Genomic DNA, 70,490 nt, shown 5'->3' with positions numbered 1-70,490 from the left:
TTCAACTCCCAGAATTCTCATCAAAGGCCATGCTGGCTGTGGAATCTGGGAGTTGAAGTCCAGGCATCTGGAAAGGGCCAAAATTGGGAACAGTGGGCTAGAATCTTGCTAGCTGTTAAGTAGACAGTTGGCCTTAAAGGGACCAGTTGAATTGATCAGGGGAACGTGGTGGGAATGTTCTACCTTGACTTCAGCAAAGCAGTTGACAAAATCTCCCATGAAATCCTAGTGAAGAAAATGGCAAAATGTGGGTTGGATCAAGTTACCCTCTGTTGGATTCAAAAGCTGCTCAACAATCATCCCCAGAGAGTGGATGTCAAGGGCTCCACATCAAGTTGAAGGGATGTCAAGTACCATACGGAAGGGCTCCATTCTAAGACCTGAAATGTTTAACATTTAACATACTGATAAATGACCTGGACATGGAGCTTAAAAATATTATTAGTGAATTTGGGGGTGGGGGGTGGCGATAGCAAATATGTTAGAAGACCATATCAAGACTCGGCAGGAACTTGACACGCTGGAACAATGGGCAGAAATGAGCAAGATGAATGTTTTAATTTATTTAATAAATGTATATGGCCACCTATCTCATAGGCATGACTCTGGGCAGCTAAGAGTTACAAACACATAATGGAAACAACAGAAATAACATAGAATAGCATAGCAGCATGAAGACTCGTTTGCATAACCCTGAGCACGGTGCCCTCAGGGCCCCAGGCTCCATGGCAGTGCCAGGTTTTCAATGCCTTGCAAAGGCCAGCAGGGCTGGGCAAGCCTGATCTCTGGGAGGAGGATGGGCAGGGGCCACAGCAGAAAAGGCCCTCTTCCATGGTCCTGCCAGATGGCGCTCTCTAGAGGATGGGACCCGGAGCATGCCTCTCCTGCCAGATCTAATGGGACGAGGAGAGACGATCCTGGAGGTAACCTGGCCCCAAGCCATGAAGCACTTTAAAGATAACCACCAGCATTTGAATTTTAAGAGGGCAGAGGCCTTTGGGTTGGAAAAAACAAAGACATGAATATAGGATGAGTGGGATCATATTGGCCAGCAGAACTTGGAGAAAATATCTTGGCAGATTGCAAGCTGGACATGTGATGCAGCTACACAGAAAGCAAAACAGTTCTAGGCTGCATCACGGAAATAAAATGTCAAGAGAAGTTGTTTTTTATTCATATATATATATATATATATATATATATATATATAATTTAAATAGTAATATAAATGCATTTTATAAATTATATATTTATATATAAATTATAGATAATGATATAATTTAAATAATAATATAAAGATATAATTTTATTAAGAATTTTGATTATAATAGTAAAATCTAATACAAACTAAGCTTAAAGAGAGAAAAGAGAATAGAAAGAGGGAGTAAAAAGTGCAAGAAAAAATAAAGGGAGAAGAAAGAGAAAAGTAAGACTACAATAAAGAAAAAGAAATATATACAGAAGTTACTTCCAACCTTCATCACAACTATAAACAAATTTAATGACTCTTCACCCTCTAAAAGGTTACAATTATCTCTTCATCCCATATCCCATCTATCTATAGACAAATCCATAAAGCATCATCTTTTTGGTCCTGGTGTCAGCAGGGTCCATAAAGGGTAGCCAGAGGTATCACCATATCTTGTTTCAACCTTAACCAAATAAACCAACTTTATATTCCTTCCTTTTACTTCGAACAGTCTTAACCTTTAGTTCATTCAAATATTGCTGCAGGATTTGATTTCTCTTCATTTCTTCCTTGTCCCATCGCACAGAGTTCTTCAAGGCTTTAACAAGCCTCTTTTGTAAATCCAGTAGGAAAAAATTATCCAGGTCAATCTCTTGTTTTGTCATTTGTATTTCCCTTTTAAATGTTAAAACCTCAGCCAGTTTCTTTTGCAGATCCAGCGAAACACCCTTTTCTAAGTCATTCTCTTGGCCTGTCAGTTATAAATCCACCTTCGATACCATCTCTATCTTGCCAGGTAAAATTCGTTCTACATCTGACAGTTCTTCAATATCATCTTTTGGATACAGTCTGTCCATAGAAGCAGACACTGTTACTGACGTTGTTGATATTGTGGCTACTATTTTCTGATTCCATTCTTCAAAAGTCTCCTCCAGTATTTTTATTGTTATAGCATTTTACGTCATCTTACAGGCCTGTATATCTTTCCTCTACCTAAAATCTTTAATCCCCTCTAGTGGCCATGTTTTGAAATCATGAAATTGCTTATCTGTGTCTTGCCTTGTCCTGCTTCTGCCCCTGCATGGAATACAGCCCTGGGTATTGCCCTTGGCCTGAAGAGCTGCAAACAGCTCCTCTGCCCTGCCTCTAGGACTCTCCCGAGGTTCATCTGCTTTCATTTAGTGATGATGTATTTGTACATGTGTCTGCTAACAACTGGAAACAGAAGTAGAAGCATCTGGAGCCCAGCTGTTCCACATTCATTATGTGTGGTGTATTTCCAGAACCACCACATGCAGCATGGTTTGGTTGCACCAGAACCAGGAGGTTCCTAATGAGACATACTCACGCTCACAGGCAGGCACATCTGAAGGCCATCTCCACCCAGGATGGGAAAGGTCTAAGAGCTGCATTTGCACAAGGTATTAAACTTGCTTAGGCTTAACCTTAATTATCTGTTCCTGGGTTAGTGTCATGTGCGGCCCCAGCATGTTGGGTGAGCTTAAGACTCAACGTAGAGTGTGAGCCCAGAAGATGGTGAAACGTGTTGCACGAAGATGAGGACCCTGGATGGCCACCCCTTTGTTTGGATCTGCTCCCAGATCCAGGGCCAGCATTGTGTACTCAGAGTCTGTGGTTCCCAAGACGAGGAACAGCTTGTGGTCCAACTTCTGGAAGGCCTTCAAGCCTAGTCCAAATCCATAGAAGGGGAAGTTGCACTCCCCAACCACAACAATTGCCCAGAAAACAAGGGAAGATGGAGTTTTCCCCACAGCCTGGGTGGCATCCATAGGACACTTTTCCACGTGACGCTTGTGGCACAGAATTAACTGTTCAACAACAGCCCTGACTGGAGGTATCCCTCATTCCTTACCTGATCTGGTTACCTGATCTGGCCTGCAAACCATGATTATGGCTGCATTAGTATATGCCTTTCCATCCCCTCTATTTTTAAAAGATTTAAAATCCAATGTTATACCCCCATTCCAAAATTAAGGATTCATTTACTGTAGAATTTTGTCATAGTAGAAACAACTCTTAGCATCAACCTTCTGGTCAAGAATATAAATCTCTCAGCACTAAAAGGCTCAGGGCAGCTCTATCTGCAGTGCCACAACATCTCATTTTTAGATATTCATCATTGTATCTCCTATTCCAACTTCTTATTTTGGGGTACTCGTGCAAGATCCCAGTTCCCCGTGGCGCAACACAGGCAGATTTACATTTGATACCTGCCCTCGAGACCCACCGGCAACTGCCATTTTAAAAAGATTCGGTACTGACAATGCTACTTCACGGTCCTCATTTCCTTCTCCCGCCACAGCGACCTTCCTGGGGCCAACCGACTCTCGGATCACACGGGGAGGAGGGGCAGAGGGCGTGTGAATTGGGAAGAGTGCGGCGGACCCCTCGCGACCCCCCGCAGACCACGTGGTGGACCTTAATAGGGCACTTAGTAGACCTCCCTGGGGAGAGCGAGCGGCTCAGGGCAGGAAGCTAGAAGGCAGCTGGGCGTTGGCTGAATTGGGGCAGCTAAGCACACGAAGAGAGGCCTTTGCCCTAACCCTGGAGGAACAGTCCCATGGAAACACCTAATCAGGTACAAAGACGGTTTAAAAACGCAAGTTCCGTGCAAGGAGCTGCTAGGAAATTAATCCAGGACAAAACTGCCAGCTTGACTATTGCAGCAGGGTGGAGCGATGGATCAGAACTCTCCCCCCCCCCCGCCCCCCACACATTTTGCCTTTCAGAGCGCGCACGGACACACTTGCCTGTTTCCACGGGTTCATCTAACAGGCCTGCGCCACTTGCTGCTTGCCTGAAAGGAAGCGGCGACTGGCCCCAGGGACTCGAGGTGATGTCTTTAGAAATTACTTGTTTGCAATAGCAGGGAATCCCTGTAGCTCTGAAGGGCTGAGCTGTGGCGCCCTGGGTGCTCTCTGAGCTGCGTGGCTGCCCGACTAGGCAGCGCCCTCAGCGCCACCGAGGACACCACGGTCCAGCCCCGAGCCAAAGAGATTCTCTTCTATCGGAACGTCATCGGTGCTGGCGAGTGTGGGGTTTGCTCCCTGTTTGGCTGTGTGTGTGTGTGTGTGCGTGTGTGTGCGCAAACAATTCAGCTCAGAGAGCACCAAGGACTCTGCTATTTGTTTGCCTACAGGCTGGCTGTGGATTATGGAGCTATAACCTAAAAGCACCCCCCCCAACACATTCAATCCGCTCAGCTCGAGGCTCTGGGGTCGCCTGCCTGTAGTGCGCTCGGTGAACGCGAACCTTGGATGGGACTTATGGACGGCGGGTGGAAACTCAGCCGGCTTGATGCGTTTAGGCTCCGTGTGGAGCATGAATCCAGAAGCTGAATGCCTTTAGCGACCAGACTAGAGCTGCGCGAATGCCGTGCCTTCCTCCCACACGTCCAGGCATAGCTCCGGGGGAGTTGCAGGGGTGTCCGTGAGATATAGAGAAAGGTCAAGAGGGGGCCAAAAACAGGCAATGCAAAACAGGCAAGGCCGCCGTTCTGGCATTTGGGACACCCCTCTTGTGCGAAAGCGACCTGTGTGCCTGCTCCACGCGGCGTTCATCCCCCTCTCCCAGCTGGTTCCCCACGCAAAGGGCTCCCGAGAAGATTTGGGTCGCAGCTGCAGCTGGGCTGGGAGCAGGCCCCTGGAAACAGCAGGCTGCGTTTGTTTTCTTTTCTCTTACTGCTCACTTCCTGGATTCCCGTCTCCCGATCGGTCTGGAATTTCCGGTCACTTCTGTGGGGGTTGGATAATAATGTTCTGAGCAACAGGACTAAACATTCTCTGGGCACGGACACGTTTACAGAGGCTTTTCTCACCCCGCTCTGATGCCTGACTCAGGCGCAAATTCTCTGCTCCATGCTTCCACCCTGTCCCCCAGTTCTGGATTTGCTCATTAATTCACTTCCAGTCCTCCTTAGTCACATTTCCAGTGGCTTCTCCAGAAAAATGCAGTTGCCAGGCCTTGCAGCTGAACTCTGCCTCTCCTTTTTGTGAAGGTAGATGATTGCCAGGACCCCATAGAATCCCAGAACTGTGGAGCTGGAAGGAAACGCAGAGAGCGTCTCGTAGTCCGGCTCCCAGCGAAGTGCAGGAAAACCCACGAAGCCATCCTCGAGAGGTGACTCTCCAGCCTCTTCTTAAAAGCCTCTCAAGATAGAGAACCTGCAGCCTTTGTAGGCCAACGGTTCTGTTGTAGCGTAGCTCTGACTGTCAGGAAGTTCTTTCTTACGTTTAAACCAAATTGAGGTAGCTGCAACTGAGCGCCAAAATTTCAGGTCCTAGTTTCTCCGGCCATGGAAAAATAGCGCCTGGCCATCCTCTCCGTACTTTCCTTTACCTACCCGCACATGGCTATCATGTCTTCCCAGGTCTCCCGTTCTCCAGACTGCACTTCTCAAGGGCTTCAGCCTGTCCTCAAGTCCCCGCATTACCTGTGTTATCCTTCTCTGAACCTGTTCAAACCTGTCAGTATGGAAATGTGGTGCCCAGCATTATACTCAGGACTCCAGGCATGGTCTCACCAGTGGGAGAAGAATGGAGAAGAATTATGGCTTCATGTGCCTTTGATAGGACACTTCTTCTACTGCAGCCCCCAACTGCGTAGGCCCTTCTGGGAGCTGTCTCATGCTGCTGGCTCATGTTCAGCTTGTTGTCAACGACCACACCCAAGTCCTTCTCAGATGCAGTGTTCCCAAGCCATGAATGCCCCATCTTGGACTTGGGCCCTACATTTTTTCCCTCTCTAAATGATTTCTCCCTGTTGAAGGACGTCGTGTTCCTCTCAGCTTGGTCTTTCAACATATCCAAATTAAATTGCAATCTAGTTCTGTCATCCTGGGCATCGGCCAGACCTCCCAATTTTCTGTCATTCTCAAATTAGCAGCCCATCAATCCCATTGTCCAGGTCATTAATGAAAATGTTGAATAATATCGGCCCCAAGAAGGATCCCTGCCATACATTTTTCTAACCCAACCACCTGCTGTTAATCATACAGGAGCAGAAACCAGGAAAAATGTTAACAATTCTAACTGGCAGATGAGGTTGGTTTTCTGTAATTCACTTTAATTAGTCAATTTCATCCTGCCTCCATCAATCCTCCTTCCAGATGTCCTTTCTAAATTTCCCCATTTTTCTAGTTTTTACTGCACAAAATCTGATTCAGTTAAAGCAACAGGAAGAAAAAAAATGTTGCAGCAACTGAAACGGTTGAAAAACATGCTGAGGTGGACAAATGGCTTTAATGGGAGACAAACCTAAGCAGGCACTTTGTGTACACACACACACACACAGAGAGAGAGAGAGAGAGAAGTGAGACTTTGTGAAATCACAGCAAGATTTATTTTAATGCAAACCTTCAAGATTCCTCGCTGATGAGCTTCGGAAATCATGTGCACTTGCTAAGAACATCGTCCTTCCTGTTTGCACACGTTCTGCACTGGCGCCTTTTGCTGTGGGCAGCCAGGCCCAGCTCAGAAGATCCGGCGCCCAGCCTGCCGGCAAATCTTGCAGTGCTCCCCACACCCTCTTCCCACCTGCAAGGCCCAAACTCTCTAATTTCTCACTTGAGCCTCCTGCCTTTGGCAAAGATCTGACTCCTTTGATGATTTTCTGCTCAGTGATTCTTCTTTGCAAGCCTGCTTTAAATCTCAGCTGGCAAATTATGCCTTGAATGTGCACGCCCATTTTTCCTGCAAGGGGAGAGTGGGGCTGCCTTGCCTCTGGGGCTGGACAGCAAACAAGCCATATTTGATCCTTGTGCGTTGTGTGAAGCCTGCTCAGTCAAACGGGGTTAACTGAATGAAATCATGTTTGAAAAGGGAGCTATGTGAACACAAGCACCGGCTGCATTCATACAATGTGCTTAATTTGGTTACCAGATTAACTTTTTTTCTGAGCGTGTACCATACATTGGCCAAATGGGCTGGATCTGCAGAAAAAACTAGCGAAGATTAATGCTAACCAGGTTAACGTGTGTTCAATATGTACCTGCTTGGTCTTGACCTGAAAGAAACCTATCTTTGTGTTGTGTTACAAAATACTGTATAGCTTCCCCCCACCGCCACACAAAAGGGCTCCAGCTTGTGTTCAAACTTCCAAGAAAGAACTCTAAAGTGGCACATCTTCCATGTCCCCCTTGCATTGCATCTTATTGCATCCTTCCTTGAAAGAGCGAAATGCTTCCTACGTTTTTTGTCCACTTGTTGGATTATCAGATTTGGGCTGCTGAAATCTGGACAATATGAGAGAGCAGCAAAGAGATAACAAAAAACTAACCCCTTGCTGTTGGGGTCTGGAATTTTAGAGCTCCAAAGTGGCAATCCAGCTTTGTGACTCAGGCTCGGAGGCCGCAAACGATTCAGTCAATCAGCAAGTTCTAACCCAGCATTCCTCCATCTGGTGTCCTTCAGACGACAACTGTGATTCTCCTGTACACAATTCAGGATAGTGGGAATCTGAGAAGACCTCTTTAACCATTACACCACGTTGTCTCTCCAAGCCTGATTCTACACTCTGCACGTTTTCTATATATAACCTTCAGAGAAATACACTCCATTACAAATACCTAGTTCCAGTCCAATCCCTTTATCTTCAGTGTGTGTGTGTGTGTGTGTACTAGAGAATTTCTATAGCCATTCATCTTAAATACAACTTGGGTGTCAAACACTACATACAAAAACAATATAAAAACCGATTTAAAAAACAATACAAGAAAAAAAAGTATTTTCTACTTCCCCTTCCCCTGAAAACCAGCAAGGAATGTTGGTTTGGGTTTTGAACTTGAAGCGTAGAATTGTGCTCTGAATGAACACACTCTGTATTTTATTCCAGTGCGTTCAAGCTAACCATAGTAGTGCTATAAACATCCAAATGGAATGCCACAGGAAGCTTTTAAAGCTAAAAGCTCATTTTCCTCAACCTAATTATACTTACCGATGCAGTCCTACAGTCCCAGGAAAGGCTCCCCAGGGACCATAGGATAAATTTGTTTATTTATCATTCTCAGTGCTAAATGCCACCCAACATCTGGACAGCATACAAAGGTAAAAGTAAAGAAATAGAACAAACCAGATAACATAAAAGTGAGATGGTCATCCCGGTGGAACAGACATAAAATCCCTAGGGGGCCCCAAAACCTGGAGAAACAGCCAGGGCTTCAAGACCCCGCAAACTGTGCACCAGCTCTGTCCAGGGAAGGGCAACCCCATTCAGAACAAGAGATGGATCCAGGAAGGGAACAGCGGAGCTGTCTGCTCCTCCCCACCCAGACCCCTTGGTGACTCAGTGCCACCCAGTGACAAGGTCCAGCAGCTCAGGCCAGGATGTTGGTGACCTGAACCCCAGGTGGGCATGTATATCTTGGAGATGGGGGACCCCCACTCCCTGGGCCATCTGGGTCTTGGTTGGAGAAACTGGGTCTTGGAAATGGAGAACTTGCCATTACCAGCTGTTGCGGTATCTTTATGGCCTGGGGGTGGACTAGATGCCCTCTAGGGTGATTTCCAGCTCCAGGATGCCCTGAAACGCCTGCTTGCTTACAAAGCCCATTGCTGCTTTTCAGCATGAGCTCTGTTGCTGGGAAGTTTCCTTCCTCCTGTTTATCCATCAACCAGCCAGAGGCCTCTTCGTTTTTTGCATTTTGGGGTTGATTCAGGCTGTTTAATAATTAATTTATTTATTCAATTTATATTGCCGCCCATCTCAAACTAGTGACTGTTATTTTTGTATGCCACCCTGGAAGCCCCTTCTGCTGGCAAAAGGAAGTCGCGGATCGTTTGGCCTCCCTCGCAGTTCCTTCTTAAGAAAGCCAAAGCTGTGAAGCTGGAAGGCAGGCGGGGAAGCTGGGGCACGTTCTGGCTTGAGTGGGCGGTGGGGGGGTGGGCAGTTGTCCAAGGGAGGCCAGCTGCGGGCTGAGGTTCCCCCAGAGAGGGCACTCTGGCTGGGAGGGTGGCGGCCCTGGGCAAGGCCCGTGTTCTTGCACCCGTTCTGGCTGGAGGACACCCAGAAGGGAAACCAGTTGTGGCAGCTGGCTTGCCATCTCCACTTCCCTAAGAGCAGCCTGAGAACCACAAAGATCTCTTTTTCTGTCATTATGCAAACTCCCAATCACCCCTTTCCTTGGCTTATTATGGGTTAGCAAAGATAGGCAGTCCAAGGCACTCTCAGAATTTTTCTCCAATTTTCCTCCTCCAATCCTGAGAGTGCCTTGGACTGCAAGAAGATCCAACCAGTCCATCCTCCAGGAAATAAAGCCAGACTGCTCACTGGAGGGAATGATATTAAAGGCAAAACTGAAATACTTTGGCCACATAATGAGAAGACAGGACACCCTGGAGAAGATGCTGATGCTAGGGAGAGTGGAAGGCAAAAGGAAGAGGGGCCGACCAAGGGCAAGGTGGATGGATGACATTCTGGAGGGGACGGACTCGTCCCTGGGGGAGCTGGGGGTGTTGACGACCGACAGGAAGCTCTGGCGTGGGCTGGTCCATGAAGCCACGAAGAGTCAGAAGCGACTGGACGAGTAAGCGACAAGCCAGTTCCTGGTCCCTTGAAACACGAGCAGCCCCATTCTTGGTGTTCCGGGATGTTTGTGCGTGTGTGTTTTGCAAGTTCGTTGTGCTAGAATTCTATCCCTCCCCCCCAAAATCTCCTCCCTCCCCCCCTCACCTGATACCCCCTGGAAGAACAGGAGAAGCGACTGCACGAATAAACAACACACCACCAGGCCCGCAACTTCGGGGGGGGGGGTTGGGTTCGGTTCCCCCCGCCCGGGCAGATTCCGGCCTCCCCCGCCCCGCTGGACCGTCCGGCGCGCGTGCGCTCTCGGGGCCGATTCCCCGCCCGCACCGCCCCCAGACCCGCCAGCCCACAACTCCCATCACCCCCCGCCGGAGGGCCGATGGGAGCGCCGTCCGTCCGGCCAGCCGGCGAGGGGCGAGGGGCGGGGGCAGGGCCGCGGCCTGGGAAAGGCCGAAACTACACTTCCCGGCATGCGCAGCGGAAGGGCGGGGAGGGGAAGGTGGGAGCGGCGCCGTCCCCGCCGGCTTCGGCCGCCGCTTCACCTGGAGGGGCGGAGTCAGCCGAGGGTCCCGCCGGCCCGCCCCGCCCCGCCCCGCCGGCGGAGGGAGGGAGCAGCGGGCCAGGCGGGGCCGGGCGAGGCGACGGGCGGACCGGCGGCGGAGGGACCCTTCCAGCCCGCCGAACCCCGAGACCCCGCCGCCGCCGCCGGAGCAGCCGACGCGCGCCCCTGCACCGCGGCCCCGGCGGGCCGGACTGGGGGCGCGCTCCCGCCGACCCGCCCGGCGACATGGCCGAGGTGGGCATCGACCAGTCCAAGCTGCCCGGCGTCAAGGAAGGTGAGGCGGGCGCGGCGCGGCGGGCGGTCCCCTCGCTCGGCTGGAGGCCCGGCCCGGCCCCTCGACGACGGGGGACGGCGCTGCGGAGCTGCCCGGGGGGGCCGCGGCGGGGCGGGCGGGCGAGCGGGCCTCGCGCGGGGCCTCGGCCGGCCGCCGCCCGTCCCCCCGGCGAGATCGCGGGCCCGGCCGGCCGGCCGCCTGGCGCCCCGGCTTCGGCGGCGCGGGCTCGTCGTGCCCGCCCGCAGCCGCCCCGGCGGCCGGAGGGGACCGGGCTGCCCGCGCACGCCCTTCCCGACCCGCGAACTCGCGCGGCCCGGTAGCCGCGGGGCTGAGCCCGCCGTGGGACGTCGGCGCGCCCGGGCTCTCCCGGCTGGACGGCGCGGCGGCGGCGCGGGGCGGGAGCCTCCGCCGGGCTGTCGGCGCCCCGTATCGGCGAGACGCGCGCGGTGGAGACTGAGGTGCGCGGGGGGGGGGGGGGCGCTGGCAGGAAAGCCCCGCGCAGGTGGGTCGCCCGCTTCGCCTGAAGACGTGAATTGGCAGGAAACCTGCCACTGGCCAGCCTTCTGCCCCGGCGTGAAGTTGCGGACAAGTTTTTCACTCTCCCCAGCACAAGTGCCGCGCCTCGACGCGGGCTGTATTTGCGCGCTCGTTTAAGCCCCCGACCGTTTTTACGCCATAAGCCATCCTGCTTGTGGGCCGCATAGCCTGCCGGGTGACCCCAGCCAGTGTGACTTGTAAGCCATGATTCTCACTTAATGTGGCATGAATCCAACTGATTCTGATTTGTTCAGTAGCCATGGCTAAGTCATGGAGTGTACTGTGTACTCAGCCGTATTGTGATTTCTCTGATTTTATTGCAAGGCGGTGCATGAACCCATTGCAAGCCCTGGTTTACAGCTCAGCATTGAGGTGTAAACCCACTGTGGTTTATTTTGGTAAACCATGGCTTAAAACAGGCACACGGTGCAACCAATTATGGTTCAGGTTGCATAAGGCGGCTTAGTTCCTTGAACATCTAGTGACCTGCCAATATTGTTCCCCAATAACACATCACCAGCTTGTGCATACCATTGTACTTCTGTGGCTGCATGTGTGCGAGAGCGCACAGGATCTTTGCTGTGCCTAGATGTGCATTTTCTTGGGATCAAGCTTGGGTTTCAGCCACGTGATCCCAGGAAAAACGGGAGTGGGTTGCCAGGGTTGCAAAAGATGCAGTGGGGGGGCTCCTGCTGGCTCAAAGGCTGTCTCCCCTCCGAATCCAAAGCCAGGCGCTGTCCAGGAATCCAGATAGACAGACGTGTCTGGCAGAAGCTCAAGGTGACTTTGAAGGTGGAATGGCCGGGTGGGGGGAGGAATGGCTGCGAAGAGCAGGATAGAGAGGGGTGCTGGATGCAAGCCGGGCCGTGGCTTAAGGCAGCCCTTGTGAGATGGAGGTCTGGGAGTCGGGGGCTCCCCAGGGTTGGGGTGAGACCGCAGGGTGCAACCTCATCCGCTCTCTGACTCTGGGCCTTCATTGCAAGCAAAAACACGTCTGCCCTTCCGCAGTAAAGAAGCAAGGAAACGTGTGAACCTGGAGTAGTTTTTCACAAACATCATGTTAGTTGCTTCTGATCGTTGGTTAGTTTTATTTTAGAAATTGGTTTCAAATGAACAGCGGCCCGGGTTCTAATGCTGGCTTTCCAAGATCTCCCTGATATTTTGCTTTCAGATCCAGCCTTCCCTTGACAGCAGTGCCTACTCTGCAGGATTGTTGGGGCTTCGTCTGTTCAAGGAGAGGCGCTGGGAAGCAGGGTTCATCCTGGGCTTCCTGGCCTTCTGTGGCCTCTGGGGTGGCACTTCTGCCCTTTATCGGTGTGTGGCGTAATCCTCCCTTTGGACGTGATGCATCAAATGCACAAAAAGGGGCCTGAAGCCCCTGTGCACTCTCTGCGCATTCACCCTGTAAAGATCTCCACGTGGTGTATATTAGAAGAGGGGAGGCGTGTTAGTCTTGTGGTTGCAAAAAATCAGGACCGGCCTTTCTGACTCACAGATTTTATTGAAAGGTGTAAGCTTTTGTGAACGGCAGCTCACTTCCTCAGATGCATAGATTGGCTAGCCCAGTTTCTCAGCCTTGGCAGCTTTCAGGCATGTGGACTTCAACTCCCAGAATTCCCCTGCCAGCATTGCCAAGGTCGAGAAACCCTGGGCTAGGCCGATCATACATGGAGGACTAGTGTCTTGTAAGAGCAAGATGTGGGCATGGCCTACATGAGAGGGTGGTTACTAAAAGACTGGTCCCTGTTTGCCTTGTACATGGGGCCCTTTGCACAACGAATTTTCCCTGGTTGCTTAACTTTTTTTCTGGATTTGCACAAAACAAATGAAGCCAAGTTTGCACAGTACTGTAGATCTCGAAGAAGCCCAAACAAAGGCACTCCAAATACATACTGGAAATGTGAACAACAAGAAGGGACATTTTATCCTGCTTGGTGGATGTGTAAAAATAAAAAAATTTGGATTCAAGTACATACCCTGATTCAGAGGATTTTGAAGATTAATATACGATTGAGACCAGAGGTTTTTCTTTTGGGATTGATGGACAAACAGCTGGAAAAAAGTCATGGTACTTTGTTTTTATACATGGTAGCCCCAGTGAGATTATTGTATGCACAAAGATGGAAAGACTCAGCACTATCCACAGTGGAGGAACGGTTGGCGAAGATGATGGAACTTGCTGAGACGGCCAAACTGACATCCCTGATCAGAAAAAAAAGACAATATCTGCATTTATGGCTGATGGAAACCCCTTATGGGCTTTTCGTGTGTAACAGAAAAAAAATGAACGTACGATTTATGGTTTTGATGATTAGGGTAGATTATAGAAAGAAGAGAGTTATGTTGTAACCATAGAGTAAGAAGTAAACTTATAATTGTGCTTATCGCTGCTGTAGAGAAGATCAGAAACCACTTCCTCATATCTTCTTTCTTTTCTAATTTTCTTTTACTTTTTGTCCTTTCTTGCACTTTTAGCTTTCTCTTTGATTTCTTTTTCTTTTTTCTTCCTAACTTTATATTAGTTTGTATTAGTTTGTATTAGTTTTTATCTTCTTTTTAAAAAACGTTTAATAAAATTATAAAAAATTAAAAAACGAAGAAGCCTAAACGAAGTAAACGTAAGCAAGCTCGATGTGCTGTCTGCACAGGCAGCTGCTGGATATTTACCAAACCTTTACCCTGTTTTACTGAAACGTGTTATGCAAACAGTGTCCAAGAGGCTGAATTAATTTGGAAAACTGAATAGGTTGAAACATGGGAGTGTTTTTCTTACATAGAATGGATAATCTTCCTAATTCGTTCATTTAAGTGATGCATAAGTTGCTGAATGACTGAAGTTTTGTTGTTTGTCTCCAGTATTTTGAGGTATACTGATTCTGTGCGTGGAGGCTTTATTTGGCTGTCATTCCCTGCTGGCACTGATGGACAGCTCTGTGATTTGAGGTTTAAACACTCTGAGGTTTGTGTGGAACGGGCACATGGCTTGACCCGACCCGTCTGCTGGATGCCCAATTCCTGTTACTAGATTGGACCTTTTGTTGTTGTCGTTTATTCATTCAGTAGCTTCCGACTCTTCGTGACTTCATGGACCTGCCCACGCCAGAGCTTCCTGTTGGTCGTCAACACCCCCAGCTCCCCCAGGGACGAGTCCGTCACCTCCAGAATATCATCCATCCACCTTGCCCTTGGTCGGCCCCTCTTCCTTTTGCCCTCCACTCTCCCCAGCATCAGCATCTTCTCCAGGGTGTCCTGTCTTCTCATTATGTGGCCAAAGTATTTCAGTTTTGCCTTTAATATCATTCCCTCAAGTGAGCAGTCTGGCTTGATTTCCTGGAGGATGGACTGGTTGGATCTTCTTGCAGTCCAAGGCACTCTCAGAGTTTTCCTCCAACACCACAGTTCAAAAGCATCGATCTTCCTTCGCTCAGCCTTCCTTATGGTCCAGCTCTCGCAGCCATATGTTACTATGGGGAACACCATTGCTTTAACTATGCGGACCTTTGTTGTCAGGGTGATGTCTCTGCTCTTAACTATTTTATCGAGATTGGTCATTGCTCTTCTCCCAAGGATTAAGCGTCTTCTGATTTCCTGACTGCAGTCAGCATCTGCAGTAATCTTCGCACCTAGAAATACGAAGTCTTTCACTGCTTCTACATTTTCTCCCTCTATTTGCCAGTTATCAATCAAGCTGGTTGCCATAATCTTGGTTTTTTTGAGGTTTAGCTGCAAGCCAGCTTTTGCACTTTCTTCTTTCACCTTTATCATCATAAGGCTCCTCAGTTCCTCTTTGCTTTCAGCCATCAAAGTGGTATCATCTGCATATCTGAGACTGTTAATGTTTCCTCCAGCGATTTTAACTCCAGCCTTGGATTCCTCAAGCCCAGCATGTCTCATGATGTGTTCTGTGTACAAGTTGAATAGGTCGGGTGAGAGTATACAGGCCTGCCGTACTCCTTTCCCAATCTTAAACCAGTCCGTTGTTCCGTGGTCTGTTCTTACTGTTGCTACTTGGTCGTTATACAGATTCTTCAGGAGGCAGACAAGATGACTTGGTATCCCCATACCACTAAGAACTTGCCACAATTTGTTATGGTCCACACAGTCAAAGGCTTTAGAATAGTCAAGAAAACAGAAATAGATGTTTTTCTGAAACTCCCTGGCTTTTTCCATTATCCAGCAGATATTGGCAATTTGGTCCCTAGTTCCTCTGCCTTTTCTAAACCCAGCTTGTACATCTGGCAATTCTCGCTCCATGAACTGCTGAAGTCTACCTTGCAGGATCTTGAGCATTACCTTACTGGCATGTGAAATGAGTGCCACTGTTCGATAGCTTGAACATTCTTTAGTGTTTCCCTTTTTTGGTATGGGGATATAAGTTGATTTTTTCCAGTCTGATGGCCATTCTTGTGTTTTCCAAATGTGCTGGCATATAGCATGCATTACCTTGACAGCATCATCTCACAAGATTTTGAACAGTTCAGCTGGGATGCCGTCATCTCCTGCTGCCTTGTTATTAGCAATGCTTCTTAAGGCCCACTCAACCTCACTCTTCAGGATGTCTGGCTCTAGCTCACTGACCACACCGTCAAAGCTATCCCCGATATTGTTATCCTTCCTATACAGGTCTTCTGTATATTCTTGCCACCTTTTCTTGATCTCTTCTTCTTCTGTTAGGTCCTTGCCATCTTTGTTTTTGATCATACCCATTTTGGCCTGGAATTTACCTCCGATGTTCCTAATTTTCTGGAAGAGGTCTCTTGTCCTTCCTATTCTATTGTCTTCTTCCACTTCCGCGCATTGCTTGTTTAAAAATAATTCCTTATCTCTTCTGGCTAACCTCTGGAATTTTGCATGTAATTGGGCATATCTCCCCCTATCACTGTTGCCTTTTGCTTTCCTTCTTTCTTGGGCTACTTCTAGTGTCTCAGCAGACAGCCATTTTGCCTTCTTGGTTTTCTCTTTCTTTGGGATGTATTTTGTTGCCGCCTCCTGAACAATGTTGCGGACTTCTGTCCATAGTTCTTCCGGGACCCTATCTACTAAATCTAGTCCCTTAAATCTATTCTTCACCTCCACTGCATATTCCTTAGGAATATTAGTGAGCTCATATCTAGCTGATCTGTGGGTCTTCCCTAATCTCTTTAGTCTGATCCTAAATTGTGCAAGAAGAAGTTCGTGATCTGAACTACAGTCAGCTCCAGGTCTTGTTTTTACCGACTGTACAGATGTCCGCCACCTTTGGCTGCAAAGGATGTAGTCAATCTGATTTCGGTGTTGTCCATCTGGGGAAGTCCATGTATAAAGCCGTCTCTTAGGTTGCTGGAAGAGAGTGTTTGTTATGCAGAGTAAGTTGTCTTGGCAAAATTCTATCAGCCTATGTCCTGCTTCGTTTTGTTCTCCCAGGCCATGCTTACCTGTAATTCCAGGTGTCATTTGACTGCCCACCTTAGCATTCCAGTCTCCCGTGATGAAAATAACATCTCTTTTAGGCGTGTTGTCCAGCAGGTGCTGCAGATCCTCATAGAACTGCTCTACTTCAGCTTCTTCAGCATCTGTGGTTGGGGCGTATATTTGGATCACTGTGATGTTAGATGGCTTGCCCTGAATTCAAATTGAGATCATTCTGTTGTTTTTTGGATTGTATCCAAGCACTGCTTGAGCCACTTTGCTATTAATTATGAAGGCTACTCCATTTCTTCTGTGGTCCTCTTGTCCACAGTAGTAGATCTGGTGGTCGTTTGATGTGAAGTGGCCCATTCCAGTCCATTTCAGTTCACTGACGCCCAAAATCTCCATCTTTAACCTTGACATCTCACCAAGAACCACATCCAATTCGCCCTGGCTCATAGATCTTACATTCCAGGTTCCCATGGTGTGTTGATCCTTAGAACATCGGATTCGCCGTTCACCACCAGCACCGTCGGCCGCTAGCCGTCCTTTCGGCTTTGAGCTAGCTGCGTCATCACGTCTGGGGCTAGTTGAACTCATCCTCTGTTCCTCCCCAGTAGCATTTTGACCATCTTCCGACCTGGGGGTCTCATCTTCTGATGGTATACCGACATATCTCTGGTTGTACTGATCCATTTAGTTTTCACGGCAAGAATACTGGGGTGGGTGGCCATTACCTTCCCCAGGGATTGCATTTAGTCTGACCTCTCTGTCACGACCTTCCCGTCTTGGGTGGCCCTTCACGGTTTAGCTCATGGCATCATTGAGGTGCTCAAGCTCCAGCACCACGACAAGGTAACAATCCTTTGCTGAAGAGATTGGACCTAGAGAGAGTCAATTTGGGAAGAAACCGAATGCTGTGAAACAACAATGTGTGAAGTAGTCTGTGAACAAATGCAGGGTTCAAGAGGAGGGAACAGGCTGCAAAGCTGCCCACCAGAAAACCCTGGAGTTTATTTTTAAAATGAATGCAAATTTCACACCACAGTAGTCTGTTAGACAGTTTCGAAACTAAGTTTTGCTGATGGGGCTTGTTCCCAGGAAGAAGGCACAAAATTGCAGTCCTCAAAAAAGCGCATAATAATGATAGTAATTGAGTGTGTGAGTGAAGCTCCGTTGTGTTGGCCTCTCCCCCCCAACACCCCCCCCCCAGCCAAATCTGAGTTTGGAGAAAGCATGAAGCATCTTTCCCTCCCCCCAGCTTTTTTTCTGCTCGCCCTTTCTGTCTCAAGGGCCTGTTGGGAACTGAGCAATTCGGGGAGGGTCCCAGAGACCCTGGAGACTTGTCCAGACCTTGGGGAATGCTTGGCTCCTTGGGGGCCACCCCCAGGGTTCCTCCTGCCGGGCAGCCCTGCCAGGGAGCTGGGAGAGTCTTTTCTGGATTCCTAGGCAGGCGATGACATTTCGGAGGAGTGAGGGAGGTGGGGAAGATGGACCGGAGGGACCTGCTGCCGCCTAGAAAGCCTGGCTTGATTTTGAAGCCAGGGAGACCCCGGAGAGCCAGCCCAGCCCAGGTCAGAGGGTATTTCTGGGGGCAGGCGGCGGGAGCGTTTTCCCCTCTTTGTTTTTAAGCTGCGCTGTGGTGTCAGGAGTGGGCTACGCTGTGTCTAAAAGTCAAAGTGCAAAGTGCTTTCCTCCTGGCGAAGAAGCGGCGTGGGAACCCTGTCCCAAGCAGGCAGGGGCTTCACCTTTGATCTCCCCCCCCCCCACTGGCCTCCTCCTGACTGGGGCCCTGCATCTCACTTTGGCATTGGCAAACAAGGGTCCGCTTGTCTCAAGGGGGCGGTGCCTGTTTTTTTGTGAGGGGCGCTCTCAGCAGCTTTGCTCGAGCCTCATCCCTGACATGGAGGAAGACCCAGATTTAGGGGCACGAAATACCTAATGGAGCTGCCAGCCTTTGCAGCTGGGGGGAGTTTCCTGCTTCAGCTGCAGGGCGCAGCCGGCGTGGGAAAGAGGGGACAGAGCAATGGGGGGGGCAGCTAGGGGTGAACCACAGTTGCAGTGTGGCCTGGAGCAGATGGGTGCTGTAGGGCTGCCCCCCAGGAGTGCAGGCTGTCTGGTGCCCACACCTCAGCCCAGTCCGAGAGGGAGAACGAAAGCCCTTTTACAGATGAAGCACTGCCCTGGGGAAGCCCCCCTGATCTCCGTTCTTCTGAGAACGGAGCTGAACCTCCAGAAATGCTTTCTCTGCCTCTGGTGGCGGCCTGGATGCTTCCGACTTGCCCTTCTCCCCTCCCAGCACTCTCCCCCTCCTCACCCCACCCTCTTCCTTTGCCTGGCATCCCCCAAATGGTAGAGGCCTTCCGGGGGAGGCATTGGAGGCTTCCTCTGGACTGGCTGATGCAAACTCCCCTTTGGCTTTGGCTGCTCCCTTCCTGTGACCTCCTCGGCTTCCTCTGGAGCTCCATGCCTGCTTGGAGGTGCCACGCCCAGGCAAAGTCCGCCCGCGCCACCCCCTGCTTCCGGGAGGCTGGAAACAGGAATGCGACGGTTCTGCCACTGCTCCAATATGGAAGACTTGGATTGTGTTCAGGAGACCCTGGGAAGGGTGTCTTGGAACCATCGGGGTCAACGCTCTGCTCAGAGCTGGCATTAAAATACTGGGGCGGGGGGGGGGGGCTGATGCTCTGAAAAGTTTGGAATGGGGCCAAGCCGCGCCACAGCCCGAGGTCATGTTCAGCGTTCAAGACAGGCGTTCTTGCTTGCAGTCTGTGCCATGGCATCTCTTGCCCAAACAGTGCCCTAAAGCAAAACAGACGGGGGGGTGTTTCCCTCTCAAAACTGTTTAGAAATTCTTTGTGAGAAGGTCTTTGGGGTGGTTTTAGGTGTCCCTAAATCAGGGTGGTGTGTTTATTTCTTTGCTGATTCAGCCTCGTTTTACCCAGGCTGCCTTTGAATCCGTGGGATGCCCTGGTGGACGTGGGGCGCTCTCCCCTTCTCCCCTTGCTTGGAAGATGGAGGAGTTTGCGGAGAAGTTTTCCTGGTTCAGCTGCTGCGTTCAGGCCAGGAGCTGCCCACCCCCACCCCCCACCCCCAGGCAGCCCGCTGGCTTTGTGAAGCCAGAGCGGCCGCATCTGTTATCAAACAAAGGTCCCGAAGCCAGAGCGGCGGAAGGGGTCCATCACCAGGGCAACCTGCGCACACCAGCTCTAGCCAATCCAGGCCGATCTTTTGGAGGAAAGCCCCCCCCCCTGCCCACCCCCAGTTCTGGATAAAGGTCAATTTAGCTATTTGTAGTGGGGCCGCTTCCATCAGCACAGCTGTTTGATTCATTCTTGGCTGACGCTGGGCTGACTACAGTTGTTTTGACTTAAACTTTGGGAACTTGGAGGCGTCTTCTCATGGGGGGAAGAAGAAGGCCAGCTGGCAGAGGGAGGCTCCTTTCCTTGCTCAGCTGCCCCCCCCCCCAACAGCTGAGAATCCAGAGCTACTTGGCTTCTGGTGATCTGGCTAAACCCCCTCCTCAGCCATTTGAGAGCAGAAGAAAGGAAGATTCAAGGAAGGATGTTGGGGAGGGTCCTCAGGACTTCTCCGGAGTTGCAGCTTGTTCTCTGACTTTCCAAAAGAGAGTCTCCACTCCTTCACGCATTCATGCTCCCAGGCCTGGGGGTCCAACTCAAAAGCAGCTGACTGGGACCAAGTTTGAGATCCAGAAGAATCCTGTGCACGGTCCCCTGGTCTGTGTGGTGACTCCAAAGGACTAGATCCCATCCCCTTTTATACCTCTGAAGAAGACTTGGCCAACCCCAGCTTGGTCCTCTTCTCATGCCTCCTGGTCCTTTTCCACCTGATGGTCTCAGCTACCTCCCATTCATGTGGGGGGGGGGCATCTCTTTTTGGGGGAACTCTCTTTCATGATGTCTTCTTAGACACCTTGAGTTTCTGTCCATGCTGCAGGAGCAGAGTGCTACCCCTTCTTGCTTTTATGGCTTGCTTTGAGAGGTCTCACATAGACCTTTCTGGCCCAGATCTGTGGCACAAGGAATATGAATATGAACCAAATCAGTATGCATGACAGCTCCCTGTGACCCTGAGATCCACCAGGTTGCCTGAAATCCCACCATTTCTTTTGGATGCAGAAAGCTCTGGGTTATATCCTGGTTGGGGAAGATCCCCAAAATCTGATTGGGCAGTCTTGTATCAGAAGCAACTGCAATTGACATACATCAGAGAGAGCAGCTTCGTGTGTTCTGTAAGTTAAGCTGGAATTTCAGTGCCCACGTCTAAATTCGGTGGTGTTTTGAGAAGAGGATTGGGTTTTCCAGGCATTTCCTCTGTGCAGTCTTTTCTTTCGTTAACTATTCACACCCAGGCGGTGTGGGGTGGGGAGGAAGAGTAGGAGGGAAGACCTATGGACTGCCACCAGTTTCCTTAACCCAGATTTCCCCAACTTTGAGCTTTCTAGATAAGTCCACAGGTGACCTGCCCCTGATCCTAGCCATTTTGTGTTCTTTGCTCTCCCACAATGATCAAGAAAGTTGTTGAACGATTGAAGTTTTGTGGTTTGACTCCAGTACTTGGAGACACGCTGCTTCTGTGTGTGGAGGCTCTGTTTGGCTGGCATCCCCTATTGCCGCTGATGGACAGCTCTGTGATTTGAGGTTGCCATATATCAGTGTTTCTCAACCTTGGCAACTTTTACACGCGTGAACTTCAACTCCCAGGATTCCCACACTCCTAACCATGTGTTGTGCAAGTGCATCGGTGTGCCAAGGTGGCCCTTGGCTCTTCTTCCAACCCTTTTCACCAGGCTGGGTAGCCCGGAGTGGCCACTTTCGGCAGGTCAGCGCGAGGGAGACTCCAACTGGGAGCAAGTCCTTTTCTTCCCCAAGACAGCTGATGATGAAATCCTTGCTTTTTTTTAATCTCAACCTGCTCCTAATCAGTTTAATTGGGGGACTGCAAATGTTCAAGTGTTACCAATTCAAGGGAATCTCTAGCTCAGGGTTGAACTGAGGACTCCTGGGTGCTCTCTGAGCCTGGTTGTTTCCTTGCAGACGTTTCATTGCCAGACTAGGCAACAGCTTCGGTGTGCTGAAGATGTTGCCTAGTCTGGCAATGAAACGTCTGCAAGGAAACAACCAGGCTCAGAGAGCACCCAGGAGCCCTCAGTGCTTTGTGCCTGAATGATTATTTTGCCTCCAATAATGATTATTATTTTTGAGTTAGGAGCCTTTCTCAAGCCAGGCGTCTTTGGAAGTCAAGATGCGTCTGTGGCGGAAGGCATTTCTCCTTGCTTCCTCTTGTTCCCTTTGTGGTATTTTATTTGGGGCCTCTGTTCCTGGTCTTTGAAAATTAAGCTGGCTTCTTAAGGCGCAGGAGGGTGTGAGAAAGACGACCTCCAGAAATGCCTATGATGAGCCAACTTCCAACGTCCATCTGGAAAGGAAGTCCACACACATCTGATAATGTAATTTGCAAGCTTGCAGAACTAACACACAATCGGGGTGAGGTGGGGTGGGGTAACGGCACAACAAATGTTCCATTTGTTTCCCAGAGTCCACGCCTGGTCTTTTATCGGTGGTAAAACACAATCTAAGCAGCCATTTCTCCTAGCTTCTTGCTACCGTCCTTGGCAATCCCATTTTTTCTTATTACTGAGGGAAAAGACCATGCATCTTGAAGATGGTGATGGTGATTAGGCTGTCTGCAGAGCCAAACTTTGCTGAGTGCTGCTGATCCGATGCAGAGCTTTAATTGCTTTCCCAGGCTCTGGGTTGAGCTTTTCTCTGGAAGTGCGAGGGACTGGATCCACATGTGTATGCAACACATCTTTTCCCAGTAAACGCTTGGCTTAGCTCTGCAGCTTTCGGGAGAAAGATGGGACTGTCTCGTAAGAAGCAAAATGCAGCCCAGATCTTGGACCCGCCTGCCATGTCCCAGGAGGAGGGAGAAAGTGGCTGAGCAGCAGCTTAGGAAGAGGTTGAGGAGAAGGCCTGGGGGTGGGCTGGATTTCAGGAGGGACAGAAAAGGAGATGGAAGCATGCTGGAGACCCATTTGTGAGAGATGCCCGTCTGCAAGAGACTTCCACCTGGCGGGGTCCAGGAAGCGGGCCTTTTCTGCAGCAGCTCCTGCCCTCTGGAACATCGCTCTCCCAGAGATAGGACAGATTCCATCCCTTGTGGCCTTCCGAAAACAACTGGAAACCTGGTTTTGCCACCTCACTTGGGGTGGGAGGGGAAGTAATCACCCCTGGAGATGGTTGGTGCCTAAAATGGCCCTTTAAATATACGTGAATGATACTCCAACTATCGTTGTCATCTGGGTTTTATACTCTATTTATGCTCAGTATTATATTTATATCTGTTTATGGTGTTTTTATGTTTTTATCTTTGTTGTAAACTGCCCAGAGTTCCCTTTTGCGGGGAGAAGGGTGGTGGCAAAATTTAATAAATACATTTGACCCCATCCTCCCCTTGAGCCTGCCAGTGGGCTCTTTGGGAAGAGGGGTGGGTTACAGCGGACCACCCGCTCCTTCTGTTCCATTGTGGTTCACTCAGAAGGAGGAGGGGGACCATCTCATGGGGAAAGAAAGGCTTGCTGCCACAGCCCTGAAAGGGATTGATGGTCATGACTGAGCTTCCTCCATCCCAAATCAGCCTTTCTCCAGCATCCAGGCGTCGCCTCCCTTTCTGCATTCCCAAGAGAAGGGGCTTCATCCCTCGCCCCTTGTGTCGGAAGAGGCTGCTGCAGGTGCTGTCTGCAGGTGGTTTACCACTGGAGCCGTGGAGAGGCAAACACCGAACTCTTCTGAGGCATGGCAGCTCATCGCATTTCTTGGAGTTGTTCTCCCAGCCCGTCTTGGGGGAGCTGGGTTGGGGAAGGATGTTGCTGCGAGGAATTAAATTAGGGGAAACCCTGACGTATGCTGCCTTCTGATCCCAGAGGAGAGGTGGGATATAAATGCAACAGATAAATAAACTAACGGGAAAGGCTTCTTGGAGCCAAGCTCAGCGCCTGGTACCTTCATGAATGTGGCCAAGCCATTTCCTTGGAAAAAAATACTGTACAGAAGAGTTTGCCGCAGCCTTCCCCTCCAGGCCGTTCCCCACAACACCAAACTGGCTCCCTGCATGAGTTCCTGGTGATGCTGACAGGCCCTTGAGAGGGGCGCTGGTCTGTTTTTCTGGGCAGACGGATTTACTCCCCCAAGAATCCACTTTCTCCCAAGTTCCCAGAGGCCGTTGCCTGCCGAAACTGGTTGGGACGAGGTCTCTGCCCCGAGTCTGGGGAGTCCATTTTGCTGGCGAGAAGGGGGTCTCCCCACCTCCTTCCTCCCCCTCTCATCGGTGGCGGAACTGCAGGAGCAAATTCAGGATAAAAATGGACCTTTATCCCTCCTCCAAGCTGAACTGATTCTTGGCCGCTGATGGAGAACGAGAATCGTTGGTCTTTTCCTGCAGATGTTGCCAGTTTCAGGATCTTTTTGGTTCCGTTGCAAAAGGTGGGGACTTGGTGGAAAAATTACGCTGCCCCCAGCACACCCACACCCATGTAAACACACCCGCAAATTCTTTCTGTTACAGTATCTTTTACCTCTGGGCTGTGTTTGTGGAGAAGCACTGATACGCATCTGGCAAGAATTTTGTTTTTTTAAAGGTTTCTGATGCCTTGTTACCATGGAAGAAGCTACTACCCAGTTCCAGTTAGGGATTTTGCACACCCTTCCTTGAGAAGCCTCATATTTTCTGCTTTTTTCTCCTTAGTGTGCCGAGATTTTGCTGTCCTGGAGGATCATACGTTGGCCCACAGCCTGCAGGAGCAAGAAAGTAAGTTCCCTCAGAGAAACACAGGTGGATTCTGTTCTTGCTTACATGGTGCATTCTGCATAATTCTCCTCTGCTCCTTGTTCTGCTTTGCCTGATTTCGTGAGGCTTGAGAGGCAGCTCTGTGGCCCTCGACGGCTAAAAATTTTAATCCGATTTCTGTGTCTTTATTGAGATATACAGTGTGTATCCTACTTACTTATTAGTGCACTCAAAGCAGATTACAAAATTAATTAGAACCATCGATGCAGTGATTTTTAAAAATCTGAAAATTATTAAAATGAGTACCGTGTAAGAAAAATAAGGTAAAACAATTACCGCTGAAAAGATAAACGTGTTTAGCTACTTCAATAGTGCAGCAGAATAACCAAAGCTGCTTGGGTACAGTTTGGAAATGAGGGAAGCTGCTATCAGGATATCCCAAGTGCTGGGAACCGCTTTTTAAAAAAACAAACAGACTGACCTTAATGTTGCTCCAAGTTGTAAAATAGTTAGCTAGCTTGGTGTTTGGTTTTGCATCTTGTGTGAATCCAGTTATTGTCATTTGTGAACTGGGTTTTATGGCACAGGAAGAGTGAAACTGAAACGTGCCCTAGAACACAATTCACAAATATTATCAAACGAAGACTTTGCTTGAACCTGATTCTGCACCTGGGATTGCGTGGAGATCTTTCTAGCGCTGGAAGAGAAAATACCCGGTTTGCACAGCACACACTGTGCTGCTGTTTTAATCCAAGCTGTGTTCACACATGTGCATCACCCAGTCTGGTCGAGGGTCTGCATCCATACAACTGAAACGAGTTTTAGACTGTTCTGTGAACCCATCCGGCTTGGTTACTTTTACTCCGTGGTTCAGTGTACTTTGCAAACATAGCCTCGTGCAATCAGTTGATGGGGCTGCAGTCTTTACAGACGAGTAGTTTAATTGCCTGCTTCATCTCTCTTTTCAGTTGAGCACCACTTAGCCACCAACGTCCAGCGCAACCGCCTGGTCCAGCATGACTTGCAGATGGCCAAGCAGTTGCAAGAGGAAGAAAACCGCAAGGCACGTGCTTGCCTCCAGGAGCAGCACAAGGACATGTGAGTGGCGGCTGCGGCGTTTGGTCTTGCGTCCTTCCCACGCGGTGGGGGGGGGGACCTTGGAGGATCACAGGATGCCCCATGGGCTCTCACCGCACTGAATAACGGGGACAACCTGCAGCCACAGGGCTGGGTGTCGCCCCCTTTCTTCTGGCGCCAAAAATCCCTTCCAGCCACACTGTCAAATGTTGGCGACGTGATTGCTAAACATTGGCAGGGTTGTTTCCTCCTGTTTGAGCCAGGAAACTTTTAAATTTCATGCACGGGCTAATGGGGTGGAGCTGTCTCTGAGTAGCCAGGAAAAGGAGATCTGTGGGTCGTAGTTGCTGTAATCGTGAATCGCTGTAAGCCATGTCATGTCAGGTGTTTACGCAAAGAAAAAGACCGGGTATAAACTTAACAGTAAAATAAATATAATGAAATTAAATAGTGGCATGAAGCTATCAGTGCAGTGTCTGGCAGCTGTAAAAAAAGGCAAATTCCATGCTTTGGGAATGTTGTAATGCCTTTATAGGAAATGTCCATACCAGGGTACAGATCTGGGTGCTGCATTTGGAGAAGGATGTAAGGAAGCGAAAACAGCTGCAGAAGGGGGCAAGCAAAAGAGTCACTCTCCTTAGAAGCAAAAGCTGGAACGTGTGGGGCTTGGAAAGGGGGAAGCAGATGGAGGTGTGTACAGTCACGCTCGGCTTGGCCTGCGGGAAGCGGGCAGGGGGGCGCTTTTGGCTCATGGTCTGCGCTGCCCGCCTTTAGGGTGACCAGTGTTTCCAGCGAGAGCCAAGCAGGTAAAATAATCCTCCACAGATGCAGGCAAGGCCTGTGTGGGTTTCTGAGTGCTGGTTGGGTTAGCGTCTCTCCTGAGTCGGGAATCTGACTCGGTCTCCCCAACAGGCCGGGTTTATGCGACAGACGGATGCATCCGTGTTATATCTGCATCCCATCTTCCTGCCTGGAGGGCGCTCAGAGCGGTGAACTGTAACAAGATCAAACGGTTCGAGTTTCATAAAAACGATTAACATCGCTGTTAGCCAGGACTTTTCAGTCTGAATTAGTTAAGGAATAAACTCTTGACCCTCAAAGCTTCACTTCTCATAAAGTAGGCTGAGTAGATGCTTGATCTGTGTTCCTGGGCCTTTGGAGAGAAAGGGGGGGGGGGTCCTCCTCCTCCCAGTCAGCTGTCACTTGCTTTTCCCTCTGAAGGGATGCCACTGAATTCCACCCCAGACAAATGCCCCGTGGTCAGAACCAAAGAGCCACCTTCCGTTGCTTTCCACTCCTGACATGATTCACTTTCCAGGGTTTTTGCTCGTCCCTCCAGCCAACCAGGTTCAGGGCTGAATGCTGCTGCTGCCACTGTTAGAGGCCCAGCACCATCTCATTGTGCACCCTCTCGCATGCTGTGGCCCTGAGCAGGGGACTTCCTCCTTGAGATCTTGCTGCACGGGCGAAGAACCCTGGCTCACCACTGCATGCAAATAAGACCAAGGAATTATGGTTTGGCTTAGCGAGAGCGCCCTCTGCCTTCATTCTGCAAACCCTGAAGGCTCCCTCAGGTCATTTAGGGACTGACCCCTTGGAAACAGAGGTCATGGGTCAAAGAGAAGAGCCCTGCTTTGGCATGCCACAGCCCCGCATTCAGGGCCCCTCTGTCTCCAGCTCAGGAAGAGGCCAAGCAGCAGCTGAGATGGTCCTTTCGGTGGGAGAGGGCACCTTTTAAAGGCATCCCTAAGGATGTGGCCTTCCAGACCACGTGGTGGGATGTGGGAGTGCAGCGCCTTGCATCAGAACAGCCCTTCTCTCCTTGGATGTGCCGCCAAGCCAAGGAAGAGCCCCCAGGTTGCCCTTGGCTTTCTTCCCTGCTAGTTCTTGCTCAGTGCTTCCTCCCTGTCCCCCCACCTGCCCCCACCCTCTGGTTCTTTCAGAGAGCGGCAAGACTGCGAGATCGCGCAAGAAATCCAAGTCAAGCTGGTCATCGAAGCCGAACAGCGACGGCAGCAGGAAGAGGACGACGAGGTAGCCGTTGTGTTGCGTGTGGCGGCAAAGGCCGCTTCTCTCCTGGAGAAAACAAATGGGTCCCAGCATTTGCCCTGCAAGGTTCAAACAGCAGAGCCCCGAAAGCCTGCAGAGGGGTAGAAGGAAGGCCTCCAGGTGGGGGGCCGAGTGGGGAACAGCCCAGAGAGCCTCTAGGGACCGCCCTGAGTGCTGGGAACAAAAGATGCAGAGATGGGAATGGATTTCAGCTAAGCTCGGTAAAAGGCTCCTTTGCATGTGCTCCGTTTCAGGACATCGCGCGGATTCTGCAACAGAAGGAACTCCGAGAGGAGAAGAGGAGGAAGAAACCGCCGCCAGTCCCCTTGCAACAGAGCGCTTCAGAAGAAGGCTGCTACCCGGAGAGTAGAGGTGGGCGGAGTGGCTGCTCCCCGTGGCTTCTTCTGTCCTAACCTGGGCCAGTTGGGCGTAGGGGTTAAGACCCGGGAGACGGCGAGGCCTTTGGGCCAGTCCCTCCCTCTCAGCCCTAGGAAGGAGCCGGCGACTCCTGAAAACGTGGGTGAGAAATCCGCAGGGGCTGGTCCATCTAGTTGCCAGGAGTCAAGGCTGGCTCGAAGGCACGCGCGCGCACACACACGCACACACACCCCTCACACCTTTGCAAGGCCCAGAAGTCCTTCACGGTCCTCTGGCGCCAAGCTGCAATCCAGGAGGTGAAAGAAGGTTCAGTGCCAGCGCTCTTCTGGTGGCTTCGCTTTTCAGCTTGGAGGAGTTTGTGGGGAGGAATTTAGACAGGCGCCTCTCCAGTCCTGATGGACTGCAGAGCCCACTGGGCACAGCTTTCCTCCCCCCCCAAACCGGGTCTCACCTAGCAGCCTGCTGGACGGTGCATGGAGCCGGTGCCAGGGGCAGTTGGGCCCATCTGCGACCCCACGTGGTGCCGGGTGAAACGGCAGCAGGACCAGCCCTTGATGTTGGGTCGAGTTGACCCGTCCTCCCTTGCTCGGGTGAAGCACTTAGACGTTCCTGGTGGTTGAGGGGGACGTCTGACTCTGGTCAGAGATGAACACTGCCAAGGTTGGGAAAGCAAGCTGGAACGTCTGGGTGCGAGGTTTGCTGAGCTTCCTCTCTGATCACCAAGGAAGGCCACCCTTTGGCACGATGATCGCTGCAGAACTGAGACCGCGGGGCTCTGGTTTCTTGGCTGGATCTCCTCCTCCTCCTCATCTTTGAAGTGCTTTTGCGATCAAAGGAGCTTCGAGGGCTGGGATTTAATGAACTTGGCGGGGAATGTGCTTGGATGCTGCTTGGTGTGGTTTCTCTGGCTGGCCTCTGTCCTCCCATGTGCATCTGTGCAACACGCTCTGCCTTTCCTCAGCGTGTGTGTGTCGGGAAAAGGGCTGGTAATTACTGGCATTGTTCTCTCCGGATCCAAACGGAGGAGGTGGTTTTTCTCAAGAGCTGGATCTCTTCTTTGCCGACGGCGGGAACCCACGTGAGCTGCTGTCCTCGGCCCCTGGCTCAGGGAGCAGAATGCGGGTCAGTCCCAGCATGATCCGAGCCCAGCATTGTCCTTGCTGGGGCGTCAGCACAGCCCCCTCCTGGTTCCCTGTGCCTTCCTCACTGGGGCCTGGGCGTTTCAGCAGACGCGTGCTTTGCAGCTGTGGCCTCTCTCCCAGGCTTGGCAGGAGCTCCGCATGGATCGTGCCTGGAGCACATGATTATGTGGTTCCAACTTGCCGTTCTTCCACTGCTGGCGGGTGATCTTGCCAAGGGCAGCATTTACAGACCTGCCGATGGTGCCAAATTTTCTTTGATGGGTGCCCACTTGCGGGTTGGGGGAGGGGGGCACCCGATCCCCTCCATCCATGTACAGCAACACAGCTGTTGACCATTTGAGCAAGAACGCGAATCTTCCGGGACGGGGACTGGCCGGGATCCCACCCCAGCTGTCCCCTGGTGATTTAATGCATGTAATAATTTGGAGGTGGCTCGAGGGCAGCAGGATCGTCCTTGATTGTGCTGATAATTGACTGGCAGGCCCGCACTTCTCTGCCCGGCATGCTTCTCACTCTCCTGGGGGCGGGGGAATGCCTTGCAGGGCGGCAGGCGGTCCTGAGTTCAGGGGGAGAGACAGACTCGTGGGCTGCACGTGGCACTCGCTCGCTCGCTGCTTTCAGTTCTGCACCTTGCGCAGCCATTCTGCTTAGTACGCTGGCAGGGAAGGGTCTCCACCTGCTGTAGGCGGAGAGGGTCCGGGTTCATCCTTGGCCGAAGGGAACAGCTCCTGCGCCAGCTGAGATCAGGGCTAAGCGCCGAAGGGTCTGGCTGTCGGGGTCCTGCATGAGCTTTGCTGCGTGATTTACGTGCCTTTGCCACCCCGCAAACTTTCTTCCCACCTCCTCGCCCTCCGCCTCTCCCCCCCTTGCTGTTTAGCCATGTACCTGCTATTGACACCGGTCACTAACCCGCCTCCATTGTCTGTCTCACCCCTTCATTGCTCAGACCGCTTGTGCAGGAGTCCCCGGGAGCCGGGGCCTGACCTTCCCAAACCTGGGAGCACGGATGGGCAGCCCCAGCAAACAAGGGAGCCCTGGAGGGGCCCCCCGCTGGTCTCAGAGGGTCTTGACTTGGAGGTTTGGGGGAGTTCCTCAGAAACGAGGAAGACCAAGGAGGGCCGGAGGAAGGACAGAGAGAAATGGCAGGAGAGGAGGCCGGGCAGACACGAAAGACCGCCTCGGAAGGGTCCTGCGGACGCGAAGGAGGAGGAGGAGGAGGACAAAATCGAACCCACCGACAGAGGCTGCAGCTGCCCGACCAGCAGCCAGGAAAGTGCTCAGGGGCCGTTTCCGCTGGCCGTGGATGCAGAAGCCCCTCGGGCCGGCAGAGGTAGCAGGGACCGGAAGAGGCCCCAGAGCCGCGAGAGGCCCCAGAGGATGCCCCCTCCTCTTATGGACCAGGAAGAGGAACGGACACACGCTCATCACAGCAACGGGCCCCGTGGGCGCGGGGAAAGGGGGCCGAGCCCCACTGCCAGCGGGAGAGAGAGGCGAGCAGAACGGCCATACGGCAAAAGCGGTTCCCCAAATCCGGACCGCCACCGGCTCCCGTCCCACGAGGATCACCGTTCCCCAAGGCCCCGTTCCCGTTATGCCGAGCACGACTCGGAAGCTGCCCGCTGGCGCCACCTCGCGAGGGAGGATGGAGAAAGAGAGCCCGAGGGGGCATGGGCCTCCCCCACCTCCCGCCACAGGGAGGGCTGGGACGGGGAGGCAAGCCGCCCCCGGAATCCAGGTAACAGGTCTAGGCCAGGGGTCTCTTGGCGCCCGATTCCAGGTCTTCTGGGGAATCCCTGCGGCTGCCCTTTTCCCAGTGAGGCCAGGATGGCTCCAGCTGCTGCCCTCGGAGAATCCCGCCCCTCCACGGAGGCAGGGATATGCTAAAGTTGCCGATCAGGAGGAAAGGTGGCTGGTTTCTTTCCCGCGGAAGATCAACATCTAACGTTGCTCTAGAGGCACACTTGCCTCCCTTACCAACGTGTTGGACGTGCCCTGGGTTTCCGCCGCAAGGGCTGTTTTGAGGCTTGGAGCCTGTCCCTGTTTGGCTTCCTTCCTCCAAGCTGAAACAGGGTCGCTCTGAGCCTGGAAGCCAAACAGGAGATTTCGGCATGGAAGCAAGTTCTGATGCAGCTCGTAGCTCCTTCTACCTGAAGGGAAACTTGCAATTAGTGGCTTGAGACAGAGGCCTGATTAAGGGGAACCCAGATGCCAGCAGGCGGGAAAAGAAGTTAGAGAGCTCCATGCAGGACAATCACATTCACATTTAGTGCCTTTCTACTCTCAGAAAGATGCATTGACCTGCCGTCACGTTTTAAAAATGACTCTACTTCTGGCTGTTTTTGGGTGATTGTCCATTGATCAGAGAACCCCTATCCCTTAAGGGGAAGAGCATCATCCCAACGTGACATGGTTGTGTCTGTGGAGCAGCCCTTAAAGGGCTGTGTTTTTCCTTAGCTGTCTCAGGATGTGGTCCGGCTGTGCAGAGGGACCCACGCTTGCCTTTTGATCATCTCGTGCAGCTGCTCCAGGTGGCAGAGCATCGGTCGTTGGTCATGGTAGTGTGGTCCTTCTGGGGTGGAAGAGCCAGGAGGTTGAGGCCGGGGCTTCTGAGGAAGAAGCATCTTGTCCAGTAATCTAACCTAACTTCGAGACTCCAATCACAATTATTTACATTCTGATCAGGGAAGGATGCATTTAAGACTGATGAGAACCATTAACCATAACATGTTTTCTTGCAGTTGCGATAGTTCCTGGTGCTTTGCATAAGATGATTGAAAGTCGGGCAGCAGGACTTAATAGGCTTGACACATGCCAATGTCAGGTGTCCCCCAGGCCGTCTCTTAGACGCTGGAATGGGTGGCCACCACAGCATCTTCCGCAAGTGCTCCATAACTGGTTACTGATTTGAGGAATCTCCAAGGAGGAAGAAGCCAGCAGATGGTCCTCATCCTGCCCCAAACTGGGCAAGATGGTGCCTGTTGGTTCGCAGCCTCCAGACTTTCTCCTTTCAAAATCCAAGAATCAAACTCCCGACTCTGACTAGCTGCAAATCAGTCCCAGGCGAGAGCTGTCCTTTTCTCTTTGTTCCCAGGAAGACTTTAAACAAACCAGAACCGGTTGCATCTGTCCGATTAACACAGTTCCCCAGTTTTGTCCCCCTTCAAGCTCGGGGATGTTTGCAGGGACTGTCAGGTTTGAAACAGCCCCAGCGTGTCTATAAGTAGACCGTCCCGTCCTCTTCCTGTGGGCACTGCTCCTGCCTGGGTCCTAGCCCAGGGGCGTGGGCGTTGCAGGAAAGTTGGGAAGTTGCACTCCATCTGTGGCTGCTTGGAGGGAGGAGCAAGGCAGCTGCTCCCTTCTGACCTGAGTGGGCCCAGGCAGGGTCTCCTTGTGAGCAGGTCTGCCTGGAACCTGGGGCCTCAAGCAAGGAAGACTTCCATTCCCAGAATTCTCAGCAATAGCAGGCTGGCTAAGGGAATTCTGGGACTTGGAAACAACCAGGTTGGAGGAGGCGGCAAAAGAGAGGACGTACTTCTGGCATCCTCAGGAAGGCAGCAGCCAGTTGCTTCTGTGCCGTTGCCAAGAAAACGCACGGCTGCCACCTCGAAGCTGCCTGGAGTCAGACCCAGCTGGAGATGCCTCCCTAACCTGCAGAAAGGGGAAGCAATGCCAGATGAAGTTTCTGCATCGTTGCAGAGTGTGGCCAGAACCCCTGGCCTCGGGAGGGCCCTTGAGGCCACCCAGACCTCCCCTGCTCAGAGCAGGGGCCCGCGTTCGGGCATCCTGTCCGGCTTCTGCTTGAACACATCCAGCCGAGGGGAGCCCGGCCCTGCTGGGTGACTGGCTCCTCCGCCCAGCTGCTCTTCCTTGGGGGAGGTTCCTCCTCCTGACCTGCAGCTGGGATCTGCCTTCCCGTGCCTTGAATCCATCACTTGGTGTCCTGCACTCTGGAATGATGGAGGGCAGATCTGGGCCGCCTCCTCCATAAACCCTCCCCGCCTCCGGTTGCCCTTCCTCAGGGCTAAAAATGCCCGGCTCCTTTGATCTCTCTTTGGGGAGACAGAGTGGGTTCGGGGCCTCTTAACTCAGGGCAGAAGCTCATGGGGGCGCGTAGCTGAGTCCTTGGGGGTTCTTGAGCTGCGGGGCCGGACACACGAGGCTGCCTCGGTGGTGGTGGAAGCACGAGCCGCCATGTCTCGCTCAGCCCCATCCAAGCCCCCGCCGGGCATCCCTGATCGCCATCTGGAAGACTAAGCGCCTCTCAGCAGGGGAAATGGAAGCCGATCTGTGTCAGCTGCAGCACTGACTTCATTTCCCCGGGTGGTTCTGATTTTAGCTCTGAAGCCTTTTCTGGGGAGGAGGCTTTCACTTCCTGTTTTGCAGGGATGAAATCTCGGGGGGCAAAAGAAGACGCCTACGCCAGACCCCGGCCAGCAGCCGCCCGGGACCCCGAGTGCTACGACGCCGAGATTGCCTGGAAGTTGCAGGAGGAGGAACTCCTGGTGAGCAGGGCCACCCTGTGCCATTCGGGGAGGGGTGGAGCCCGGGACCTTCTTCCAGCAGGGACGCCCCAATTTTCACATCAGCTGCTTTGGTGCCTCCCTTTAACTTTATCCAGGGGTAACGATGGGAATCAGCATAGCATTCTGGTGACTGGAGGGGTTTGGCCCCTGGGGGCGCTGTGGTCGAGGGAAGTGTGTGCACAGGGCCTGGGCCCTGGAATGATTGTGGTTGGAGTGGGAACAGGGTCCTGTTGCTCTGAAGCGCAACTTGCCGGGTGGTGAAGACGGTGAAGGGATGATCCTCTCCTGCTGGAGCTGCCGAGGGCTGGAGGGGGGCGGGGGGTGGGTGGGTGCCTGAAGCGTGTGTTTGAGGGGGGCGGGACAGGCCGAGGTTTAGGGAAAGAGGTGGGGGGGGCGCCTTGGAGGTCTGCGGGAAAGGGCTTCTCAACCCCCTCTTTCTAAAGCTTCCCTTTTTCCTTCGTTTTTCAGGCCAGCCAGGTGGACAAGAGGGCCGCACAAGTTGCTCAGGATGAGGTGGGTGCCTGCAAGGGCAGGTGTTCCCACCAACACCGTGTGTAAATAGGGAAAGGGAAGCCCCAGGTGACCTTGGCGTGTGGTTGCGGCTGCTGGCTGCTGTCCAGGGCCCTCGCTGCTCCGGAGGCTCCCCCGGCAGGAGCGCTGCTCTCCCTGATGCCTCTTCGGTGGCTGAACCCTGCTCAGCTCTTAGAAGTCTTCTTTGCACAGGGCGCCTGGCCCTGCCCGTCTCTTTCCACGCATCCGGCTGTTCCCCTTGGCCTTTGGCCACCCGCCTCCCAGCTGGAAAGGTTGGAAGGTGGCTGAAATAATGTCCAGGCGGGTTAAAATGCCAGGTGTCTGCTGTGGGGTGCCTGCAGAAAACTCCAGAGAAGAAACGTCAGGGGAGGGGGAAGTTGCGGCTGGAAAGGCGTGGGATCAGCGCCTCCAAACGCCTTTTCCAGCAGTCTCGGATTGCCAGCTGGGTGCTGAGAGCTGTGCACAAGTGGGGGTGTCCAACTGTTCAGCCACATGTGGCCAATCCTGGTTATGACACCTTGGAAGTGGGCACCTTCAGTACAGTAGAAGGTTTGGGGCGGGGGGGTCCTGGCCATCATCCTGTGCATAAAGGATTACGCTGAGATAAAACTAGAGGGACGCCTCAGAAGAGATCGTATCTGGCAAGGTATCCCGGCGGCTCACATAATTTTCTTGGCCGCAACGCAGAAGTGGTTTGTCATCTGTGGTCTTTGTGGATGACGCCCAACCCTTTAGGGAAGGGAAATCAAAAATGGTTGTGAATTGTTCCAGAAGGATTTCTTTAAATTGAGTGGAACAGTCTGTCAAAAGGCATGTGAGATTCGGTTTAAGGATAAGGTGAGGCTTGTGGGAGCAAAAAATTCTCCGCCCTGATGGAATCTGCACTCTTTCAAAAAGATTTTTTGTGTCCTGGCACAGATCTCAGGGAAAATACTGACTCGTTGTCAGGCAGCTGTGAAGAAGGCACGTCTTCCTAGGGCTGAGAGGGCGTGACTGACCCAAAGCCACCCAAGCATCACTAAGTTTCACGCTGGTGTATTCAGCCTGTTCTATCAAGATTGTTTTCAATTGTATTTCTGCCTGTGAGGGTACCAGCTAGGGTGAATTTGATCGACACGCATCTCCTCCCTGTCCCATTCATTAATAAAAATATAGGAGGCCCTCCCCAGTTTGATAAGGAACCCCCTATGGGAACATAATGGGTAAGATTTGATTAAAATATGTATCTACATAGCTATCATGGCACCTAGCCCAGATTTAACTAGCTTTCTAATCAGTATGTTATGGGGTGCTTGGCTAAAATCAAGATAATTAATGCACAAAACTGACCCACATCAAGGAAATCCCTGAGCCTAGAAGACCAAATAGAAACAAACTTTCTAAAGAGATGCATATCCTGTGTTTCCATCCTGAATTCACAGAATCTGTGCTTTCAAGTCACTCCTGACTCCTGGCCATCTGCCTGGACCAGTCTCTGCAGTTTTGGGAAGGGGTTCGCCCTGGCCCCCTCCTCCTGAGGGCTGAACGAGGGACTGCCCAAAGTCCCCCAGCTGGCTTTGTGTCCAAAGCGCGACCAGAACTTACCATCTCCCCGTTTCTAGCCTGGTGCCTCAACTGCTACCCCAGACTGGCTTTCTCTTACCCCAAGACGTTCGCCCGTGGGCTTGTTCAGTAACCCCTAATTGAAGACGTGGTGTTTTCTGGTGGTTCCTGTTCTGGCTCCAGCTGGGTCTGATGGGTGTTTCCCTGTACTGGACGGGCAGATAAAATCTTTAGCAGGGAGGTGAGCCGAATAGTGATGATTTCTTGGTTGGATTGTTTCCTGCAGGAAATAGCTCGCCTTCTGATGGCGGAGGAGAAGAAAGCTTACAAGAAAGCAAGGGAGCGAGAGAAGAAGAGGCAGGATCAAGACTGGAGGGTGGGTTACGGTTCAGCTTGGGAAGAGGTTGGCTTCCTCCACCTTCCATGAGGAGAGGCCAGGCTAAAGGGGAGGGAGGGCCTGCATCTCCCCTGTAAAAGAATTCCACTTTCACAGACCCTCTTTCTTCAAAACACGGTGAACTCCAGTTTCCATCATTCCTGGAGAGCATGCTGAGATTTCAACTCCTGACTTATTTGGGATGGGGTCAGGCTGAGGAAGGCTGGTTTGAGATTTTCCCTTGCTGTATCTGGATGTTTCTTTTATGACCCTTTTTTAAATGAAGTTTCAAAATCAGTATGTTTCTGAAATTTGGCTCCTGTTCCTCATGATTGACTAAAATTGGAATGCCCAAAACCCTTTGTTCAGTGGAAGAAGCTAACTACTCCAACTCCTTCCCATCCCTTACCCCAAATTAAGATTGGCCTTGGGCAATTCCTAAACATATGCTGGGGGCGGGGGTTTCATAGCAGATGTCAGGGAATTCAGACCAAGAAGCCCAAAGAGGAAAGCTTCCATCTCGCATTCAGGTTCGCTGAAAGTCTGCAACAGGAGAGTGTCCTGCTGGGCTTCTAAGATCTCACCCTCTTCACTTCCAGTCACCCCTAGAAAGCCAGAGTAGATTTTTTCCCCTCCTGTCAGCGCCCCAGTGCTTCCCGCATGAGCCAGATTCCACTTGCGTTAGCGCCTCTATTCCGAAATCATCAGCACCTTAAATTGTAGGCTAGACACCGCATCGTGCGCTCTGGCTCTGTCTTCACGGACACACAACCTGAAGGACGGTCCCAGCCCTGCTTTTCCTTCTGTATCCAGCAGGACCCGCCCGAGTCTGTGTGCTCACGGTCAAGGGAAGGATACGAACCTCACCGCGGCAGGAGCGAGAAACCCACACGGTAAATGCTTGGGGTCTAGGACTCTCTGCGTCAGAAGGAAACTGTGAGGCTGAAGGATGTTTGGCCACCAGCCCTGCTTCCATCTCAGTAGGCTTCTCCTTACCCCGCAGTCCCTGAAGGCAGAAAATTAGGGAGTGTGGGGAAAGGGTTCTAGATGTCACCCAACATCTAATTTTCCAATGCAGGGAAGTATTTTGTTGGGAGGAAATGTTTGGCTCTGCTGACTCTTCAGTGGCAGCACAGGTTTGCCCTTTCAGTAAGGCCGGGCCAAAGTCTCCGCTGTTTTGTCCTTGATGTTAATCCCAGCTGTCAGCCTTTAGACCCCACTGCGCAACTCTTAACATGAGGCAGAACCTTTCTCTTGGAAGAGGACAATCCCGTGCACGAGGCGTTTCATCCTGATGCTTCTGCCACCTCCGTGTTCCATCCAGTATTGTTCAGCAAGACCTCTTCCTGAGCGGGGGTGGGAAACTTTCTTCTACCCACTTCAGGTTCAGGCTCCCAGAATCAGCGTTCTTCCAGCTGTTGTCAACCGTTGTCATCCTAACCGGTTCTGTCCTCTCCCTGGCAGAGCTGCTCCACCTCTAACCAACAAGGACCTGGATCATCCTTCTAGTCTTAGAGATCAGCATAACTTGGCACATCAGATATCCAAATCAGAGTCAGGTCATAAAGGTGAGAAGTAGTAGGTTTTTCTTTTTTTAATAGAAGTGCGTCCCCCCCCCCAAATTATATTTCTTTGTTTCTAGTGAAAAGGGCCACATTAAAAAATGGCTAACGCACCCCAAGGACTTTGTGGGCTTACTCCTGGGTCTGAGACATCGTGGACTGCTTGAGGACATTCTCTGGAAGGGGGGCCAAACCCAAATTTAGGCAGCTGGGAGGGAGGGAAAGAGAGGCAGAGCTGGTGAGATGAAAGGGAAAGAGGTAGAGGGATGCCCAGAGGAGGGTGGAGGAGCAGAGATAAATAAGAGACTGAAGGGTGGTAACTGAACATGTTGAGATAAACTAGGGGTGCAAAAATAGTCCCTTGGGAGAGAAGATAAAACCACAGATGGGGCGTGGTATAGTTGTTTCAGTTTCCTTCTCTGCTGCAGACAGAAGAAGGGCAGTTGGGGAGTGGAGATAGAGCTTTGACCGGGGAGGTGACAACTGGCCCTCTTCCCTTCTTCTAGAGATACACCATGAAGGGTGAGGCAGAGTTGAAGATGGCTGCTCCCCAGCATCTTCCCCTCTTTCTCCCTCCGTCCCCCACCAAGTCCACATGGTCATTGTTCAAACTTAGAGAGACTAGTTTAGCTGGTTGCCCCATTTGTTTTGAACAGGGGCCCTCTGCAGTGAATGGAAAGTTGAGGACAGGAAGGCGTTGGGGCTTCTGCTGAGATGCAGCCTTCTGCAGTGGGTGCCTGGGTTGGTCCTTCTTAGCCTACCACCATAAGCTCAGTTTTGTTTGCTTGGTGGACCAGCTTGCCACAGGGGGCCACCTCCAAACCATGGGAGAGGGGACCCTTGCACACAACAGGAGGAGGTTCCACCTGTCTTCCTTTCAAGACAGGAAGTGCAGCAAAATTACAAGGCGTAATCTGATATCTGTGCTGATTTAATGTTTCTTGTTTGTTTGTTTGTTTGCAGGTTACCACTATAAGCAGTAGGAGGAAAAAAAAAACCTAGACTTTTTCCCATAGATACTGACTTTCCTGTGTAGCAGGCTTTATTGCATTTCTTCCTAAAGATGTTCTGAGCTCCCTTCGTTCTCGGAGGAGATCATCCTGGGGTCACTCCCTTTCCGAGCACCAGAATGTCCACACACAGTGCCTCCTCCTTCAGCCTGTAGGGCGATGTTCTCATTGTCTCCGATCTCTCTCTCAGGCCGGGCAGTTAAATCTAGCATGCAGGCAAGTCCCTCTCCACCTGCACCCCAAGAACCTCTTTCTAGTTTCCAGACACAGTTTTGTGTTCAGAGTTTTCTGTCGGTCAAGGACAAGAGTAGGACGTGGCCAGATGGAGACAAAGCGGAAGCCCAGGGAAAGGTGGAATCAGACGGCCAAGAAGGTGGTGCTTTTCCTGTCCTGAACCTTCCATGGGAATGCTCTGGTGAATTGATTGGAGAGATTTGTGGGTAGCTAGGATCAGGCCAGTAGAGGGGCTTGTGGCCAGAATGTGTCAGTGTTTCCCTGGAAAGGGCTGATCTGGAAGTTCTGGAGATGTTTCCCGAAGCATGTCTTCCACCTGGAATTCTGAGCATTACTTCTTATTCTGAGAAGACGACTTCCAGAAGTGGGAGAGGCATGTCCTATCCTGGGAAATAAAAATGGGATCGTTCCAGGAAACACTGGGGCATTCCAGGATGGGCTCGGCTGTTTTGTACGTCTTAAGTTACCCCTTTCTTGTTTTCTAAACATTTCCTGAAGGAAATTCTAACAACGGGAGATGACTTCTCTGAGTTTTTATTTCCATTGACTCAGAAATACATGTATTAGGAAAATCATTTGGGATAAATAGCGATCACTCAGGGCTGCCTTTTTTAAGCTTATTTTTTAACAGCAAGAGAATGGGCACAGAATTTAGACTCCACTGCGAAATGCTGCAAATGAGCGAAAGGCCCACAACTAATTTTTATACGTCTCTCACACTTTAATCCCCACAATACATTTAATCTGGCTACTGAGTTTTTATTGTTTATTGAGCAATAAAAGCAATTTATTGAGCCACAACACAATAAAAGCAAGATTAAAGCTAACCCAGTTTAGCAGCTGCAGATCTTTTCATTGACCTGGTTAAGAGTGGTGTGTGAATGTAGGCCGTTTATGAGCATCGCCGTATCTGCGTTTCTCAACCTCGGCACCTTTAAGATGGGTGGACTTCAACTCCCAGAATTCCCCAGCCAGTGCTGGCTGGGGAATTCTGGGAGTTGAAGTCCACCCATCTTAAAGGTGCCGAGGTTGAGAAACACTGGCCTAGATGCATTTAGAATAAAAGCTAAGCTAGAGTGGGCATCTTTTTAGTATTCTTAAAATATCACAGCTATATGAAGCTTTAAAGAAAAGTTATTTAACTTCAGCATCATCGAGGAAGGGTGCTCATAAGTTTGATGTGGCCTTTCAGAACTTCACATGCGTTCGTAGAATAATGCAGCGAGGAAGCAGTTGTTAGAAGTTACGATTGGAGTCTACCAGAATACCATGCGCAGATTGAAAGTGCCTTCAACCATCTTTCTCCCCCAGGAGCCCACCAGCTCTGCTGGATTTGGACCCGCCCCCTGTTGTGTTGTGTTGGGGGGGGCAGGTGCCGGGCAGGTGCCAGGCAGGGAAGATGGCTTTAAATTCAACTGTCTGGTGCATTTACTCCTACGCTCTCTGCTCCGTTGCTGGGAAAACTGAAACCTCCAGACCAAATTGTCAAACAGCCCCTGCCTTGCCTAGATTTCACTGCCCTCCCTCTGCCCTTGAAAGGTGATGTTTTTTCCCGCGTTCCTTAACTTGGCGTCTGTCTTGCGACGCAATCCTGAAGATGCCCGATGTCTTTCTCGTCTTCGTTGGTTTGATGCTTCTGTCGGATCCACTGGTTTCTTTTTGAATATGGTTTTATTTCTGTGTGATCTTACACGATCCTCCAAGAGCGTTGGTTCTTTCTGATGGCTGGATCCAATGTTTCCATTCTCTGCCCTTCCTCAGTGCTGCTGTATCCCATCAAAACTATTTATTAATGTTAAAAAGTTTTAAACAGAGTGGTTTATGTGCTGAAAGCTCCCTCACATGGAGGGGCAGGTACAAGTTCAGGAAATGAATTCCCACGTGTGTCCCCCGCCCCACCCCACCCCACCCGGTGAGCTGTGGAGACCCAGCAAGAGAAGAGTGGCCCGTAGCGGTCAGGATTTTAGACTCGGCACCTTTCCGTTACTTCTTGCTCCCCAGCCGCCCGCCTTCCTTCCTTCCTTCCTTCCTTCCTTCCTTCCTTCCATCCATCCATCCATCCATCCATTTTTGTCCTGCCTTGATTCAGGAGCTCAGGGTGTGCCCTCCCTCCCATTCTCCCCCCAAACGACATCTCTTTGGGGCAGGCTGGGCTGAGAGAGCGTGACCAGCCCAAGTGAACTGTGATGGGGCTGGGCTTGGACCCGGGCATCCCCTGTCAGTCCTCACCCACCCCTTGCACCCCACTGCCTGAGGCCTCCAGATTGGTCAGGAGACCCCGGGAAGGGCTTGCTCTGGGGGACATTTGGGTGTAAAGCACAGCCAACTGCGAAGGTTGCTGCTCGTGAGCGTTTCTTAAGTTCATTCTTGTGCGACTTGCTCAGAAGGCAGCCACGGAGGAGCCCTGTGCCCGGTTTCCCCCACCAGGCCCTGGTCCTGGGTCAACAACACATCATGGCAAAGAGGTGCAGCTGTGCCGGGCCTTTTCCTCACTGCAGAAAGCACACGGGGGAATGGCAGCACAAATGGGGACCATCGCAGCCTTCTCTGCTCCAGTTAAAGAGAGCAAGTGTGCAGAATTACCACTTCCTGTGTGGTGGAGAGGTTTTGAAGATGGCTGGGAGAGATGGGCATGGGAAGGGAGTGCACTCTCACCATGGGAGAAGCCGGAAATACTGGCAAGTAGCGCACTCGGATATTTCTAGTTTCCAGGGACTGCGAAAATCACGCTGGGTTTGCAGGTGGTGCAAGCAAGCAGATTTTCTCTCAGCCTAAAAGCCTCTGACCGTGAAGGTTGAATATCCTGGGGCTATCAGTTTTTAAAAGCCGTCTCTGGAAATTCAAGCTGCCATCGATCAGGAAGCAGAAATTAGCTTCTTTTCAGAAGACATCCTGAGCTTCAACCAGAAAAGATGTTTCTACCAGAATGGGCCTCCTCTTGTACCTGCCTTGGTGATGGCTTTGAACCAGCAGGGATGCCTTGACTGGAGGAGCATGGCTCTGTCAGCACTTGCGTGCCAGGAGCTCACAGGCTCCTCGGGGGGCCTTTCTCAAGGATATCTTCTCAAAGCAGTGTGGTTCCTAGCAAGGCCATCAGTTCTCTCTGCCCCCTCTTGCAATTCCCTGTTAACGTTTGCAGCCACTTTCTGTGGGGTCAAGCCATTGATTTGCTACCCCAAATGGCCATAGCAGCCTGCCTAAAACTTTTCTTTAGAAGAATGTGCAATGGGGCAGATCCCCTTTGGACCAGCTGTGCCAAGGTGGACCAGGAATCTCTTGACCTTAGACCTCCAGTTCCTGATGACATGACCATTGTCCGTCCCATAAAATCTCCCAGCCAAGGGAATGAAAACAGTTGGGTGTGTCTTCCTGGTTTTGGGGTGGCTGCACTCTTTGACTGTCTGCCCTTAACTTCTGGGAGCGAAGTGGAGAAGAAAGGGTTTGGTCCTTGTTAAGAGTGAGGGAAGCGTGCAAGAGCCCAAGGCATCTGCAACCCCTTTGAGGGGCAAACAAGATCCCATCAGACAGGGTCGCTGCTGCTGTGTTGCTCAAGGTGGTGTGTGGAGTGAAACCCTCTTTCAAGGATGATGGGCTTTTTGTGTGTGTGGCTCAGGGCCTGGCTTTCTGTGCTGCTGGATTGTGTTACTTTTCAAGTCTGCAGTGCTTCTTATATCGTCCCAGTTCTCTTTCCTGTTCTTTAATCCAGCACTGCTTATCCAACGTCTTTTTTTTTTTTTAGGAGAAGTAAGCCCAGTTTCATTTAAAGACTTTTTGCTGTAAGTTTTGAATTAGTGGCTTCCTCCTTGCCTGCATTTTTAAAAGGCATTGTCATCTTCTGGCTCTCTTCCTGTTCATTCTGATGGGTGTAACGAAATGTAACAAAATTAATGGCCCTTAATTTTAGACAGATCCTATTCCCTGCAGAGGGTGGGTAAGGTTTCATTCCATTCCAGTTGCTCCATGGTGTAAGTACTGAGTAAACACAATGAGCCTGGAAGCCACCTGAGCTAACCAACAGTGTGTCTTTTTAAAATTAGAATTGCACCTGTTAAACAACGGGACCCTGCCGTAAGCTGGCTTAGCTTTGTGTTTCTATTCAGTCGGTGTTCCCTCTGGATTCTGGCAACATTTCTACGTGGCTTTGAGGAACTGCTGCTTGCCTGTTTGCCCATATCATCCTTGTGCTTCTGGGTCTGCCTCTCTTCCTGAACAGGTGCGGAAGGGGGAGTTGTAAAGCCAGGGATCTCTGAAAAACAAAACAGGGTTTTCCCTGGGAGAACGGAATAATCTGGACGTGTAAAAAGTGAATTATGGAATTCTCAGAAGGGAGCATATGTTTCAGAGAAGCATTTCTAGTCTTTGTCATAATGGTTAGTTGACATTATATGCCGCTGTCAAGCAAATTTTATTCAAGCAAAAGTTGAATTTACGTACTTGCAAATATCCAAGCTGGCCTCCTTAGCGACCAAGCCCAGGAACACGCATGGACCAGACATGTATTGGGCCATTTGCCATTTTGCAATTTATCTTGCTGAAGTCCCTAGTCTGAGGTTGCAACTTGGCAAAGGAGATACTGTTGGAGAATCAAAGGCTCTCTTTGAACGTTGTCTTCAGATCATCTGATTGATTTGATTATGTGCCATCACATCAGTTTTGACTCTTAGCGACCGCGTAGATAGACCTCCTCCAGGAGGATCCATCCCCAACCTGGTCTTCCAGTGATACGCCCATCACCACTGTAATCGAGTCCATCCCCCGTGCTGCTGGTCCTCCTCCTCTTCTCTCTCCTTCCACCCTTCCCAGCATGTTGGACTTCTCAAGGTGGCTGGGTCTTTGCATTGACTGATGGATTGATTATATGCTATCAAGTCAGTTTTGACTCTTAGCAAGCACAGAGGTGGACCTTCTTCAGGATGATGTGTGTCCAGCCTGGTCTCCCAATGGTGCCCCCACTTGCCATTGTAACAGTTCCCCCACCTTGCTGCTGGTGGCCCTCTTCTTTTCTTTCGTTCCGCCTTTCCCAGCATCAGAGCCTTCTCCAGGGAGCTGGGTCTTTGCATAATGTGTCCAAAGTAGGATAACTTGAGCCTGGTCATTCATGCCTCAAGTGAGACCTCTGGGCTGATGTGTTTGATGATCCATTTCTTTGTTTTCCTGGCTGTCCATTATACATTCAAAAGTCTTCCCCAACACCAAAGTTTGGATCAGATGTTTGATCATAGCCACTCCATTTTCATGCATTTCAAGAAAGATAAATTCTGTTCTCGCAACCCAGGAAGCAAGCTGTGGGGGACGTGACATCGCTGATGCTCTTTCCAAATGCTTATCCAAACCACAGTGCCAGTTTGCTATGAACCACAAAAGCTTTTGAGCTTTTGTACATCCATAATCCCAGAAGAGATTAAATCAATCAATTAATTAAATCAGAACAGAACAGGTCAGTCTGAACCAAACCAACCTTTTCCTTTTTTATCAAGCACAACCAAATTGAAATGCTATTTCCTCCAAATTTTTCTTCCCCCTCCTCATTTCCCCCTTTGCCAAGACTGTTAGCATTGGCAGTTCCCATACAGAGTCCACCTTGGTCCGAACACAGGTAAAAGCCGCCATTAAGGCCTACCTTGTGGCGATAAAAGTGGCGAAACGTCAATATTTCTCCGTTCTTACTGCGTCTGCAGAATGCCGCCCAACGGCCCTGTTTAAAATCACTTGATCCCTTTTGGGGAAGGTGGGTTCAGCGACCCACCTACAGGGCCGTGCAGAGGAATTTGCTGAGCATCTGCAGGACAAAATCGCTCAGATTCGCTCCAAGTCGGACTCCAGGCATGAGGCGTGGTCTGGAGAGATACCAGGGGAACAGGCTTACCCAGTTATCTGGGAGCAGTTTGATCCTGTTGGACCTGAGGAAGTGGACAGGATCCTACGGACAGTTAATGTCACCACATGCCATCTAGACCCGTGTCCCTCCTGGCTAGTAAAAGCAGGCCGGGAGGTCACACGTGGTTGTGTCCATGCCATGCCATGGTTAATACATCCTTGGGAGAGGGGGTGTTTCCGGCAGCCTTTAAAGAGGCGTTGGTACACCCCCTCCTCAAGAAGCCACCACTGGATCCTCCTGTTCTGAGCAATTTTCGTCCAGTCTCCCACCTCCCCTTTTTGGGGAAGGTGGTTGAGAAGGTGGTGGCTTTGCAGCTCCAGAGGGTCCTGGAGGAAACTGATTATCTAGACCCCTCTCAGTCAGGTTTCAGGCCAGGATATGGGACGGAAACGGCATTGGTCGCACTTCTGGATGATCTCTGGCGGGAGCGGGATGGGGGCAGTGCATCCATCCTCGCTCTCCTTGATCTCTCCGCGGCTTTCGATACCATCGACCATGGTATCCTTTTGGGGCAGCTCAGGGAGTTGGGGGTGGGCGGCGTCTTACGCTGGTTCACCTCCTTCCTCAGGGCCGATCCCAGTTGGTGTTGATAGGGGAGGAGAGATCGGCCCCGCGGCCCCTTCTTTGTGGGGTGCCACAGGGATCAGTACTCTCCCCTCTCCTTTTTAACATCTATATGAAACCGCTGGGTGAGATCATCCGTCACCAGGGGGTGAGGTATCGTCAAGATGCTGAAGATACCCAATTGTATATCTCCATCCCGGGTGAAGTAAGTGATGCCGTGACCACCCTCTCCGAGCGTCTGGGGCTGTGGGGGCCTGGACGGGGAACAACAGGCTTCAGCTGAACCCTGGTGAGACCGAGTGGCTGTGGGTTAATGGTTCTTCTGTATCCGGGACATTAACATCTCTGGTTCTGGATGGGGTCGCACTGCCCCAGACAGACCTGGTGTGTAACTTGGGGGTCCCCTTGGACTCACGGCTCCTGCTCGAAGAGCAGGTGGCAGCCGTGGCCAGGGGAGCCTTTGTGCAGCTACGTGCCGTGCGCCAGTTACGCCCCTTCCTGGACCAGGAGGCCCTTCGAGCAGTCACTCATGCCCTTGTTATCTCTCAGATTGACTATTGCAATGCGCTCTACATGGGGCTACCCTTGAAAAGTATCCGGAAGCTTCAGCTGGTCCAGAATGCAGCTGCGCGAGCTGTTTTTGGTGACCCCAGAAGGGCACATGTAACACCACTGCTGCACGAGCTGCATTGGGTACCAGTTTGCTTCCGGGTCCAATTCAAGGTGTTGGTTATCACCTTTAAAGCCCTACATGGCATGGGACCAGGTTACCTGAGGTACCGCCTCTTCCCCATTGCATCAACCTGTCCCACCCAATCCTGCAGAGGGGGCATGCTACGGACCCCATCTGTAAAAGAATTCCATCTGGCAGGGTCCAGGAAGTGGGCCTTCTCCACAGTAGCTCCCGCCCTGTGGAACATGCTGTCCCCTGGGGTGAGATTGGCCCCATCGCTCCTAGCCTTTCGGCGGAGTCTGAAGACCTGGTTCTGCCGCCTCGCTTGGGGTGGAGAGGGAATAGAGTTACATGGGGATGGTTGCTATAGACCACACCTCCCACACTTGGACTGTTTTAGATGTTTCATCGCTTGGATTTTTTATTCTTTATTTTTTATTTCTATTTATACTATTTTTACTGTATTTTATTTTTTGTATTATTGTGATGGTTTTAATCACTTGTTGTAAACTGCCCAGAGGCCTCCGATTCTGTCAATGTAGCCTTACAATAAAGTAGAATTAGATCATCTGGTTGTGTTTCCTGTCTGGTCCACCTGATAAAGCTGACATCAGTCTTGCAAGTCTGAATGTACATCTCTCCCCCTGTCTCCTTTACAGCCCGAGAAACTAGGGAGGGTCCCTTCTGAGCCTCTTGCCCTGCCCACTATCCAGCTGCAGGCTGTGCCCTCTCTTATAACCATTCCCTTGGCAGCGTCTCTTTGCCCCATCTCCCAAGGTCTTTCCCACATGCCATTAAGGTTCATGCCAGATCATAAAGGCCTATTCAACTAACCATAGTTTAAAATTCCTGGCTGAGTATGAGGCGAGATCAGTCCTCCTCTGCTGTCAATTCATGGAACCTTGGAGGGGGTCATTGAGGCCATATGAGGTCCTCTGTAGGAATGCAGATCAGAGCATCCCTGACCAGGGACCACCTGGCCTTCACTCAGACCTATCAAGTGAAAAGAGCCGGTCATTTCCCTGTGCCAAGAGCTACCCTGCCCAACTGGCAGGAAGCATTTTCTCACATTCTACCCTCTTGTCTCCCTGCAGTTTAAATCCTTCCACGTCCTGTGCTCTGAAATGACCAGACTGGATTCAACCACCACCTATGCGATAGCCCTTCAGGGGTTTGAAGAGGTCATCTCTCCCACAGTCCTCTTTCTCCTCGTTCTTTGCTGGCCTTCATTTCTAGTCTTCTGGCGATCTCCATTACCCTCCTCTGGACCTGTTCTAATTTCTGTCAATCCTTCTTTGGGTTTCATGCCCAGAACCACCTACAGCCCTCAAGGTGGGATTTGGCCAAAGGGAAATCAAGTGGCAAAGTTACTTCCTATGATTTGGGAATCATATTTCTGTCAGTACAGCCCAAAATCACATTCATTGTCTTTGCAGCACCTCACGTTGCTAGCTCCTATTCAGCTTGCACTCAACCGCTCATCCAAAATTTTGCTAGTGCTATTGCCAAGCCAGGTGCCCCCCACCCATGCATGCATCTGGCTTGTCCTAACAGTCAGAAACCACGCTGAGACGAGGAGTAGGTCTCTAGTGCTTTATTACTGCTACATAAAACAGAATCCTAACAAACTGAAGAAGTGTGGGAAAAACCCAGACAGATAAACCCCAAAGGTTAAGGCGGGTCTGATCTGTGTCTCTCTGAATGGCTGCTTAATTCCTCAGTACTACACATGCATTTTCCCCCCTGGATGGGGGCCCCCTCCTGCTCGCCATCAGTTCTCATGACATGGCTATTGGTTTCTTCAGCAAAGAACTTCCACACTTACCCCTGTTAAATTTCGTTACATTCCTTTCATTCCATTTCTTCAGAGTATCAAGATCGTTCTGAATTGTGTTTCTGTCTTCCAAGGGAATAGGTATCCCACTCAAGCCATCTTGAAGCATTCCCTCCACCATAAATGGAACTGTTGAAGAGCAGGGGGCCCAGGGTGGATGCTTGGGGCCACCCACTCGATACTTCTTCCCAGTCTGATGGGCACCCTGAGTGATGTTTGAGCCAACTGTGATGTATCCCTTATTAATTGTGCCCAACCCAGCCTAGTCAACTGCTAAAATGCTTTCCTGAAGTCAAGACATTATCAATAGCATTCCACAAGCTATTGGGCTAAGATTAGCCTGGTAATATTTGTTCTTAATGCATCTATACCACTAGTAATCCCCACATTGTTTTAAATAGCTCAGCTCTAGAATCCTCCCAGTTCCAAAAGCAGAATGGCAGGTGCGTCGGTTTCTGGATCTCCCTTCCCCACTCTCTGAAGATAAGGACCACGCCTGGTCTCCTCCAGTCATCTGAAGCAACTTCCTTTTGGTTTGAAGTACCATCTAGGGAAGAATAGGATGAGCAGATGATTGAAGGTGGTTCCTTGAAGCTGCCATAATCTGGAAGAGCTGTGAGGGGGAGGTACAGCCTCTTGCATCCTTTACATGGCAAGGAGGACAAACTGAAGGAGAGGAAACGGCCTTCAGATACATTCTTGCTTTTTGCTGTACCTGCACTGGCATGTTTATCTTTTTATTTTATTTTATTATTTTATTTTATTTTGCCTAGAATTCCTTTTCTGCTTTAATCCTCAACTTTTCCCCTTGATTTCCCTTCCTGAACATCTTACTACCAAACAATAAGAAGGCAGAGGAAAGGGCAGTTGTACCACAAATTAGCCAACTTGTTAAGATTAGATTTTTTTTAGATTAGATGCTTTTTATCCCACCTTTATTATTTTTAAAAATAACTCAAGGCGGCGAACATACCTAATACTCCTTCCTCCTCCTATTTTCCCCACAACAACAACCCTGTGAGGTGGGCTGGGCTGAGAGAGAGGGGCTGGCCCAAAGTCACCCGGCCAGCTTTCATGCCAGGGCATGACTAGAACTCCCATACCGCACCTGATTGGCTCTTGGGCTGAGAGAGGGGGGCTGGCCCAAGGTCACCCAGCCGGCTTTCGTGCCTAAGGCGGAACTGGAACTCACAGCCTCCTGGTTTCTAGCCGGGTGCCTTAACCACTAGACCAGACTGGCTCTCATTTAACTAACTAACTAATTGATTGTTCAATAATTTCTTATTCTAAACATCTGCCTCTCCCTAATCCCATTGCTCATACTTAGATATTTAAAATCTCAGGGGTTATTGACACATTTATCTGCACAGTGTTTGGCTTAGTGCTATAATCACAATAGAAACCTATCTTCTTTTAATTCACTGGTTTGTATACTTAATGTATAGCAAATTAAGATATAGAAAGCAATGGTAGTTGAAGACAGGATATAAATAAAGATTGGTGTGTAGCACCACCTTTTCCCAGCCTGAATTCCTGTTGGATTACAGTTCCAATGGTCCCCAGCCAGCTATGCACAACCAATGGGAGTTGTGGTCCCCGTACCCAGAGGATACCTGGTTGGGAAAGGCTGGTGGGATGTGTAACTCAAGCCTGGCCACTTAGTGGTGCTGCTTCCACGTGGAGCAGAGCAGAGCAGAGCAGACCCCTAGGTGGCAGTGATTCCATGCCCTGCCTGTTCCTTTGCCATGAAGATACCAAACATCAGATCCCCCTGATCAAAGGTTTCACAGAAACCTTTATCGGAGCATCTCCCATCGTTTCCTTCTCCAAGGAATGGACTCCGTGTCACCAGATGGGAGGGGGTGTGGAGTGTGAATCGGTTTATTATGGCTATGGAGCACATCAAGGACACAGGGGTGAGATATGCCAGGAATACCATCTGGATGGGAGGGGGAGTGACATGGTTTCATGGGAAAGGGGACTAGCTAAGGGAATGTAGTTTTTAAGTTAGGTTTGAGTGGGAAATCTTTATTCGCAGCTTGCCTTCTGTACCGTTCATTACATTCATTAAAACAGTTAAAGGAACCTTAGCCTCCTGACTGTGAATGCGTGAATGCTCAAATGATCAGGTGCTGACACCAAAGAACAGAGACCGCATTCACACAACAGGTTTAACCTGGATACTGAATGAACTCATTTTCTGAGCTTGCATGGTACCTTGAACTAACCAATCAAACAGGATGGCTTCACGTGTGTGCTGAGCTGCAAAAAAACCCAACCAAGCTTTGTCTGTTGCACAAATCATGCACCAGGCCTTTAACCAGCCTGCTTAACTGCATTTCTGTAAATAGAGCAAGAGTCCCCCATTTCTCTTGCTCTTTCCAGGAGGGCTTCAACGCTTCTAACTTTTACAAATAGAAAACCATCTATGAAGGGAATATCAGTCACCAAAGTGTTTATTGCAAGGGCCTGTAGGTGACAGCACAGACTTTTCACAAGTCATCAGTTGCATTCACACAGCACTTTTAACTTGGTTGCTAAATTAGCCCTTTTTCTGGGTTTGCATAATACACTGAGCATAAGCCAAGCAAATGGTCTGTGTTTGCTCAAGACAAGCCGTTCCCCTTGTCCTCTCACCGGGGCACAGTCATGCTCCGCAAGCTCTTTGCTCTCCTGCGTCCCCACAAGGCTGCATTTCCCTGTCCCAAGCCCAAGCCACCTTCACTGCACCAGTGTTACGGCAGCCTTTCCGCCTTCTTCCAAAGCCGGCTTCAAGGCGGGTAAAATCAGCTCCCCTTGGCCAGCCAGTGCCTCGTAGGGAGGGCAGGGCCAGGGCCAAAGAGCAGGAGAGGAGCTGCCTGGCGGCAGCATCTTACACACCAGGAGAATCTTTCCTCGCATGCATCGGAGGAATAAACCCTCTTGACACCCCCATGATGTTGCCTTCATTTACTTTATTATTATCACTGAATTTTTTAAAACCAACTTTCGGTTTATTCCAACACTCAAGGTGACTGACGACTTGAGTCACCCTTAGCTGTGCTGGTATGGAGGTAGTGTTTTCCCCATTCAAGGGCAGCCTCACGGAGTGCTAAACCTGTCAGGTTTCATCCTCCTCGAAGCTAAACTTCCTAGAGTTGCTGGGAGTTGGGCAGGGAGGGGGGTGGAATAGAGACAAGTGAGGCAGGAGGGGGATCAGCAAAGAGGGCAGCAGATCTTGTGCCAGTCTAGTTTTCTGCCAACTCTAGGATGGGGGAAAAGGCATTCAGCTCAGCAGCAGGGCAGGTAGGAAGGCCCAATTCCTCCCATCCCAAAATAAATATTAAGCAGGTGTAGCATACTACGAACTCACAGCCACCGAGGCCAAGTGGAAGAGGAAAGACTGGCTCAGTTCCGAACAATAGGAGGGTGGATTTTCTTGGGATGACAGGGAGGGGGCAGGCTGGGGCTACGTTTCAGAGCCCAGCTTATTCTGCTGTGTTACAGCTTAAAAGGCAAAAGATTCTGTACAACTCAGCCAGCCTTTTTTCTGAATCACCAGAGAAATAAACGCCCAAGGAGAGAATTCAGCTGATCACAGATGGAAAAGAGGGGTATAAAGCAATTAGGGGGAAAAGTCAGAATTCTTCCTTCAACCTAGATCGGAGTGAGCAATTCTGAGCAATGTAAGATAGAGAAAAACGCACACAGACGGAGTCTATGCAGGTTGTTCTAAGCCAGTGTTTTTCAAACTTGGCCACTTTAAGATGTGTGGACTTTGACTCCCAGAATTTCCCAGACAGCATGGCTGGCTGGAGAATTTTGGGAGTCAAAGTCCACACACCTTAAAACTGCCAAGTTTGAAAAACACTGTTCCAAGCCTTGATGTGTTTTGCTTATTTTTGACTTAGAATGGTGGGTAAAGCCACCCACTGTTATTTATTCAACAGATCATGGCCAGAATAAACCATAGCTTAGCATGATGTCTGACACCTCCCCCCTCACCCCCAGCCAAGTTATTAGTGAAGGGCCTCCTCTTGGTAAATAAATAATTATTGAAACTTTGAACTGACCAGGATCCTGGTGATCATCCTTGTCCATCTCTCTGCTCCATGCAGGATGCAAGCATTATTTTTATTTATTTATTTATTTATTTATTTATTTATTTATTTATTTATTTATTTATAAATTTATTCACCGCCCATCTCCCCCTCAAGGGGGACTCGCTTATGGCTTCATGGTACAGTTGCACCTCCAGTGAAGTTTCTCCCAGGTTTCTGTTGAAGCTGAGGAACAGTGGGAGTTCTGGTCCCAACAGATTTTAGGAAGTTGGCAGAGTGAGATGACCACTACAATCCTCCTGATCACCCTGCAGATTGTGCCTCACTCAACTGAGTGGAGCTCCTTTTTGGATTGTGCTACACAGTAACAACACATAACAACAGAGAACGCATGGTCAATGCAATAGTGAATCCCTTCTCCTTTCCCTTAGGTAGCTACTTAGGTTTCTTTTCTCACACGCTGGCTTATGTTGTGGAACTTTATAGAAGGGTGAGGGGCTACAGATAGACCCACCACCACTACCACTTCTTCAGTTAAGGAGAGAAAAGTGGGCAACCTAATTCACTCTTGCCCACCATCTGGAATCCCACATCCTGCCTAGTTTTATTGACTCACAGCTGCTGTATTAGAAACTTCTAACTACATGCCAAGCAAGACTCAGATTTCTCTGTTCTTCTCAAAGTAGAGGCCAATGGAAGACCATGACTCTCTTTTCAGAGCCCCAAGGCCACTCCTTTATCAAGAAACTGGACCAGGAAGGTTGTAGCTTTCAAAAGTGCCTGAGAAATAAATAAGGACATCTAACTTGGCTTCAAGATTCATTCCAACAAATGAATTTTCAGTGTTACTTTCACCAATCTTGCTTGTTCTCTGCTTCAGTTTTAATTTAGCTCCTGTTTGCTTAGTTTCTGCTGACTGCCTCGTTACTATAAATTGAAGGTATGTTTCGGAGTCAAACCCTGTGATATTCCGTAATGAGGGAAGCAACGGGCAGGAACAGGAGTAGCAGCTTGGAGGATGAGCAGATTCTTGGAGAATCAGCACCTTCATGGGATGCCCAGAAAATTGAACCACCTTGATTGTCGACGACGGTTCCCATGGGGATGCTGAGATTTATTTGGTGTTTCCTATAATAGCTGTCTCCCATAATATCCCACTTACTCATCCTTATGCCTTCCTTCTCCTGGAACCTTGAACAAAGAGCCAACACAACATTTAAGATTGCAGCATCTGATATTAACCCAACAACCTGGTCCACACATCACACTAAGACATGGTTTGCTTAACCACTGTTTACTGAATAAGCCACAGATGGCAGAATTCACACACACACTGCCTGGTTTATAAACCACAATGGCTTTATGCACAGATTGTGCTAAACCCAACCCAATCTCATCACGGCGAAGTGCAATATGTAATAAACAAAGCCACTGGGAGACTTTGTAGAAGTTGTTGGGTTGTCCCTACTGGTACTGAGATTCCTGGTGATGACACTAATGTGAGGTCATAGAGGCTGTGATACTTGGAAGGCTATCACCAGGGGGTGGATTTATTTTCCACAGCACCCAAGGATAGGACAAGAACCAGTAGCTAGAAGTTCTACAGAGGAAGATCCAAATTCAAAGTAAGAAGGGATTTCCTGATGGTGAGAGCTATTAAGAACAGCCTTCCTCCTGGAAATGGAGGGGTGGCTCCATCATAGCGGGGGGCATTCAAGCCAAGATTGGACAGACATCTGTCTGGGATGGTCTGAAGATTCCTGCTGTGGGCAGGGGATTGGACTGGAAGACCCCCAAGATTCCTTCTAATCCTACGAGTCTGTGATTCAATAACTCAATGAACCAGGTCAGTTCAGTCCTAGCCACTGCACTTGTACATTCTGTGTAGCTTGTTTGGGCTTTTTCTTTGAGGGGAAGGGTGCTTACTGTGTGGTGCAAACTCAGTCCACTTGGTCAGTTCATGATTCACTGTATAGTGCAAACGCAGGGAATGGGTTAATGCAGTGATCAGGGTAAGTATGTTGAGTGAATGTAGTCAAGATGGCCTTAGGGATTCCCTCTGCAGAGAAAAGTGGCTTTCTGTGGAATTTCTACTTCATGGTGGTTTGGCCTGCTTATGCGAAAGATCTCTCTCATGGCATTTGGACAAGAGAAATAGTAGGACATGTTAAAGATGGGGAAACAGTACCAAGGGAAATCTGGAAGTAGAGAAACTAAATGGGCAGAGAATGAAGAATAGGCTACTGAAATCATGATCTGTAGCAGGCAGTGCATCAAGAAAGAAATGGGATAAAAAGAATTGGGGGAATGGGGTTCTGGACATAGAATCGTAGGGCTGGAAGGGACCTTGGAGGTCTTCTAGTCCAACCCCTGCCCAAGCCCAAGGCAGGAGTCCTCACACCATCTCGGACCAATGGTTGTCCAACCTTTCCTTGAAAACCTCCAGTGATGGAGCACCCACCACTCCGGGAGGCCGGCCGTTCCGCTGCTCGAGAGTTCTCTCTGTCAGAAAATCCCTCCTTGTGCCCAGGCTGGGTCTCCCTCTGAGGAGCCCCCACCCATGGCTCCTTGTCCCGCCCTTGGGTGCTGCGGAGAATGTTGCCCTCTTTGTAGACCCCATTGCACTTAGAAGGCCCAGACAAAGAAAATGTGTTTACCTCCCAAGCCAAGAAATGTCCCCCACTCTCTCTTTTGCCAGTGATGGACTCTTCATCAGCCACTCTCACCTTCCCACCATCATTCCTGCTTGGAGGAACTTCGGGCACCAAACCCCAGATCTCAGTCTTTCCAGTTGGCAGCCATGATGTCAGAAAGAGGTTCTGGTAGATTCTTAATTTAATTTGTTCACCTGAGCACCACCTGCCTCTGAACTGACTCTGGCTGGTGTACAATCAAACCAAACAGAACAGAAAATGCAATGCAATGAGAAGGATTAAGAAACACAAGGCAAGGAAGATGATGATAGGACCATTGGTAGGAACCACATTTAAGCCTCTCAGACAGATGGCTGTCCAGCATCTGCTTGAACCTCTCCGAGGAAGGGGAGCTCACCAGTCTCCGCGTCAGCGGTTCCGCAGCTGAACTGCTCCTCCCATTTGGGAGGTTTCCCTCGAATCAGCAGACAGAGTAGGTCAATGAGTCATTTTCTCTTTATTAGCAACACACGGAAAGAGACCTTTTCCAAAGTGACATCCCACTTTCTCCAACACCTACGTGCTCAAAGATAAAGCAAGCAGAAACCAAGCTGTGGGGGTGAAGATCAGAGAGGAACACAGCCTCTTCCACCACAGGTCCATCAAAGATAGCCAAGCATTGTGGCTTCCCCCATGTGAGGATGTGCCTGAAACAAAGTGAGCAGAGAAGCCAGACACCATGTCCTGCTCTGCATCTGCCCCAGCAAGACACGTGGCATCTGCTGGCTGTAAGTCAAAGGCAGCTTGTCTGCACCTCTGGCAAGACCACAGATTTATTCCTGGTGATTCATCGTTTCATTCTGAAATGTATTGCAAGAGACAAGTTACTCCATCCTTGAGAATGAAGGCACCAGACAGCTGTCCCTGGTGATCTTCCTCTCTCTCTGGGAGACAGTGGGGCCATTGCCACTCTGCTTTGGCTCTACTGCGAGCCCAGCTGCTCCGCATGTTGCCCTTGGGGTCAAAGCACTCCCCTAGCTGTTCTTTGGGAACGTGGGAGGGAGATAACGCTGGGTGAGTTCTCTTAGCAGAGCCACCCCATGTTCTATGCAGCCTCCTACTCTAAAAGATAGATTGCCACGCATTGTCTTTTCTCCTGTTTCCAATCTTGATTTCTCAACATCTTCTCAGACTCAGCCATGAGGAAGCTCAATAGCCTCTTTTCCACCCTCCCAACACTCTGTACCAACCACTCCAGCAGCAGTTACTTGATCTCAGAGTCCACACCCTGTGCAAAAACGGTGTCCAAAACTCCAGCCTCTGTTATTTGCTCTCACTTGACACCAGTGTTTCTTGACCTTGGCAGCTTGAAGATGGGTGGACTTCAACTCCCAGAATTCCCCAGCCAGCCTTGCTGGGGAATTCTGGGAGTTGAAGTCCACCCATCTTCAAGCTGCCAAGGTCAAGAAACACTGCTCTACACTAAAAGATGTGGTTGCTGTCACACATTCACACTCAGCCCTTGCTACCACTGGCCCTCAACTTCCATATCCCCAATCAGTGTTCCAGGCTCTTCCAGCTCAGATGTCTCCAGGGAGTGTCCATCATCTAGTCTCTGAATGTCACTCAGCTTCTTGCCGCCAATCTAAGTTCCCTTCTGAAGTCTACGTCCATCCTATGCCAGATCTAGCCTCCCAGCCATCCTAGTGAAGATGCCAACCATCACACTGACCGCTGGACCCAGCTTCACTCTCTCCTCTGCCATCCCTGCTGCTCCCTGGGTGCCATGCTCTAGAACTCCATGGATTCTCTCATTTCCATATCTCCAGCTCCTCCTTTTTCCCCATTCAATCCACCCCTCCTGCTTTCTTCACATCTGGACTTCAACATTCTTCCAAATGCTCCCATCTTATCCAAGCCCTCCACATTGCTACCATCCTCACTTAAAAAAAACCAATAAAACATCCTGGATAACAGTGACCTTCCAAACCTTATACCATCTGAAGAACGTGGAAGGAAGGTCTTTTCTGGGCCTGTTTTGAAATGGCAGAAGGCCAGGAAATCCCACTGACTCTCAGCCCCATCTGCCCCTTTCAAGCCCTTGTTTCAGCCTCCCGAGCCAGCCTTACAGGGCAGGAGAGAAAATCTGCTTCAGGTTTCTTGCTCTGAAGTTTGAAGAATCTTGAGGACCCTGCCTGAAAGGCCAAGGGAGGGCACCCTAAGCCAGAGAAATGCCTTTCCTACACACACTGAGCCTAAGGAGTTTCTGCAAAGAACCAATCACATCATTTTTAAAAATATGAATATTTGCACTCCATTTACCAGACAGGCGTTTCATTTTCCCAGGATGAAAACGAATGGCTCTAATTTGCCCAGAAACTAACTGATAGTTTGCTTTCATCCATCCACTTTAAACATTTAGTTCCTCTTTGCTGCGTTGTTTTCTCTGGCATGCAAGTGGGGAGTCCGTGTGTGTGTGTGTGTGTGTGTGCGCGCATGTGCACGTTCTTATCCAGTGTATCGCTTTCTACTTTCTCACTTTCACATACAAAAAAACTTAACATGGGAATATTGGAGAGGTTTTAAAAACAAAATAAATCATACAAAATGTATGCAGAGCACGTCTTAAACGTCCACCCGGATTGTCACGGTGAAATAATGGTGTATTCAATACTCATACTTGAATGCAAATTAATTAACATGGTATGGTATGTGTGTGTGTTTTTTTTAATAAAATCTATGGGGAAGTCCCAGTGAGAAACCAGATTTAAACCCAAGGCAAGACTCCATCTGCTTTCTTGTTGATTTAAATCAAGCCATTCTGCAAATAAACTCACAAAGTAACTCACAAATCAGGAGAAGTCCGGGAGCACCTTTTCAGACCAACAAATCTTATGAAAATGCATCAGCTTTCATGAACAAAAACTGATGCATTTTCATAAGATTTGTTGGTCTGAAAAGGTGCTCCCGGACTCCTCCTGCTGCCAAGGTTGAGAAACACTGTCCTAGAAGCTTTACACCAGGAAAGAGTGAGACATATAGAGGGCCAAATCAAACCAGTGGAAGCTGTTGGGGCCTGTAGTTGGTGCTGTTTACCTTAAAAGGATGGGCAGGGGAGAATGGAAGACGCTGAAGGCTGGCCGAAGAGCCTAGGAGCTGAAAGGAGACTTGATAGACCAAAACAGGGACAGCTCTGTCTGGAGGGGAAGCCTAATCACCAGGTCCCAGTGAGTGAAAGGACTGTACCAAATTATTCTGGAGACTATGAATAGACAGTTGCACTAGCTTCAATGTTGGGTTATGGGTGCACAGTTTGTTCTCCTGGTCCATTTTGCTCTGTAGGAACAATCCACAGTGGCTTCTTTGGGCAATCATCAGTATACATTGTCAAATTAAAATCATATTTCTTAACATGGACTAACCTTCTCATTGAGGGCTAATCTGTTACACACCACATCAGTGGCTAGGTTTACCTATCAGGTTTTTATAATTCATGCAAATCCATAGAATTGCATAAATTCAGCAGCCAACCACTAATAAAATAAATAAAATCTTAGAAGAACACGGGAAAAGTATTTAGGGTCCAACTATGCCTGGTCTCCAAGGGAAGGTCACTCCACTGCTGTGGCCCTGCCAGATAATCTCTTCCCAAAAGCCGGGTGACACGCAAGTGGAACCAGAGAGCAAAAACAGCAAGAGGAAGAAGAGGAAGAGGAAGGAGAGGACACTTTGACCAAACATGCTGATGGGTTTGACTCATGATGGTCTCTGGAAATTATTCACATATAACAAGAAGCAACTGTCATGAGTGCCGTTGAGCTGAAGCCATCAGCGCAACGGCACACATGACAATAGCAAGGAAACAGGAGAAGGGGCTCAAGATAAGTAGCCATCAACTCAAAACGACTAACGGCCAACAAACAATAGCTAAACGGATCACGGAGCACACCCAAGCCATCAGCGCTAATACAACGGAGATCGCCCAGCTGACAGCAATCACCGGATGAATAGAAAACCCGATGATGGGCGATCCCGGAACGCCAGCGGGGCCTCGCAACCCCTCACCCACCGGCAGGGCAACGTATTGGACAAAGGGGGGTGACGTGACCGCGAGTGAGGGGGCACTGGCCGGCGCGGGGTATTTAAACCCCGCACCGGCGCGCTCCTGTCACTCTCAGCTTTTTTTTCCCGACGCTGTACCTGCGCTGTGAATAAACCAGAGCCTGATCCACCGAACCAGTGTCTGAGCCTTATTCAACGGTAGGCAGCGCATGACAGCAACCCATTTGAGCCATGGTCTAAAAAGCTTCTACAGTTTAAGGAATATCAGCTACTTCCCACAATGTTCCATTACTTCCCTTTCCTAGCAACCTCATGGCAACTAACTTAAGGGCAGGGCAATGTGGTGCTGGCACATCTTCCGGCAGATTCTCTTTTCAGGCTAATGACTGGCAGAAGCCTCTCCCTGGCTAACAACACTGACTGGAACTGGTCCTGGAAAAATGACACGGTAAGATTGTGTCTCCCACTCCTAGTCCCCTGAAACCAGTCCAGAAGGACACCATGATCCATAGTATCAAAAGCTGCTGAAAGAACGAGGAGGGCCAAAAAGGATGTGCTACTTCTATCCCAGTGTTGCCAAAGACCATCAACAAATGCAGTCAAGGCTGCTATAACCAGGCTTGAAACGGACTGAAAAGGGGCAGATAATGTCCTTCTTCCAGGGCCCTCTGGAGATGCAAGCTGACCAACAACCTCCATAAAAAGGGAAGGTTGGAGACCAGACGACTATTGTCCAGTGAGGGCTTGTTGAGGAGAGGGCAGACCACCATCTCTTTCAAAGCAGGGAGATCACCCCCACCACCCACAAAAAAGGAAGAAAGAAAAAGAATTAGCCATCTCATGGACTCAATCACATGTCACTTCCTAGGAGACCTTGACCAGATAGGAGAGATCTAAAACACGGGTGGCTGAGGTCACAGCTCCAAGGATCCTGTCTGTTTCATCAGGACTCATAGGTTCAAATTCCTCCTAGGTAACCAGGCACAACTGTGCTTCAGGCAACTCCAGAGGAACTGCATAGCTGGTCCAACTCCAAGTGAATCTGACAGATGCCTGGAATAGTCTGGGTCACCTTAAAGAGGCCTGCTGGCTGGCTCTCCACAGACACAATAAGGGTAGAAAAATAACTATATTTTGCCAGCCTTATCACCTTGAGGTAATCCTCACGAAAGGGGCTTTCCTGTGCTCAGCTGGATTCATTCTTTGTCTTTCTTTAGCCATGCTCTTGGCATCTCTTATACCACTTCATCAAGTGGAGTTCCTCTGAAAATCAGGGCAGCCTCCAGGATTCACTCTGATAGACTGTCCACACAGGTGTGATCCGATCCAAGACTGTTGCCACCCTTTCATTCCAAGCACCAATTGAGGTGTCAGTTGAACACACACACACACACCCCCAGAGTCCCAGGAACAACCCCGAGCGCCCTCTGAAACCCAGTAGGGTCTAGCATGCACTTGGGGTGGACCAACCTAATAGGTCCTTCCTGCCTGCAGTGGGGCTGAGTGGGGAGGACAGCCATAGACAACTCCAAGGCCAACAGTGAGTGTTTCCATGACAAGAGGCTGATGGTGATGTACCCCAATTCCAGTCATGTCACCACTGCCCTGAGACAAAAACTAGTTCTAATATGTGACCCACTGAGTTGTGTTACACACACACAAGCTCCCAGGTTTGGCTTATGGTCAGTCACTCACAGACTCACGGCCTGTTGAGGCACGCGGATCTTGTCAGCCCCCCTGGCTTTCCACCTGGGTTTTCCAGAGAGGTGCGGCTTGAGCAGACAAGACCCACCACAGCCCTGGTCAACAGCCAGGAATTAATTAGGGACACACACAAATCGCTTCCAGCCAAACACTGAGGCACAACAGGTTCCTTGGAACACAGGGGACCCGGTGAATTTAAAGCAGCAGCAAAACTTTACTGGTTGCAAGGCACATTTGCTCTTTCTCTCACACACACACATCCACACTTACCCACATCCAACTAAGCTGCCAGGCACCAGCTAAAGGGATGGAAGCCACCAAGTCTGGGTGCAAAGACGACTCAAGGAGTGCGCAGGCTTCGGGACCCCTTTTATCCCCAGAAGTCCTTGCTTTGTTGATTCACAAGTTTGGTAGCTATAGATGGGATTGGGGTGGGGGTTTCCATGTGCTCAGGTCCAGCTTCCTTTGTCTGGTTCAGGTGACATTTTTCCTTTGTCTCCTTAACGACTTGCTTCCTTCTTATCTATCTCCCCTAAGAGATCTTTTAGACAAGATTATTCCTGGCTCTTGTCCTCTCTGTGTATGTAATGGCTCCATCTTTAGATAATGGCAGTTTTAGCCTAGTCTCACAGTTGGACCAGAGGGTCAGGTCCATGGTTGGAGGCCCATGGTTAGAGACAACAAGGCCTGAAGATACCAAGGGACATCGTGGAGCAGGGAAATGTGGCAGTAGGTCCTGGCATGGAATGGTAGTGGTCCAGAGAGTGGAAAGCTTCAAGACAGCCAGGCAGCTCAACCTGGTGGCAACAAGGAGAATGCTGGAGGCCCTGGAACCACCTCAAGAGGCAGCGAGCATTGGCAGGGGCATAGATCTACATGGGGATGGCTGCTATAGACCACTTTTCCCACACTTGGACTGTTTTAGATTCTTTAGCCACTTGGTCTTTTTATTTTTTACTCTTATTTATATTATTTATTACTGTAATTATACTGTATATTTTATTTATTGTGTGATTGTTGTTTTAATTGATTATTGTGAACCGCCCAGAGTCCCCCAATGGGAGGAGATGGGCAGGGACAAATTGGATAAATAGATAAACAAACAAACAAACAAACAAACATGGAGGCCCAGAACCCTGGCAGAGAGATATCCAGCAGAGGCTGAGCTTGGTTGAAAGAATTTGTCAGGAGGACCCAGAGTTCAGCCCCAGGGGGCCTGGGGTGCTGGTATGGACTGGACAGAGAGAGAACGTCCCCTGTCTACCCAGAGTCCATGTTACAAGCGGCAGCAGAGGAGGTGCTGCTGGACCCAGAGGTTCTCCTCAGCAACAGGCCCATGAGCTGAGGGCAAGCCAAGGTGCCTACGTTTGGGGCTGCAGGGGGAAGATGGAGTCTGTAAAGCAGGACTGAGCCGGAATGAAGCTTGAGGGATCTGAGGTGGATCTCTGCTGAAGCATTGAGCAGGTTAGAACCTCATCAACAATAGAGGTCAGAAAGTTAGACAAAGTCAGTGGAGTAGTTTAGAGTCTTGCAGAGAAAAGAGGTTGAAAGCTAAGGAACATAGATAAGGGAGTTTGGAAAGTTAGATAAGTAACAACATTTGGGACATAAGGGATAAATAAGAACTTTAAGCTAGAGGGAAAGAGGTGTTGTGGAGATTTAAGGAAAAGGCAAGAGAAGAGATCCACTGAAGGAAACTGGGGCACTGGGATTAGAAGTGGAGATTTGTTCATTTCCCAGATCAGAAAGGCCAGACCCCCAGTGCAAGCGTGACATCATTTCCCCCCAGCTGTGTGATCTTGGCTTAATTCATGCCACCAAGCTAAGGCTGCACCTCTTTGCATATTTCCACCTTCACAAATGAAAAATAAACCAATCTTTATACAGCTCCATACATTCATGCAAACCAATGCTTCACCCAAGCATCACAATTACCATAAAAGACTTGCTAAAATGTTCTGGAAATCGGGAGAGGGGACGGGACAAGAGATATTCCAGGCGCTGGCCAGTAGGTGCCTACCCAGGATGCCGTTTTCCCAATCCAACCAATCTGTATTAAAATATGCAGGGTTTGTTACCGGCAATGCTTTTTTCCCTGTTGATTGGGGATGGGGTGCAATTAAGAACAGGCTGCCATAAATCTTGGCTGAGTGGCTCCAGCTTTTGGCAAAGTAGGGAGGGAAGATCCGTTCTATAATTCATGGTGAAAACTTCACTGCTCATTAAATGCAGTCAGAGGCGTCTCAGCAAAATGGCTCCTAGCTGCAGCCTTCTAAAATATGCGCCTGATTATTTGCTTGGCACTTTTTATTTTCTTCTTCCCTTTACACTAATGAGTTTTATAACATTCTGAAGAAAATTATGGAAGGAAGGAACAGCTGACTTGTAGACAGTTTCCATCCAGCAATCAAATAGCACCTCTTTCCCCAACGCAATGCCCTTCGGATGTCTTGGGGTTATAACTCCCAGACTCTTCGTCCGCTGAGATAGGAGGGAGGCTTCAGAGAAGAAGCTTTCAGAAGATTCCCAGTGGGATGATTTCAAAGGTTCATCAGCTTGAGCATCCAGTGTGCAAAACTGGATGCTTCTGAGAAACTCAGAAAGATCTTGTGGGGCTTCATAATTTCAAGCACCAGAGGGATAGAAACTTTTGAATAAGGAGCTTTAGCTATCTTGTGTAATACCTACCTGATTTCGAATTGTATTTTGCAGCTTGCTGTTTGGTTTGGATGAAAGAGTGGGTGCTGCTGAGAAATAGGTTTTTGGAGTTAGAAGGACTTGACCTGAGGTTTGGGTGGCATGGATATTTGCGATGCGATAAAGTCAAGGTTAATGTGGATTTTAAAAACCATTATGTTAGCCGTGCCATATTGAGAATATGGAATAGATACAAACCCAGGTTGTGCCTGAAAAAACCTTTGTGGCTGTCAGCACAAGAAGCATTTTACAGATGAGAAATAATAGGCAAATACAAATGGCTAACCTATCTTGAGATACTAAAATTTTGTCAAGGGGAGTGGAAAATAAAATCAAGAGACAAACTGGTGGCAGAGGGATATAGTTATCAGTGGTTCTCTTATTTACAATTGTTAGAAAGGTTTAAAGTAGACAAAAGAATTTATAGTTTGAACATTGTAAGACTGAGTTTGAAATAGGATTGTGTACAAATGATGAACATGTGATTGCTAAAATGTATAAACTTTTATTGAAATTTGAAACAGAGGAAGAACAAGTGAAATAATGTAAATATGTGGTTGAAAGGATTGTGTGATGTACCATTGGTATATGTCACCAGAGAAATTGTCTTGAATGTATAAAGGCACTTCAAATTTAGGTTGGAAATGTGAACAACAAGAAGGGACATTTTATCATGCTTGGTGGACATGCAAAAAAGCTAGAAAATTTTGGATTCAAATACACACACTGATTCAGAAGATTCTAAAGATTAATATACAATTGAAACCAGAGGTTTTGTTTTGGAATTGATGGACAAACAGTTGGAAAAAAGTCATGCAACTTTGTTTCTGTATATGATAACTGCAGTGAGATTATTGTAGGCACAAAGATGGACAGATTCGACACTATCCACAATGAATGAATGGTTGGTGAAGGTGATAGAATCTGCTGAGATGGCCAAATTGACTTCTTTGATCAGGGAAAGATCATCATTGACATTCATCAATGACTGGAAACCTCTTATGGACTTTTTGCATAGAACAGAAAAAAATGAACTTATGATTTATGGTTTTGATGATTAGACAGGATAGATCAGTGTTTCTCAACCATGGCCACTTGAAGATGGGTGGACTTCAACTCCCAGAATTCCCCAGCCAGCATGAGCACCAGTTAATCTTGGGGGTGGCTATTATAGATCTCTCCCCAAAAAACAAGATCCACGCTGCTGGATTTTATATTTTATATTTTATATTTTATATTCTATATTTATTTTATTTTTATGGAGTTATTTATGTTGTGATTTATGTATTTTAATTTTGATTGTAAACCACCCAGAGTTCCCTTTTTGGGGGAGATGGGCGGTGATGGAAATTTGAAATATAAACAAACAAACAAACAAACCACTTCTGAAAAATCTTGCCAAGAAAACTGCAGGGACGTGTCCAGGCAGTCTCTGAGAATCAGATACAGTTGAACGGAAAAGGAAGGAAGGAAGGAAGGAAGGAAGGAAGGAAGGAAGGAAGGAAGGAAGGAAGGGAAGGGAAGGGAAGGGAAGGAATTGGCATAAGCAGGATGCCAGAGTAGTTCAGGGTGAACATCCAGGTGGGCTTATTGCTGAGATGGTGTATTGGGGCCCAGCCAGACATGACATCTTCCTCTGAGGAAGACCAGTCTGAGAAGTCAAGTATTTCAGGTTCTGAGGAGCGAAACTGTAGTACTAAGTCTGGAAGGTTGGATGCAGATCCCAGTAGGCCTGAATCTAAAGTTGACCTGGAATTAGACACGAGGCCTCCCTCCACCTGGCCTCAAACGCAGATGGCAATGGGCAAAGAGCCAGAAGATAGCTGTGCAAAAGAATAGCTACCTGTGTGGGACAACTGAATTGGGAAACTGGAGCTTTGCAGGACCAGAGCCCAGCAAAATCAAAATTGTATGTAGGTATGTATGTATGTACCCTGGAGAAGATGCTGATGCTGGGGAGAGTGGAGGGCAAAAGGAAGAGGGGCCGACCAAGGGCAAGGTGGATGGATGACATTCTAGAGGTGCCGGACTCGTCCCTGGGGGAGCTGGGGGTGGTGACGACCGACAGGAAGCTCTGGCGTGGGCTGGCCCGTGAAGTCACGAAGAGTCAGAACGACTAAACGAATAAACAACATGTATGTATGTATGTATGTATTTTTCACATTTCTATTACTGCCCATTTCCCCCCAAGAGCTTCAGCTGCATCTGGGTAAGGACACTGGGGACTTGGGCAATAAGGCTGCCCTGAAGACTTGTGCCTTGCTAAAACAGCATCTATTGACAGCCCACACTAGGGGATGAGAATCCCTTGCCTCCGTGTTTCTCAACCTTGTCAACTTTAAGATCTGTGGACTTCAATTCCTAGAATTCCCCAGCCAGCTAATGTTGGCTGGGGAATTCTGGGAATTGAAGTCCACAGATCTTAAAGTTGACAAGGTTGAGAAACATTGCCTTGTCTGGTTTTCTGTGACACCTTGATCCTGGCTTATCTTTCACCCTAGAAACCCTGATTCCCTGGTGGCTGGAATCTTAGATGCTGCTTCTCCAAGGCTCTTTCAGCCTTAGTCAAAGACTAGGGCCTAATTTACAGCTTTGCAACCAGGCCTAGCTAATAAGTGAACTGATTTACAACAGCTCTCTTTAACTCAATGAAATGGAGGGTGATGTATTTTGCCTTTCCCTTCACCATCCAGAGATTCTGCATTGTCTAATATGAGATTCTTTATTATGGCTGAAGCTAATGGCATAGCACTTGCCTTGTATTTAAAAAAGACGGATCCTAGGTTCAGTTCCTAACACTGCCGGGTAAGATCCCAGTCTAAAAATCTGGAGTGACATAACCCTGCTGTACACACAAGAGTCTAGTACAGGGTTTCCCAACCAGGGTTCCTTGGCACCCTCGGGTTCTGTGAGAGGTCGCCAGGGGTTCCCTGGGAGATCACGATTTATTTAAATAAATTTATTTAAATTTATTTCAAATTTATTTCAAATTTGGGCAGCTTCACATTAAAGAGGTAAGTTTCATTCTTCATTTTCAGTTAAGAACCCTGTTAGTGCATATCTACAGGCCTCCCCATGAAACAAATAGAACAATTTTGCAACTTCTGGCCTGTCTTTGAGCCTGAATGGGCAGAGGTTCCCCCAGGCCTGAAAGATATTTCAAGGGCTCCTCCGAGGGCACAAGGTTGAGAAAGGCTGGCCTAGTTTTTCGTTCCTGACAGGGGCTATGGGATGCTTACAGGCAGAGGATGGAGACATATCCTTCTTCTACAACAGGTGATTTTGGAGACGTGCATCAACTCTCTTGGCTAACAATGCAAAATCCTGCAAGCCTGTATTTCCCAGGGGAATTAAGTAGATCTATTGTACCCTGTAATGTCCAGTGTGCTGATCTAGCTCCATTAGAGGTTCTTGTAGGTAGGAATATGTTCTAAGGTACCTTGGATGCCGGCATCTCTACTATACAGAAGCTCACTCTACTCCCTCCACCTTTCTTTGATCTCCTTTGAACCGGTTACTCTCTGTCCCTTGGGGTCCTTTGAGGTTGAGGCCTCCTTCTGAGTTCAGAGGTCTCTTGGAAGACTCTCCTTGTTTTTCTGTGTCTGTTTCCACCTTTGCCATCTTCACAGATGTTGTTGTAATACTGTTTCTTGTCTCTTCTAACAGTTCTCTGAAATTCTTTGTTAAGTTCCTTCTTGAGATCTTTGTCTTTCTTGGCTTTGACTTCTCGGCAATTACCATCGTCTGTTCTCACTTTTGTTTGCTTTCTTCTGTTTCTTTGTCTATCCCCAGCGGATAGCGTTGCTGTTCATGAAAGGGAGAATAAGAATGGTAAAAAGCCAGAAAGAATTTTAAGGAAATGTGAATTCACATTTGGGGGTGGTTGCCATGAAGGTTTAGGCTGCACTTTCCAGGTCCATCTGTATGCCTTCAGTAGAGATCCTGCACCCCAAATAGTCTAACTGAGGTAGGTAGAATGCCCATTTCTCCAACATAGCAAAAAGCTTGTGTTTGCAGAATTTCTTTAAGAGGTTTCTGACGTGCGTCTCATGCAAGGAAGGGTCCTAAGATAAAACCAGTATGGCATCTTAATATACCGCTATGTACTTGTCAGAAATATTTCATTCATGAATCTGAAGAAGTCTGCCCTACAATTAACCAAGCCAAAAGGCATCACTGTTTATTCAAATTTGCTATACCTCGTACTGAATGCAGTCAAGTATTCAAAGGGTCTTGATGGGAGAGAACTGAACCCTGGCAAGCCAGTTACTGTCCATTGGAGTTCTCTGTCTGCTCCAGTGATATCCCTTGATAGGGTGGCATTACCCTGAAGTAGCAGGTGGAGGCCATGGCCAGGGTTTCCTCAACCCTCTTCAGCCAGTACACCAGTTACAGCCCTACCTGAAGTGGGGGGCCCTTGCGTCAGCGAGTTCATTCCTTCATCACCATCTGCTTCATCCTGTTCAAGGTCAGGCATGTACTCAGAGTTCAGGCTGAAGCAGTCCACTTTGCCATGCATGCAAATTATTGGCAGCAGCAGGCAACATTGTGTGTTTACGGCAAAGTTTACTGCAGTGTGAGAGCTTGCCTGTCCAAGCTCTCACACTGCAGTAAACTTTGCTGTAAACACACAATGTTGCCTGCTGCTGCCAATAATTTGCATGCATGTCCAAAGACAATACAACGTAATGTTCTGATTAGCAAGCTAGTTTGCAGTAAATGTGGGTTAGATGACACGACAATTAATGCTTCTCCAGCTCTCAGGTGACACAAAACTAGGTTGGATAACCAAAAGCTTAGGGGACAAAAGTGAAATTTAAGAATTGTCAAGAGAGGGGATGGGCTTCCCTTCATTGGAGGTATTCAAGCAGAGTGTAGGCAGCCATCTATCCAAGGACGTCCATGTTGGAGGTCCCAGCAAATCAGCATGCCTCATTAGCATGTGGATGAGTTCACTCTAGGATGCAAATTCTCTATGTGCTTCTGGAGGAAGCTGTTTGTTGCCCCTCCCACATTCCTCACTTTCTCCCTCCTCCATCAGAGAAGCAGCATGCATCATGCTGCTCTTCCATCTTGGGCCATGCAGTGGGCCTAAGGAAGGAGTTTCCCCCTTTCTCCATGCAGCCTTCAGCAACAATAAGGGCTGAGGGTGAATTAAGTTTAGGGAACAGAAAGAAGAACCAGAGTAATCAACTTTTCTTCTGAGATGGACGTAACTGGACCAAATAAATCAGTAAGACTTCTTTTTCCTTACTTTTGAACCTACTTTGTCTAAGTGTGTAATTCTTTATGCTTGGGTGGGCTAAGAGTGCAAAATCAACAACCTATATTTCTCTAACATGCTCCTTAATGCTATTTTAGATAATATTCTTTTTCTGTGCACATCTTTTCACTGTGTTAAGCTCTGCTCCATTCAGTGGTCCTGGCTGTCCACTAATGGCTTCAGTCCACAGGGTATGGTAAAACAAAGTCACAAAGACAGCTGCCAACAGCTTCAATCACACCATCGTGGCCATCTTCTTGATCTCTTTGACCGTTCCCTGCAGACCCCCATGGTTCCCTCAGAGATGCTTTCATTTGAATTCCTGCACTGAGCAGGGGGTGGAGGGGGTGGCACCTTGACCTAAACAGCCCCCTCAACTGCATATTCTGTGGTTCAGTAAAAGATTGCTTTATCCCAGACCTTGTCATGGGTTTATTAAGAACAGCTCCTGGTCACAGATTTATTAAGTATAAATAATAAAGGTATATATTATTTATGTGCCAGAAACCAATTGGTAGATGTGTCAAGGCGTTTGCTCTGAATTTTAGAAGCATGGCAGGTACAGCAAACAGCCCTTTCCTCTATCCTGCAAGTTTGGCTTCTGTGGCGTGGTGTGTCAGGAATGTCATTTTCCAGATGAAAAAAGAATCTTTGAAACTGTATTTTCAGCTGCTTCTGCTGGCGAAAATCCCTGCCTGGCGCTCTCTGCAGCTGCTCTGGAAATGCGGTGGGGGGTGGGGAGTCTTTGCCTGTGAGTTTTAGAGAGGCGCAGAATGTGTGTGTGTGGGGGGGGGGGAATGTAATTCAGCTGTAAAAACAAAAGGGTCTGGCATCTACCTCCAAGAATTAATTCAGCATCGCCTGGCTGGGAGAAAGTGTCCGTTTCAGACTCTTTCAAAACATTTTCTGAGAACAATTAGGAGGCTGTTAATGGCTTATGCGGAACATTAAATAATTAAACTCTATTCACTGTCACCAATCTGAAGTGACAGCTGGAACCCTAAAAACGGCAGAGGCGGAAGAGGTGGGCGTTCCCTTCAGAGGAGAGCAGCAGGTCTGGTCGGTCGTCTTAGAAAAAGGCGGATGGGCAGAGAAGTAAGGAGGGAGCTGACGGGGTGGGTGAGGATCCCAGTGGGGGACGGGCTATGAAGGTTTCTGAGTTACACAGAACTCTGCTTGCCAGGTGACAAAAAACACTTTTGGGCACTGCCTAGGACAAGTAAGCTGGGAAGTCCCCCCGCTCCCCGGGAAATGAATGTGGCTTATGGAGGAGAACGTCATAGAAGCACATGCCTTTGATACTGCTGAGGAGACCTCACCAGCCTGCTGTAGGTAGCCCTTTGGCTTCAAAAACGTCCCTCTTCCTCTCTCCAGCTGGCATTACCTTTCCTGCATGCAGCAGGGGCAGGGGAGAGAAACCTTTCAAGGTCGGAGTTAGAACAGAAGGTGAAGAAAGAGCCTTTTGTCCAAGGAAGCAAAACAAGCTGTCTCAAGCATCTGAAGAGGTTCGCCCTTCCCTAGAGGGGTCAGTGAAGTGGAGCATCTCCATTTCTCTGCACTTAAAAATGTTCTGCGGACACAGCGAAAGGAAGAGGCTGCCGTGACACATTTGGGCCACGGGGAGATGCGAGTGGGGAAAGGCCCGTCAAATGGCTTCACTACCGGGAGGACCCCAGGAGTGCATTTTGTTAAGGAGCACCTAGTTCCTGAAGACACAGCTTTCCTGGGCCGTGGGTTACAGAGGTCTGTGTCCTTTGCAAGATCACTCCGAATGCCTCCAAGACCAGGGACTGGAACCGTGTGTGCTCCGCTTGGCGGGATGGGGCACAAGTTCATTTTCTCACAGGAGATCCCTAGCAGCTTTTTGCATTGTCCAGCCACTGGAGTTAGACTGGTTTCCTTTTGCCTCAGCGGTGGCTGGGTGAGGCTTGCAGATGCTAGAAATCCCTGCCAAAGAAACAATATCCCCAGAGTCAATCGCCCATCTGGAAATGGTGAAGCAGCGGATCCCCCGTGCGTCTGCCCGCCCGCCCGCCTGCCTGCCAAATCGCAACCGTTTGCTGATGCGGACTGCCAGGTATTGACCCCGTCCCTTCCTCCATTGCTCAATGACAGGAGCTGGCTAAGGAGGGAGGAGATCGATCTGGCTCACTTGGGGGGAAGATGACGAGCCGTTTTCTTCAGGCTCCATCTTGCTCATGCAGTCCCAGCCCCATTCAGGCCTCTGCCTGGGCATGTGGCTTCCAGTCTCCTAGGGAAAGGCTCTGACGCCATCTCTGGGCACCTCTGCCCATCAAGAGGGCCAGCTTCTCTCTCAAGCCCTCAGCTGCCAACCAAGCTCCTCTCCCACTGAGCCCTGACCCTCTCTCAGCAGCTGGAGAGGTGTCCTTGCCTGGCTCTGGGAGACCCTGGCTTAGC

At 49.6% G+C, this 70,490-nt stretch overlaps 1 protein-coding gene across 2 annotated transcripts; it reads left to right on the top strand.

Annotated features, from left to right (window-relative positions):
• The first annotated feature begins 10,451 nt into the window (after positions 1 to 10,451).
• Positions 10,452 to 40,427, top strand: CCDC50 (coiled-coil domain containing 50). 2 transcript variants are annotated; one of them, XM_063306231.1, is made up of 12 exons: positions 10,452 to 10,566; positions 24,259 to 24,321; positions 25,269 to 25,398; positions 27,321 to 27,411; positions 27,681 to 27,798; positions 29,893 to 30,681; positions 33,330 to 33,448; positions 33,938 to 33,982; positions 35,829 to 35,918; positions 36,735 to 36,811; positions 37,383 to 37,486; positions 38,444 to 40,427. In XM_063306231.1, exons 1-12 carry the CDS (start codon positions 10,518 to 10,520, stop codon positions 38,461 to 38,463), a joined length of 1,695 nt encoding a protein of 564 aa, XP_063162301.1. In that variant the 5' UTR covers positions 10,452 to 10,517; the 3' UTR covers positions 38,464 to 40,427. The 2 variants fall into 2 exon arrangements, with proteins under 2 accessions (XP_063162301.1, XP_063162302.1); XM_063306232.1 differs by lacking the exons at positions 10,452 to 10,566; positions 24,259 to 24,321 and adding an exon at positions 24,387 to 24,500.
• Positions 40,428 to 70,490: the final 30,063 nt, after the last annotated feature.

The sequence above is a fragment of the Candoia aspera genome, chromosome 6, assembly GCF_035149785.1.
Source record: "Candoia aspera isolate rCanAsp1 chromosome 6, rCanAsp1.hap2, whole genome shotgun sequence".
Classification (NCBI taxonomy): domain Eukaryota; kingdom Metazoa; phylum Chordata; class Lepidosauria; order Squamata; family Boidae; genus Candoia; species Candoia aspera.
This window is presented reverse-complemented; position numbering and strand designations above follow the sequence as displayed.

Excerpts from the sequence above, each read along its gene's own strand:
- CCDC50 (XM_063306231.1), top strand. The coding sequence starts at position 10,518 with ATGGCCGAGGTGGGCATCGACCAGTCCAAGCTGCCCGGCGTCAAGGAA. Across the intron at positions 27,412-27,680 it reads AGCAGGAAGAGGACGACGAG|GACATCGCGCGGATTCTGCA; the intron begins GTAGCCGTTGTG and ends GCTCCGTTTCAG. Across the intron at positions 36,812-37,382 it reads AGGAGCGAGAAACCCACACG|AGCTGCTCCACCTCTAACCA; the intron begins GTAAATGCTTGG and ends TCTCCCTGGCAG.